Source organism: Lactuca virosa, chromosome 1 (genome assembly GCF_052849685.1).
Source record: "Lactuca virosa cultivar CGN04683 chromosome 1, Lactuca_virosa_CGN04683_v6, whole genome shotgun sequence".
Classification (NCBI taxonomy): Eukaryota; Viridiplantae; Streptophyta; class Magnoliopsida; order Asterales; family Asteraceae; genus Lactuca; species Lactuca virosa.
The window spans coordinates 62,054,125-62,126,213 of NC_136426.1; the positions used below are offsets into that span (position 1 = coordinate 62,054,125).

Sequence of the window (72,089 nt, forward strand, 5' to 3'; positions counted from 1 at the left end):
GCGTTTACGTGCAATCAATGCACAACCAACTCATAGGCAACAACTCATATCTCTAGGTTTGAAGACTTATATGATATTACCGTCTCACGATCACTCGAGATAAATTCCATGAAGTGATACAAGTGAGCGTTGGTTTATTCCAATACTCATAACTTATGAGTACTCATGAATGTTGTAGCAACCATTGCTATGGCTAAACACCTTTAGTCATCTACAATCCCAATTCATGACAGTCTTGATTCATACCTACTTCCGACATATGACCGACTGTGGAGAGTTTGAATAAATTAATTATTCTGGAAGTCAAAACATGCAAAACTGAAACAATAGTAAATAATTGACAATGATAGCAACACTTTAATCATAAATAAATCACAAATTTTATTCATCATCAAACGTCGATTACATTTTACAAGTTTCAGAAAAGGCTATCTAATCTGTAAAACTAATATCGTCCCTCAGCCCGATGCGCCTCGCATGCTGCAAATGCTTCACCCTCGTCAGTCCCTTCGTAAGGGGATCCGCAGGGTTCTCATCTGACGATACCCTCTTTGCCACGAGGAGTCCCTCTTCTATCTTGTGTCTTATGAAGTGATATTTTCTGTCAATGTGTCGGGATCTGCCATGATCTCTTGGTTCCTTGGCTAAGGCAACCGCACTATCGCTGTCACAGAAAATCTCCATAGGCTCCTTAATAGCTGGTACAACTCCAAGGTCTCCGACGAAGTTCCTCAGCCATATCGCCTCCTTTGCCGCTTCACTCGCTGCTATGTACTCTGATTCACAAGTCGAATCAGCTACAGTATCCTGTTTGGAACTCTTCCAAGTGATTGCCCCTCCATTTAAGGTAAAGACCCAGCCCGACTGAGAGCGGAAGTTATCCCTATCAGTCTGAAAGCTAGCATCACTATACCCTATTACTCTCAAGTCATCACTCCCACCAAGGGTAAGGATCCAATCCTTAGTCCTCCGCAGGTACTTGAGAATATTCTTTACCGCAGTCCAATGAGCCTTGCCAGGGTGCCCCTGATATCTGCTGACCATGCTCAAAGCGAAGGCCACATCAGGACGGGTACAAGTCATAGCGTACATGATCGAACCAACAGCGGAAGCATAAGGTAATCGACTCATCTCAGCTATCTCATCTTCTGTACTCGGGCTCTGAGCCTTGCTCAGTTTGGCATTGCTTTGGATCGGTAATTCTCCTTTCTTGGAATTCTGCATGTTGAACCTTTTCAACACCTTATCCAAGTAGATACTCTGACTAAGTCCAATTAGTCTTTTACTCCTTTCTCTTAATATCCTTATCCCTAGGATATAGGTAGCTTCTCCAAGGTCCTTCATAGCAAAGCACTTCCCAAGCCAGGACTTAACCTCCTGCAAGGTTGGGATGTCATTTCCTATGAGTAGTATGTCATCCACATATAGTACCAAAAAACTAACTATACTCCCACTAGCTCTGACATACACGCAGGACTCATCTTCACTTCTTGAGAAACCAAACTCTTTGACCTTCTCATCGAAACAAAGATTCCAACTTCGAGATGCTTGTTTCAATCCATAAATGGATTTCTCAAGCTTGCACACTCTATTGGGGTACTCTGCACTGACAAAACCTTCTGGCTGATTCATGTAAACATCCTCAGCCAACTTTCCGTTAAGGAAAGCGGTTTTGACATCCATTTGCCATATTTCATAATCATGAAATGAAGCAATGGCTAGCATAACCCTAATAGACTTAATCTTTGCTACTGGTGAAAAGGTTTCATCATAATCAATACCCTGAGTCTGAGTAAACCCCTTCGCAACCAGTCGAGCCTTATAAGTGTGCACCTTCCCATCCATGTCGGTCTTCTTCTTGAAGATCCATTTGCACCCGACTGTCTTACGGCCTGGTACATTGTTAACCAAGTTCCAAACTTGATTGTCATACATGGACTGTATCTCGCTGTCCATAGCCTCCTTCCATTTAGCAGACTCTGGGCCTGCCATGGCTTTCATAACACTGTTAGGTTCATCCAGATTTACCAGTGTACTGTCACTGATAAATGTATCACCTTCCGTAGTAATATGAAATCCATAATAAAACTCAGGTGTGTTCCTAACCCTTGTGGAACGCCTCGGAAGTATAGACTCGTCAGCTGGATCAACAGGAATTTCCTCCTCAAGTTGATTGCTAGTGTCTGAGGTTCCTTCACCAATTGAGTCTTGAATTTCTTCAAGGTCAATTTGCCTCCCACTGTCTCCTTGGCTTATAAATTCTCTCTCTCGAAAGACCCCTCTCCTAGCCACAAAGACCACATTCTCACTGGGTCTGTAGAAGAGGTAACCAAAGGATTTTTGTGGGTAGCCGATGAAAATACACCTTTCACTTCGAGGTTCGAGCTTGTAATGAGTCTCGCGCCTCACGAAAGCCTCGCAACCCCAAATCTTGATGTGGTCAAAATTGGGAACTTTCCCAGTCCACATCTCATGAGGTGTATTGGCAACCTTCTTTGTAGGGACTAGATTAAGGATGTGGGCGGCAGTCTCTAAGGCATACCCCCAAAAAGAGATTGGTAGCGAAGCTCGACTCATCATAGAGCGAACCATGTCCAACAAAGTTCGATTGCGCCTCTCAGCTACACCATTCAGCTGTGGTGTCCTGGGAGGTGTCAATTGTGATACAATCCCACACTCCTTAAGATAGTCGAGGAACTCAGTACTAAGATACTCACCACCTCGATCGGATCGAAGCATCTTAATGTTCCTGCCCAATTGATTTTCTACTTCATGTTTAAACTCTTTAAACCTTTCAAAAGTTTCTGACTTATGTTTGATTAAGTAGACATAACCATATCTACTAAAATCATCAATAAAAGTCACATAATAGCGATTAGCATCCCTTGTGGCGGTTTTGAATGGTTCACATACATCAGTATGTATAAGGTCCAACAAACCCTCACCCCTTGCACAAGTACCAGTGAAGGGTGATTTTGTCATTTTTCCAAGTAGACAAGACTCACAACTATCATCCGACTTGAGGTCGAACGACTCCAAGACTCCATCCTTTTGGAGCTGGCCTATGCGTTTCTTGCTTACATGTCCAAGACGATAATGCCACAAAGATGCTTTATCCAAGCTAGTAGAAGAATCAATATATAATACATTATTTCCTAAATTATCTACAACCGATACAGCTTCATACACACCATCACAAGGTAATGCTTTAAAATAAAGAACATTATTAAAGAAAGCATTAATACTACCAACTTCATTATCAAAAGAAAAGGTAAAACCTTGTTTGTACACAGCATGAAAGGAAATAATATTCCTCGCCATTTCAGACGAGTACACACATTTATTCAAATCTAACTTTAACCCACTATCTAGCAACAAAGTATAAACTCCAATCTTGGTAACAGGTGCAACCTTCTTGTTCCCCATGATTAAGTTTATCTTTCCGTGCTCCACATCCTCACTTCTTCTTAGGCCCTGCAAGTCACAACAGATGTGAATACCACAACCTGTATCAAGAACCCAAGAATTAGAATATGGTGAGTTATTAGACAATATAGTGTAAATACCTGCATGGGATGGTTTCACTTTCCCATCCTTGACATCCTGCAAGTACTTTGGGCAGTTTCGCTTCCAGTGCCCCTTATTTTGACAGTAGAAGCATTCAGCATCCTTAGGGATGGCAGAAGGAGTGATAGAACCACCTTTGGTTCCAGATGAGGAGCCTTCAGGGGACTTTCCCTTGGTACCCTTCGAAGGGTGCTTCCTCTTCTTCCCTTTGCCTTGCCCGATAGCCAAAACAGGGGTAGTAGTAGGAGTAGGAGTAACAACCGACTTACTCTTAAGACCACTTTCGGCAGTCTTCAGAAGTCCTTGAAGCTTACTGAGTGTGACTTCCTCCTTGTTCATGTGGTATGTCATACGAAATTGATCATAACACGATGGCAAGGAGTGCAAAATGATATCAATTGCCAACTCCTCAGGGAAGTTCACATTCAGTTTCATTAGACGGTCCACATACCTTTGCATTTTCTGCATGTGGCTCGTGATTGGTTCGCTATCCTTCATACGGGTAGTGATCATGGAGGAGATTATTTCATACCGCTCTTGACGAGCACTCTGATGGTACCTTTCCATCAGATCCTGATGCATCTCAAAAGGGTAATAGTCCTCATAGGACTTTTGGAGTTCAGCTGTCATGGTGGCCATCATGATGCATGCCACCTTGGTGGCATCTCTTTCATGTGCCTGATACTCAGCGACCTCCTCAGGAGTAGCAGTGGACTCATCAAGCTCCTTTAGCTCCTTATCGAGGACATATTCCTTGTCCTCGTAACGAGTAACCATCCTGATGTTCCGGATCCAATCCATGAAGTTGGAACCATCAAAGATGACCCTCCCACAAAGGTTCATGAGGGAAAAGGAGCCAGTAGGGTTAGAGCCCGAAGCTTTGTTGTTGGAAGACATCTGAAAAGAAGAAAACAAGTTTAGATTAGATATATCGAATCCTTAATAATACACCCAAATGTAATATTAAGGCTAGGATCCAACACAATATATTATAACTTAGAAGAGGGATGCCGTAATCTAAGCTATAATATATTTGAAGGTAGGTGAATAACGATTCACCAATTTCCACAATGAAAACGAAATGAATTATTAGGTTTAATTGGTTTTGAAATTCCTAGATTCCTTTGAGATTCATTGAACTTTTCAATGGCATGTTTCAATCTCGATTGTGCCCTTCAAGTTTTGTGACTGGGATGCCGAGGATCACAAAACAAGGTGTGAATAACCATGCAAATTCACTTGGTACCCTTAATATTATCACCTAATCAATGTGCTGGTTAACCACACACGCTCCACCGATCTATGATAAACATTAAGTCACCCTTCGTGATCCTTACTAGTCCAAGTTAGTGTGTCGGTTAACCACACACGCTCCACCAACGACTTGGTAAGGTACAAAGTGTGAATTTCATGGGTTAGAACCATATTCACATTTTCCTAAAGTAACTAAGATTGGGAATTTATAAAAGGTTTAGTTACTTTATAATATTCATCATACTTTTAATGAGAATTTATAAGTCCTTGTCCTACCCGTTCGGCTAACGACCCTCCACCAGTCAAGCAAGCGGTGGGTGAGAGTGGACACCCATTAAGTTGCCATTTTATAGGCAACAACCTTATACCCACCTTATAGACTGGCTTCGTGAATGAGGCGTACTAGCGGTAAGACGACTTTGATCTTATACATATATATAATAATTAACCATTAATGTTATAAATAGTATAAGGGTTGAATTTTAACTTTTAAAACTCTAAGGGTTTGGAATTAAAGTATATTAAAGTGTGTGTAACTTTACAAATTCCAAAACTTGAGGACAAGTTTTGAAACTATTCAAAACCTTTCATTTCATAACTTATGAATTAAAGGTTCATAAAAATGAAGACTCTTCATTTCCATGTAACTTATGTGTTTTAAGTGTGTGTTTAAAAGAAGTGGCCTTTGGATATCCATAACTTGAGGACAAATTATGGACTCCATTAAAACACATAAATGATCAAGAATTAATCCTAAACAATTCAGCAAATAATTCCTATCATCTTCTAAATTCATAAGAACATGAACATGATTATCAAAATTTCAAAAATTATATGAACACATACAAAGCATGAAATTTTGATATATGCTATTGTAAATGGATTAGAACAACCATTACACCAACCAAAAACAAGTTTTAAAATACCAAAACAGTTTAGGGTAATGTTTCTAGTCCATTTCCAGCAGCAAAAGTCGAAAATCTGCATTCTGAGGCTCCTACTCGCCGAGTGCACGAACCTACTCGCCGAGTAGGATGAGTTTACTCATGAACTCGGCGAGTCCCCCCATGGACTCGGCGAGTTCATCAGGCAGACAGCAAAAAATTCGACTTTTTTCACTATTTTGCATCAAGTATCAAACAAACAAGCCTAGGCTCTGATACCACTGTTGGGTTTTGAGCATTCTAACACTTCCTAAGTGTACATGCAACCCTATTAAACCTTGGATCTATGCTTGTCTAAGATACATGCAAAATATTATTTTCCAAGGTTTATAACCTATCTAGCATGGCATGGGGTACTTTTAACCATAAAAGAACTAGATGAATTACATACCTTTTGTTGATTGTTGATTCCTTGGAGTTTGAGAGCCAAGCACCAATAATGTGAATGCCTCAAATGGAAATCACAAATCACCACAAACTTGGAAAATGTATGAGAGAGTATACTAACTCTTGATTTTGGCCACCACACTTACACACACCTTAGAGTGTTTTTCATGCAACATAAGCTTGTTTATATAGTGTACATGGTTAGGGTGAAACCCTAATAACCCATGTCTTTTCCTCTTCCAAGGATCCATGGGTAAAAGCTCCATGGATCATCCATGGACTTCCATATAAGCTTAGCCCATTCCCAAATGAGTGTTAGCCCACACCATATAAATATAATAGCCCATGATTTAATTAGTCTTCCTTTTAATCACTAAATTAATCCATAATTAATTCAAGATTAAAACTAATTAAGTAACATGACTTTATATTAATATATTATAACTTATAATATATTAATAAATCGTAAGTATACAACTCTCATAAAATTATCCATAACTAGTTTGGGTGAAGTGCAACCCAAATGGACCATGTCGGGTCGGGTCAAGTATATACCAAATAAGTTATGGACTTAGACATCTTATCCAACAGAAGGATCATAGGAGAGAGAAGTAAGTACGGGTGATAGTAACCGGTAATGATAGTGGGTTTTTGTTACCCTTAGAGTATAGTACGAGGTGTGAATATTGGGTCTAGATGAGAACAGAATGACGAGGTATTAAAGAATAGATAGAGAAAGAAGAGATATAGTATAGAAGAGATAGACCAGATAAGTGATAGAGTAGAGAAGAGATAGAGCAGAGAGGAAAAAGAGTAAAGAAGGGATAGAGCAAAGAAGAGATGGAGTATGTGTAGAGCATGAGAAGAGCCTGAGAATAGGCTAAGAAAAAGTAATAGATGAATAGAGAAGAGTATGAGAAACAGAGTAGATGACAAAGTAAGAGAAATAACAGATAAGAAATAAAGAGTATATGAGCATGAAAACAGATAAGAATATAACTCACCAGACCTGTGGTCTGATGTAGTAGATATTTTCCTGTTTTATAGGTTCAGGTAGCAACTGGTGTACGCGCTGGAAGACAGGAGCACAAGGACCTATACTAGATTGTTTATTCTTGGTTGTTCATTATTTAATATATTAGTTTATTATTGTAAACTTGTGATTTAAACTGGGATTTAAAAGTGTTTTAATTTTAGTAGAATTTCGGATTATAGATAAAACTATGATAATTCCCTTATATTAGATGTTAGAAAATCTAGGTTGTTACAATGATAGGTCAAATCAAATCAACTTGGCAAAAATCAATGAATCAAGAATGTTCCTTAGTGTCCTAGGAGGACAAAGGATATGGTCTTAGAATGGAAGAGACTGATGTAAAGTTTACATTGATACTGAGTTCCACACTAATAAAGACAATTATGTTTGTAGACGGAATTCGTGTCTTTTACTGGATGGTGAAGTATTAACTTGGAAGAGTACCAAGTAATACACTATAGTGGATTTGAGAATAAACTTGGAGTATATTGCAACCAGTTAAAATGAAAAAGAAGCTATGTGACTAAAAGAGATTCATTTGTGACATCTTTGTTGAAATTTAATCGTTGATGATCCTTATGGAAAATTCTTATGATTGAAAGGATGAAATTGCCTCGAGTATGGGTCACAAAGTCAAACAATCTTACATGGAGTATACTCAGTAAGTACCATCATATTTGATAGTTGTTAGAATGAGAAGACATCATAGTCAATAAAGTCATATCGATAGAAATCTTGTTGATCCATTTGCTAAGTCAACAAGTCTGACAGTAAGACTGACATTGAAACTTGATCATGAGGCATTTGATTTGCAAATGATTTGACTAGTTAAGTTTGTTTTATATTTGAGAACTTAAGCAGTATAAAGTCTTAATCTAATTTGGCAATTATTAAGTAGATATCTTAATATATGATGATGATCAGTCATTTCAATTAGTTTATCATTGTGTTTTCCTTTTGCATGTTTAGAACCCACTTCTTGAATGTTACTTTATTCAAACGCGACAATCACTGATACTCTTAGGAGTGAGTATAGGAATTAAGATTTTCATGAGTTTGGTGGATTGTCCATAGATTAGACATACAGTAGAGATTGCACTAACACTCACGAGTACTTGAAATGGAGATTTAAGTATTGGAACAACCCACAATTAGAGATATTACTTCATGGATTCAGTCACGAGTAATTTTGAGACGATGATATCTTTTATACTTAAAACAGAGATACATTGAGTTCTATGCGTACAAGTTGGTTGTGCATTGGTCTTGCTTAACCGTTATCTGTAACTAATAGTTATAACGGTTGAGTCCATGCATGATTTGATGAGTAGACAAAAAATGTGTAGTAAAAGTTTGTTTGTTCCTTTTCCTTTAACAGGAGAGGAGATATATGTGGGCCCCTCGATGATTTTTTTGTTGATATCTTATATGTCTGGTCGGGTTCGGACTGAATTGATGTGTTCAATTAGTAGTCTGATTTGATCATTGGAAATCAAAAATCAAGAAACATAAAGTTGAACTGTTAAGTTGACTCATAATCCATGACTCGGTTCACAATGATATCTTGTAGATACACATGATTAATTGATCACTTATCTAAGGGTTGATACTTATTAAGATCAGAGTTCGGCCGTTGTTGTGGAAGGTATGCTTTGTTGGTTATTCAAAGGTTATTTGAGAAATAATAGTTAATGAGTTGTCCAAGTGGGAGACTGTTATAAATAGGTGTCTGTGACATACCCATTAAAAAAGGGTATTCTTTATTTTGCGGAATTGGTCCCGTAAAAGTATTCCTGAAGAAATATTTTTCATTGATTATTACTAAACTTGGGATGTCATAACTCATACAAGAAACATAAGCATAAACGTAATCATTACATGCCTTACAATATCTTTTATACTATGGCCTATATTTCCTTGAATCTCTCGTCGGATCCAAACACCATTATCTTTGTACTACTTCCTGTGATACAAAGAAACTGAACGAGTCAGGTTGGGAAACTTGGTGAGTGCATTGGGTTTTCAACCCACAATAATACAGTTAATTTGTTTATCTATTTCATATCAAACATTTAACCCGATTACCCATTCACATTATATTCTTTATTCATCTATAGAAATCTATCTTAAGGACCATCGTTGTAATTATCGTGGTTTCCATCTATATTCTATTAGATGACTACATAGTTGGTACACTAGTACCATTTCTACATCGTTATTACAATAGTACTAGTTCCTACATCATTAGTTCATAGGATATGGCCAAAATCACGTTCCTTGTATTACATTGGAAACTATATATAGATACAATATTTACACATTGCTACCACATAGTTTATATAATTGATTTGCTAGTCTAATATACCCCCTCAGTCTAAGGAGGAGGATCACATATGCTTAGACTGAATCTAAAATCAGAAAATAGAGCTCGTGGAAGACCTTTGGTGAAGATGTCGGCAATTTGGTAACGTGAGGCGACATGTAAGACCCGGATTTGGCCGCGTTGAACTTTTTCACGCACAAAGTGAATGTCCATTTCAATGTGTTTTGTCCGCTGATGCTGAATTGGGTTTTCTGACATGTAAATGGCGATGACGTTGTCACAGTAGACCAGAGACGTGCGTCTGGGATGATGACCAAGTTCGAGGAGGAGGTTTCTGAGCCAACAGATTTCTGCAATGACGTTCGCGACACCTCGATACTATGCCTCTACACTAGAACGAGATACAGTCGTTTGACGTTTGGATGACCACGAAAGAAGACTGTCACCCAGAAACACGCAATAGCCAGAGGTAGATCTGCGAGTGTCTGGACATCCAGCCCAATCAACATCGGTATAGGCAGTGAGAGTGGAAACGGAGTTGCAATGTAAGTATAATCCCATGTCAATGGTGCCTTTAACATACCTAAGAATGCGTTTAGGAGCATTCAAGTGATATGTCCGAGGAGCATGCATGTGCATGCAGATTTATTGGACGGCATATGAGATATCTGGACGTGTGAATGTGAGGTATTGTAAGGCAGCAGCGAGGTTGCGATAAGTAGTTGGATCATCAATCAGTTCTCCTGTTGAGCTACTAAGTTTCCCTTATGTGTTGACAGGAGTATGTGCAGGATTACAATGAGTCATATTTGCTCGTCGAAGTATATCAGCGACATATTTCTGTTGTGATAAAAATAATCTATGTGGGTCACGTTTGACAGAAATGCCCAAGAAGTAGCTGAGGTCGCCCAAGTCCTTCATGGAAAACTCGGTAGACAGACAGGTGAGAAGATGTCGTCGTAGAGTCTGTGACGATGTGGTGAGAATAATATCGTCAACATATAAGAGAAGGTATGTTGTATCATTGCCATGTTTGTAGATAAATAAGGAGTGATCGCAAGTGCTATGGTGAAAACCAAGCATGGTGAAATGGTCCGTGAATCTTTGATACCACGCACGGGGTGCCTATTTCAAACCGTAAAGAGACTTCTTTAGACGACATACATGATGTGGAAAAGAGGGATGTCGGAAGCCCATAGGCTGATACATGTACACTGTTTATGCTAAATGCCCATGTAAGAAGGCGTTTTTGACGTCGAGTTGATGTATTTCCCACTGATTTGACATAGCAATGCTAAGGACCGTGCGAATAGTCACCGATTCTACAACTGGGCTGAATGTCTCGTCACAATCAACTACAACCTGCTGTGACCTGCCATCACAAACCAAACGCGCTTTGTAGCGCTCAAGAGATCCGTTAGATTTGGTTTTATGTTTGAAAATTCACATGCACCTGATAATGTTCATGTCTGAACGTCAAGGTACTAGTTCCCATGTATTATTATCAATAAGGGCATTAAATTCATCTGTCATGTCATGGTTCCAAACGGGATTTCTAAGGGCTTCGGTAGGAGTGCGGGGAAGCGGTTCGAAAGGAATAGAGGTGTGGAGATTGAATAGTTGTTTGGGTTTTGAGGAGTCGGTCATGCTTCGAGTGTGCATGTGATGGTTGGGTGGGGGTGGTGGATTCGGGATATCTATGGTGCGGGCAGGTGGGGGTGATGGATCATATATATGCGTGGTGGGTGTGTTGCTTGGTTGTTTTGGTAGCGGCTATTGGGTTTGAGGTTCTACTTGTTTATGTCGGCGGGTGTAAGTTTTAAGAGTAGATTTTGGTTGAGGTTGTGTGGAGGAAGGTAATGGTGGGTAGGGTTGAAGAATATTATTAAGTTGTAAAGGTGGGTAGGGTGGTTGAAGTGTTGTGTTACCGGTACCATGGATGGGTATTTTAGAACCATTGCCAACAACAATATTATTTTGTATGCCATTATTGAAATAATTGGAAATATTACTAGATGTGTTGCACATGTGATTGGTGGCGCCGGAGTCGAGATACTGATTCTGATATGGGTTTAAAGTCATTGTATGCAGGGAATGTTCAATGTTGGTCGGAGTATGAGAGACCGCATAGTTGTATGGATTAGCGTCAAGGATACATGCAAAAGATTGATTTCTGTTTTGTGTTCTGTTGTTTGGGGCTGTAGGGAAAGGAGCGGGTGGAAAATTCCAATGTGGTGGCTGCCAAGAAGTATTCCACCCGAAAGATGGTTGTTGCGGGTAGTAGTTATGTTGGTAGGAGCGTCCGCGACCATGGCCCCGACCTCGACCTCGACCACCACGACCTCGCCCCCTGCTGATGTAATCAGATTGGTCAGGTTGGTCGTGTCTGCCACCCACTCGGTAGTGGTGGTCGTTTGGCAATTGTTGGTAACGACGATCTCTGGTGTTGGTGGTGGTCTGTGTGTTCAAGGCCGTCGTGTTGTCGGTTGTGTTGGAAGTAGCAACAAGACTGGTGTTGGTATTCAAGTTGTGGTTCTTGCGGGTTTCTTCCAAGATAATTTTCGACCTCGCAGTGTAGAAATCTGGTAAGGGAGTGGACTGTTGGAGCATGGTGGCGAGACTTTCGTATTTATCTTCGAGGCCATTTATTAATTGAAGGACCAGACGATCATTGGTCACGGGTGCATCAACGTTGGTGAGTTGATCAGATATGGTTTTGAGTTCTTGGCAATATACAGAGACGTTTGAGAAAGATTCCAGCTTGACATTGTTGAACCTGTTTTCAAGGTACAGTGCTCTTGATGGTTTGCTATCAATGAAGATGTTTTCCAACGATTTCCATGCTTGGGCGGCTGTGGAATCAGGTTTGAGAATTGTGGTCATAAGATCTTTTGAAATTGTATTGTATATCCATTGAAGAACAATGGAATCTAGGTGTTTGGTGAGAGCTGCATCAACAACCTTATCTTTGTCTTTCTGTGTAGAAGAAGAAGCTTCTGTTGGAAGAATGTGGTGGATAACATCATGGGCACGACAATGGATTTTGAACAGTTCTACCCATGATGTGTATTATCCATCTCTAGAATAATAGGAATGAAGTTCCTGATATTAGTGACAGTAACAACAGGGTGCAATGAGGCCATTGGAGTGAAAGGGAGAAAGAACTCGAAGTGGGGGTAGAGAAGATGACAAATGTGGGAAGAGGCTGTTGATCTAGGGTTTGTAGAGGAAGAACAATAAGCAATCTGTATATTTTTGGGAGAAAGGGATGGAGCGGCTAGGGTACAGAGGTACGCTCTGATACCATAATAGGATATGGCCAAAATCACGTTCCTTGTATTACATTGGAAACTATATATAGATACAATATTTACACATTGCTACCACATAGTTTATATAATTGATTTGCTAGTCTAATATTAGTACAATAGTACTACTCCCTACACCGTTAGTACGATAATACTAATTCCTACATCGTTAGTACAACAATATTTGTTCTTACATCGTTAGTACAACAGTACTATTAAAGTCATAACATCCTACTATCATTTTCATCTTTCATCGTACTATGGCATCTTGTCATTTTTACCCTTCATTACTCAATGTATTATATTCATAAAAATACATATATGGTAGGGGTGGCAAATCGGGTCATCTTGTCGTGTTTTTGTCTAACACGACACGACACGACACGACAAGGTTTTATGTAATACGAAAACAACACGACACGATGTCGTGTTTTTCTAACTAACACAAAAACAAACCAACAGAAATGACAAACACGACACGACGCGACAAAGATAACATAATATAACAATTAGTTTATTTAATTAATATTTAATCATACATAACACGACAAACACAAAAAATATGGCAAATAAATGTTAAATCGTGTCAATTTTGTGTCGAATTTTGAACATGACATGGCATCGTGTTTTTTATACTTGACGCGAACACGACACGAACACGAATTTGAAATTCAGTTTCATCCCAATTTCATGTCGTGTATTTTTTCCGTGTCGTGTCAACAATTGTCACCCCAAATATACGGTATAAATCATATAAATTTATCTTTATAACATTTCATCTAACATAGAACATCTTTGCACATAAGCACACATATAGCATTCAATTATCTAAATATTTCATATTTATGTGTAAGATGAAAGTAACTATGCATTTACCTAACTTAGGTGGATTGACTGATGATTTGGGCAGAGATTTGCCTAACAACTTTAACTTTTCCTTTGACGTGAACTAAGTGTGATTAATACTGAGTCTTATTCTAATGTTCTTGGTGACTAATGATAGTCTAGATTCCTCATTAATCTCAATGTCTACATCAAGATCTATCAAGTAAGAAATAACCAGGTAGGATCATATCGGAGGTAAGGTCCATTTGGTATACAAAGTATACTATTTGGAAATCTCATTTTAAACACCTCGTTAAATCCAGCCTAGACATCACTCCCACAAGTAGATCAATGAGTATAATGACTTGGAATCACTGATAAATCATATTTATAAATAAATTCATACGACGAGTGTGAATATAAATATAAGTTACACTAAAATAATATTGAGTGTAGCTTAACTTATAGAGATTTCCTAACAAAATTCCGGAAATTGCACTGGTAGAACTTTGACTCGAGAGTTCTTACTAGTCGAGCTTTTAGCTACCCCGGAGCCTAGCTAAAAAAGTTCAAAAGTAAGGAAAAGTTGGAGCTTAAGTACCAGATAGTTTTCAGAGAGATATATAAGAGAGTGTGGGATGAGAAATGAAGGAATTCGATGGGGTATTTATAGTTAAATAGGCGCGCGTCGCGCGCAGACAAGAGGCACGCCATGCAAGTTGAGCGGCATTGATCATGTCCCTTGCCGCCATGTGACAGGTCCATATTGTCCACGTCAACATGTCAGCAGCCTGTTGCGCGTAGCCCCCTTTGTGCGCGCATGCGAATTTCTGATTTTCAAAAATTTATATCTTCTTCATACGAGCTACGTTTTCGACGTTCTTTATATCCACGTGTAACTATCGACGAGATCTACGACTTTTGTTTAGACTCTGTCGGTTAATTCTCACTTTATTTTTAAAGTTATATTTTTAACAGACTTAGATTGTTAAAGTCTATCATAATCATAACTTTTCCATACGATATCGTTCTCTACTATCTTTATATCGACGGATAGGTATTGATGATATCTTCGACTCTCGTTTATATTTTTTTCCTAACAATCGACTGATTTGAATTTCGGTTTCTATGCTAACACAATTGTGTTGAATACTTCGAAAAATCATAATTTCCTCTTATGAAGTCAGATTTGGATGTTACCTATATGCACGAGTTCGCTTTTATGAATACTACGACTTTTATTTAGATTATTTTTCCTAAATAATCTTCTATCCATAATTTCTATTTATTGTCATGATGAAAAATTATCATTTTATACCTTAATCATCTAGCCCTATCTTGCGAGCGTGACAGTGTCTAATGTCATAACTAAATTGGTATAACATTGGAAATAATAACAAATTTCTTTTTTGGTTGCCTTCAATAGCTAAAAATAGCTAGAAAGGATTTAAGATAATGAGATAAATAGTTGATTATTTCATCATAGCTTGATAAATTAATTAGAAACTTGTTAGAATTAATTTGAAATTAATTGAAATTAAGTAGAATTAATCAGGAAATGATTAAATATGTAATGACTAAATGTTAGATGTTCAAAAGTTGAACAAGATAAACCTTTTGGATCCCCTAAAGGGTATGGATGGTTTTGGGGAGTCTTGGAGACTTCCAGAATCAATCCAGGTAATAGATAAGAAATGATTTGAACATGTATTAAATTTTATTATTTAATTGATTCAAATATGTTTTGCCTGCAAGTTACCTCAGCTATAAATACACCCTTAGAGCCTTCAGATTTTCGTTCCTAACCTTTCCAAGAGTGAGATTTTCGTTTTCATGGTCCTCTCTCGTCTCTCTTAAATATTCTAGGGTTTTAGTCTTTTGGGTGTGAGTCATTATAAACATTCCTACTTTGGGTGCTAGTTCTTCCGAGTGCAACAACTAAGTTTGAGATCTACAAGTGGTCAATATTTTGTCCTAGAGGTTGGTATTCTTATCCCTTTTGATTAGCTTATTTTCATAGTTTTGGAAGTACGTTGTTATAATAATAAAACCTAGATCTAAGGTGCATGAACACTTAGGATTGTTTTTGAATGCTTCCCTTGTTTAAATCTAGTGTAGAGATGCATAAAAAAACCCAACAATACCTATATGGGTTGGTGAGAATATCTACCAATAAATTCATTATCCAACTTGTACACAAGACAAACTCTTACTACATTCTTACTCGTTAACTTATCAGTGAATTATTATAAAACTTCATGTGTGCTTGCCAACTTAACTTAGTCAGCGACTCCGACTAATGGAAACACCCATTTCCAGAACTACATCGATGACAAATGAGTTGGGAAATATTTACTAAACTACGAACCCATTTTTCAAAAAAAAAATTTTAAAAAAAAAGCTTTGAATATGGAGCATGTAACACCTAGATGTTTAGACACGTTGGGTCGTGGATCTATAATAACCTCTTTACAAGACATATTTTGCATACGGGTTAGTTTGTAACTTGGTAAATATGATACATCCAAATGGTTACATATCAATGTCAACGAAGCTTCATACAAACGATCATGCTGAAATAACAATGTAACAAGTAAAACAAAGACCTAGTGGTTGTGTTTCAAACAAGTTTGTTGTATTTTAGAAAGGCTTTCATTCCAGACACATGTTACAGGCATGTTCATTGGATTTCGGACAACAATTCAACTACATCGGCACTTAGTATCCCACATAATAATGAATATCATAGCCTAACTAATGAGAAAGCCACGATTCCTACCTTCTTGAAACGAAAACCATATACTAGAAATGTTCCTTTTATTACTACCTTCTTGAAACGAAAACCATATACTAGAAATGTTCCTTTTATTACAGACGAGTGTTTCCGTTTCAAACATAGTTTTTTCCTAATCTAATATTGAAAATGTAATGATGTATAAACTAGAAGTTACATACCCGACACATCTTCATCTCTTCGCATACGATTTCATATTCTTCTGATATGAGAGTCCGATATGATATTCAACGATGTGGTGGATACCGAATTTCAGATTCCTTTAAAAAAGGGACCATTTAAACGGGTGGATAGTCAACGGTTCTCACTCCTCAGGTCCGAAAGACTCATTCTGAATACGGTGGTCGTTTTTGTAAATTGTGAAAAGAAGGTTTTGTAAATTGCAAAAATAGAGTTTAATTTCTGTAAATCCTGAATTAACAAGTGGATATCTCAAAAAAGAATTGTATCCTAGATATCTAAATTAAATCAACAACACGCCCCCTACATCAAATACCCAAAAACTATACTTCCCATCTGTCAATTTGATACCAATTACCAAACCCTTCCAACCGTTCAGATCTTCTAATTCAACATCTTTTCATTCAGTTTTACCAGGTACCCAAACAACGTTATCGTGGAAAAAACAAAATAAACAACATTTTTCACCATTACAAACTTCCTAGCAGCATTTACCTTACACACAAGAAGTTAGATCTACAAGTCCCCATGTCAATCACACCACCAACATAACCTAAACCTTCCCAATCCCAGCAAAACAAGCGTTTAAAAGAGCTCATCTTGCCACCACAAACAACCCCACCCGTCATCTCGGCCCTTGTTCCGACCCTGAACCCCCGACAGGCGAAGACGCCGCCACATTGCTCGTTGATCCGTTTTCAGCCGGCGGTGGCACCCCCCATTTGCCTTCGGATTCAAGTGGCTCAAATACATGAACCACACCATCTGAAAGACCCAATGCAAACTGATTTGGTTCTTGTGGGTGAGCCGCAATCACCATCGGATGCACATTTAGATTGCTACAAAAAAAAACACAAAAAAGATATGAAAACCGTATAGTTAAAAGTTATTCTTCAAGCAATGCAACCTCTGAGCTGAGCTGGCCCATACTGTCAGTGCCCTAGGGTGTCATCATGTGAGATGTAAATCAGATACACAAGGTTCAATCCACGTTGGAATTAGAACTCTCACACTGCGGATGCTAAGATTTGAACCCTTGATTACCTGAGAACGCTCGGGGAAAGATAAACGGAAGGATTGATGCGACAGCGTAAGCGGAGGTGAGAGGCGGTGAAAACACACACGGTTGCATCCAAGAAACATGCGTATATGAGTTGACTATCACATGAAAATGTGGCGTGTGATATTGGTGCCGAAGATTCACGTTGGACCCACTGAAAAAAAAAATACAATAATGTCACAAAAAATTATCCCCAATTGGCCCGTGATTAAATACTTTGCCTAATAAAAGAAGACAAAAAAAAAATCAAGTTCTCACCTGTTTCACACATTCTAGTTTTGATGTTTCATATATAGCCAGCTGAGTCTCATGGACAACAAGAAAATGGACTTGATCATGATGAAACTGAACCCGTGTATCGGATTGTGCTGCTGTTGTCCTACCTTGCGGGACTTGCAAGTATTTTGCTTTTTGTTTTTCCCATCCATCCGAACTCCATACACAAAGCTGAAACAAAAATGTTTTCACCAAAATATAAAAAATTAGCAAATTCATATTAAATTAAGTTGAAATTTTTCAATAATTCTTTTGACATGGCCTTTTTTATGTTTGCTAACCTGAGAATCTGCACCAGATGATACAAGGACATTGAGCACATGAGAGAAAGCAAGTCCCGTGATTCTTTTCGAGTGACCTTTAAGTTTGCTTTTCACCTTCATACCAAAATATTAAGCTATATAAGTGTCTACTTTCGTCTTAAAGCTGAAAGAATTCACGACTTATGGAGAATGTTCATCTTTTCCTTCCATTTCCCCAAGTGTGCACTCATTTTATCAAATATTTTTTACAAATTGTATGCAATATTTTACCTCATCCACACGAACGTTGTAGATTTGGATTGTGGAATCATCCATTCCAATAGCAATAATGTTGTTATCTTGAGGATGGAAAGCAAGAAACGTTGCTGCGGGTGGTGGGGCCATGAACGTTGTCATCGTCTACATTTTGCCAATTCAATAAGCAAAGTCAGTTTGAGATCTCAACATTCAAAATTTTAGAAACTGAGGGGGGGTGAAAAGGTAAAAATAAATATTACCTTGAACGTCATCATGTTGAATAACGAAATCTTTCCTCCCGATGCTGACATTACATAAGAATCGTTTTTCGATAAAGCAAAACAGGACACGGATTCTTCAGGGTTCATGTCTGCCACATCATTCGTCATCAAAATCCCACTAGAAGGTTGCCATAATTGTGGTGAAATCCCAGCTGTTGCCTGTTATATATTTATAATTTTATGAACATGTTTTACTACCAAATTTATTAATATATATTTATTAATATTATATATCATAAATAAGCATCAATCTTACCTTGCCACTTGAGTTACGCTCATTGCGTTGCCATTTCCATAATAAATGAATCGCATTTGATGCTAATGCCAAAATGGCATTTCCCGAATTCGTATATATCAATCTTGATATCTGAATGATAAAAAGATAGAAACAATCATGAGACTAAACGCAAGAAATAGCAACATACTTTGATTGATTTGTTTATTATAGTAATTTACTTTCATTTCTTCCTCTTAGAGCATTTACTTTGAAAAATCTATCTGGTTATAACAATGTCATCCAATACAAAGCAATTGGGTAGATTTTTCAAAGTACAATATTGTAAAAAGAAAATACAATGCTACAATTGGGTAGTTTTTTACTACAACAAAGAAATGAAAGAAGACAAAATCAATCCTACAATGCGATAATGTACCTTTGTTACTCTCATGTTTTCTGGAAGCTTCAATGATCGACACTGAGAAGATTCACTTATCTCAGTGAGCTTCCAAATCTTTGATTTATCATTCGATTCTTCAGTAATTCTTGGTTTCACATCTGGCATGTTTCTTGTATCTCCATTCTAACAAAACCATACTTATAATAATCATTAAACCAATCAAACCAAAGGACACATATTAAACATAATATCAAAACACATACCACCCCAGAAATAGACCCAACGGAGCCCACCCTTTCTGCTAATCCAGCACTAGTGGCGGCAGCGGCGGCGGCAGCAGCGGCAGATATTGTATTTATGGCAGGCTGCATATCGTAATAATTATATTTAAAAATATATCATAAAGTATATTGCAATAAAAAAGAAAATGTGATTTTGACTTTTGAGTTACCTTTGGGGCTTCTGGTGTTCTTGAAGCAGCATCATAAGAAAGATTCTCAAAAGTGCGAAGCAATCGAAGGCCATCAGAATTTGCCAAAATTTTGATTCCATTTTCGTTTGAAGAAACAGCCAATAGAGCACCATCTTTGTTAAATCGGATACGTGGGCTTGCCTTCATATAGAACAAATAAAATTTCAGACTTTGTAAATTATATTTCATGAAAGGTTTTCTTGAAAGTTTTATTATTTGAGATGGGTGAAATTACCGGAAGGCCCCCGTCAGCATCAACACTCATCAAAAGCTGAGTGTTGTCCATATCCCAGTATTTGATTGAGAAATCATCACCAGCTGCTAAAAATCGGTTTTTTGTTGTATCAAATTGCACTACACCAAGAGAACGTTTTCGGAACCCTAGATACGTTCTTTTTACAGCTCCTTCACTTTCATTCCATTCTACAATATGTGATTCCCCATCTTTGCTTGTTCCACATGAAAAAAGTCTTAAGAAAAAGAAAAAAAAAAACGTTACAACCCCATAAATGAGAAAAATAGCTCTATGGTAAATGGGATGCATCAAATTCAAACCTTGTTCCATCAGCACTATATGCCATTGTTGTGCACCAACGACCAGGAGCTTCATAATCAACTCGGGATCCCATGTTATCATATAACCAAGCTTTTATCTTTCCATCAAGAGCTGTTGAAAATATAAACTGACAAAAAAGACAATTTAGTACTTGATTCACTTGAGTAACAAGTGGAAAATATAACGTATGTTACCTGAATGTTCTCTTTATAGTGAGGGCATACGGAATATACAGGAGCATCATGGCCTTCAAAAGTGTATTGGCGTGCACCAGTTGCAGCATCCCATACCTACAATCAGTCATATCACCAAACATTAAATGAAACATTGTAATCTTGATTAGGATAATTAACAATTATTGTGTATAGTTGTTTGTGAACAAGTTATATTAAAAAACAAACCTTAATGGTCTTATCATCCCCACATGTTATCACGCAAAGCTGCTTATTGGGATGGGAGAATGCAAGATCATTTACTCCACCAATATGAGCATCAATCTGTAACAAAAGGGTCAATCCGTCATTTCACACACAAACAAATATCTATAACAGAAGACATGAATGCCCTCATCATTGAAAATAGCACTATACAAACCTCAAGATGCTGTCTCACGTCATCTCCCCCGTGATATGAATATATTTGTACAATGTGGCGTGAATATGCAACTCCTATTCACATGAAATGAAATCATATTCACAATTAATCTATTATGTTTTAAAGTTGATTGATATGAATAATAAATATTGATAAAATTAGCAAAGACTCACCAAACAATGAACCATCTGGGCTCCAAATTACACGGTTCACAGAGACACCAGGATCTTTTACAAGAGCAGCCTAAAATTCAACAAAACAATAAGAGTTAATAAAGAGTTGACTTATAAGAGGAAGTCTGACTTTTTACAAATTTTCCCTCACTAACTTTTTTCTTTCATTTCCGCAAGTGTGTTGTCATTTTCTCAAATAGTTTTGAAATACCATTTATCAATATAACAATTAATGGGAAACAAGAAACAAGATTTAAGAAAGGGAAAAACCTGCATAGGCATTGAACAAGCACCAAGATCCCAAACTTTGAAATTTCTAAGAACCAATTTGTCCCTCGAACCAACTTCCCATAATCCTATATCTCCCACATTTGTCCCAACTGATGCATCAAGTTCATGTAACCAAAAAGTCAATATCCGATTAAAAGTCAACATAAAGTCTAAAATCGATGAAAACAAAAGAGATTTGAGCACCTAAGAGTAAAGTTTGTTGAATCGGATGAAAATCCATGCTCATAGGAGATGAACCCTGGTTAAGAGTCCGGGCAACTGTCTTGGGCAGATCATCAGGTGCATTAAAAGCTTGACTATGACTACTACTATGCCCAGGGAATGAAACGGGCAACACATTAATTGGCAAATTCACCTGTTGTAATAACATGTGTTAGAATTAGATATAGCTAGAAACATAAATTATAAACAATGAAAATTTTATTTCAAATTACCTCTTCATTTATGCCCATGGGCCTTGTTCTTTTGCTCATATGATCTGAATCCCCAGAAGGGAAATCTAAACTAGGATTTGTTGGTGGGGTCCTCGGATGCTTCAAAGCAGCTATAAATTTCAACATTGCAACAAGCGTTAAGTGTTAACAGAATAATCGGTAAGTAAAGCTATATATGAATCTTTGTTTTTGACTTAATAGAGAAAGAATGAGTTAATCTATTTTCTCAGATATTTCTAAGCATCATTTATTCAGACAACTGTAAAAAAAATTATCATAGTAAGATGATGACCTGGCATAGATGGCCCACCAAGACCAATTGCACTACCGGAAACACTCGGATGAGCAACCGCAGGAGGGTTAGACATCCAACCAGCAAGCGGGGTCGGAACGGGTCCCGGTGTAGGTTGAAAAGGCTACAAAAGTAAGGTCAAACTTTTCTAAATTAATACGCCAAAATGGTCAAACTTAGTTGACAAAAAGTCAAATACAAATAGTCAAATACAAACCCCATGTGCACCCAAAGGAGGAAAACCACCAGCTTTAGGTAATGGTCCAAGCAATGGATTATTTGCAGGTGATGGAGCACGAGCACCATTCGGTTGTCCGCATGAATGATCCACAAATAAGGTTTTGATATCGGGATTTGGCCTAGGGTTTTTACAAAGTTGATGTTGCCAATTTAAGCTGCATATAAAATTAGATAATATCAGGTTAATATACGTTAAAAAAAATTGAAATGAAAACACGTATACGACATACCTTTGGTTGATTAGAGTTCGTAACCTCGAATTTTTAAGATTTGGGAACTGTAATTTGTCACGAAACAAAGGGTTTGCTTCAATAAGTTTCTTGAGCTCAACCAACATTATAGCTCGAGCTGATTTTGTATCACCGTATTTAGATAATTGCTCATTTTCCCTTTAATAAAAAGAAACCGGTAATAAGAAAGTCAAATACATTGAAAACCACTTAATGTTGAAAATATTTGTATGAAAAGTACCTAAAATTCTCCAGTGTCAATAATTGAGTTATCTCCTTGAAAAGCTCTTCGTTAAATGAAGCAAAGACTTTAAGATCCTTTACTAGGATTTCAACAGCCTTTGATCGATCATGCCTAACAAAGAAATGTGATGCACAATTTATTAATATAAGATTTATAAAAAATTATTCGATTTTTAACTTGGAAAAAAGGAAATACTTACTTGTCTAATGCTTCAAGATACTTTTGCTTCCTAATTTCGAAAAAGATCTTCATTGAGTAACGATTATCATCCACTTTTGTAAAACCCGAAAGGTACTTCTCAACGTCATCCCAATTTCCATTCTGCACCTCATCTTCAAAGTACTTCATGTTAAAGAAAAAACCTGATTCTTGTTCCAGCCTGAAATAAACCCTAATCAGACCAAGTTCGATGCGTCTTTTGAGTTATTAATGAAGTGATTATCTTGTTGTTGTGACTTCAACTCGCAATAATCGTTAAAAAAACCTTTATTTTATCTGGTATATCCTTAATAGTAGAGTTTACAGAAGCATCTCTGAAGCCTGTCTGATTCTGATGATATGATATCTTAAAAAACCACTTTGAAAACATCCTCGTAGCTTTACGTACGATACTAAAGAACAGGAACATAAAAACCCAACTGAAAGAAAGAGAAATCAACCACTTACTTGTGAACAGTCTCCTTAAACTTTTCTTCATCGAGAAACTGTAAGATCAAGAACACGAGCTCTCTACTTAGAGACGACATTGCAGCTCCACCGTCCCCAAATCGGCGAGATTGAAAATTAGGGTTCTAACTTCTAACTAAGCAGATCTGTAAAAATCCCCGAAAAAGTAAGAAAAGGAAAAAAGAAATACAGGGTCGGCAACCCAAAATTTCCCAAATAAGTTAATCAATTATTTATTGCAAGGACCAGGTTCACGAAAAGAAAACATTTATTGCTTCGACACAGACTTCAAGATTTAAAAATAAAGTAAAAGTAAAAAAGCAAAATATTTCAAACCCATTAACCAAAATCTAGATCTTCAACAACTTCATCTTCAATCCAACCAAACTGCAAAAACCCATGAATCTTTTGGTTCGCTTGAGCAAGGAGGCGTTTAAAAGTTTGAAATTTTACTTTTTTTTTATAATAGAAAGAAAGGAGAGCATAAACTTCAACAGATCAGAGAAAAGAAAGCAACTTTAAAACAGAGACTGAGCTGAAAGAGATTCACCTTAACAAGATCGACGGTAGAACAGAGATGAAGAAACGGGGAGGTCGAGGTAGAAGAATACAGACAGAGTCTCTCTCTCCATATATATACGCATATCTATATCTATCTATATATGTTTATATATATACACACACGTATGTGTGTTTCTCTCTCTTCATCGGTCTTCTCTCTCTCCCTCTCTACCCTATCGTGCGGAAAAAATAAAAAATGAGACATTATTGCAGGAATAGCGAATTTTGTAGGGATGGGGAACTTAGAGTGGGTGATAAGTAGTGTTTCTTATCACGCTATATTCTCTATTTGGATGATAAGTTATTTGGCTTATGATATGTAATACGGAAGTGGGTCCCATGGAGCCGGCTGGCTTTGTCTTTTGGTCATTGGGCTCGGAATCTCCAGCTGATAAAGGTACTGTAATGCTTAGGTTTTATTTTTTTGACATTTATAATGTTATCAACATTTTTTATCTTTTAATTTGTGAAGTTATGCAACACGTTAATTTATATGAACGCCTGAACGGAATCAATTAGACCGGAAGGAGTGGGAGAAAATCTTCCTTCACTTTTTGTGGGCCATACCCTTCTTTCCCTCACTTTTCTTTCCCTCACCTAAAACCCAAGGAATGGGCGGGAAGCCCTTCCCTCACTCTTTTTTTTTTTTAAATAAAATTAATTGATATTTATGATTTATAATTTTTAAATTAAAAACAACCAAAAAATTTAATTAAAAATAAAAAGCATTTAATTAATTAAAATAAAAATTATATTAAACCTAATATTTAAATTAGTAGAAAATTAAAAATATAGGGTCTATTTTGTAATTTTCGAAAACTATTTTTAGGAAAAGAATTCAAAGTTGGGTGTATTCTGCCATAAAACCAAAACATAGGGGCTAAATATGCCATTTCCAGAAACTTTCATCTTCTTCGTGTTTAAAACCTACAACTCCAAAAAAAAAAAAAAAATTCAGCCACTCACAGGAAGAGAGAGAACGCGGGGTATCGTCCCCTCACCCATTCCCGCACCACCCTTCCCCGCACCGATGGTGCGGTGTTCCGCCGGGCGGGAACCTCCCCGCGACCCTTCCCCGCTCCCACTCCGTCCGGCCTTATTTGAGATATTGGACAAAGTTTGGTAGGGTAAGCTTGTTTCGTTTATATATCTCATGTTTATTTTATTTTCTTAAAATATAAGCGCAATAAGATACGATTTATTAAAGAGTTTATATATACCAAGGATGGTTAGTGGTTACATGCTTCATTAGAAAACTTACATATATTAAATTTTTATAGTTTTGCATATTTTTCAAAATGGAAATGTAATATTAAGTCCTTTACTCTTTTTATCTTTTTAGAACACTTCACAACTATGATGATAAAATATATTTATATAAAAAACTAACGGAGGTGGACACCTAGAACCGGAACCGGTTCTAAACTTTAAAGAACCGATGTGAGCAGTTTTGGTTTTGGTTTTAGCTCCTTTCAAAATGGTTGGATACTCGTCTATGCTTATCCTTATCATATATTGTGACATCCTCTAATTTTCAGAACCAATTAAATTTTTTCTTTACGTTTTTGAAATGATTTATTTATTTTTGCGGAAAATCACAATACAAAATATCATTTTGATTACAAATGTTTGTTTCCAAAATGTTAAAACCATAAGGATGTTATAGTCAATACAGATACATAAGTTATAGCGTAAAGACCTGATGGTCCTGAATACTATTGCAGATTGTATCTTAATCACTCAACATCCTAATCAAGTTTCAATAGCTTAAGTCTTGATACTTGTGATGCATATAAACTGAGTGGGTCATGTTGGAAAACCTGGTGAGATACATAAGTATTTCAATCCCACAATATTGATTATGATAATATTCCTTAATTATCAGACCTGTAAACCCAACCGTTTACCATTCTATATCCATATAGGCTTTCATTCCTACATATCTATTCCTACCGATCCTCACAGATCTTAAGCCATGATTATCAGGGGAAATTATCTCGCTTGATGATTTGTTAGGAGATTGACTACACAGCTAGAGGCTTCCTTGGCCTGTGTAAGTCATAAAAAATATACAGACATATCATTATGGTTGTCTGATCTATACCTACCAATTCCGGTTATCCAAGAATATGCAGGCATACCATTACAGTTGTCTGATCATGACCTACCATTTCTGGTTATCCAAGAGTATGTAGACATACCATTACAGTTGTCTGATCGGAATCCACCATATCTAGTCATCCCAAGGGGAATACTATATCGTACTCCCGTACGGAGCTATCGTACATCGACACCTGAAAGTGTCACAGAACATAACTTTATTCTTCATTCCTAGGTTATGCACATTCACCTAATGAGACTTACCTATATATCAAACTTAATTGAACTAGGTATCTTCCACAAGTCTAAGTTTATCCATGGACTAGATTATAGTACCAGTTCCAACTTTTAATACCATGGACTAGATTCTTGGGGTTCACTAACCTATCTCTAGTATATTTATATTCCCTACAGAGCATTAGGTATTATTATTTTTTTTATCTTCTCAACAATGCTACTTTTAATATTATTATATGATATTATCTATTTAATCCTAACATAAAACAGAACTATATCTAGTTTGCACATAACACAGTATATACATATATTAACATATAATCCAAGCAATAAGCATATAATTCATATACGATTCCTATCATATATTTAATACTTGTATTAATCATGTTCATGAACGAGACTATGCACTCACTTGACTTAGGTGGGTGATTGGTGATCTAGACAAAGTTTATCCTAACACCTTAGATGTTTCTTGACGTGACCTAAGTATAATTAATACAAGGTTTTAGTATAAGGAGACTAATAATATTCTAAATCCTCATTAATCTCAATGTCTACATCAAGATCTATCAAGTAAGGATCAATCAGGCAGGACAATTTGGAGGCACGATCATTTCGTCATATAGCTTTTCTTAAATTTAACAACCAAGCCAATGTAACCATTTTAGACACTACTCTCGTAAGTAGATCAATCGGTATAATGACATGTAATTATTGTGTAACACCCAGTTTTGAAAGTACTCGGTTGTGGTCTCGGAGGTCAAAGGGTAGGGGCGATTCGGTCTTTTATGGGTCTCGGTTTTTCGGAATGTTTTAGGCTTGGGGGTATGACTAAGAGCGTAGGGTTCTCGCCACCTTTTCGTGGATATAAAGTTTGTCGGAAACGGACTTAGAACGAGGAAGTAATAGTACTTTGAAGTTGTTGGCAGAATTGGTCCCTGAATGGAAATGTTTGGCAAGTAAGTACCATGAATGCAAGGTGGTAGGCGTGAAGGTACACCCAGCATATAAGGCCGGTTGGACGTGGGTGCGGAGAGGCATACGCCCAGCGTACGAGAAGTACGCCCAGCGTATGCTCAGAGTCCCTAACCCCTAATTTTTAGGGTATGTTACTATATAAAGAACATAACACCCTAGAGATCAGCCTCCCTCTTATCCTTAGATAGCCACCACGAAACCCTAAACCTCCCTTGAGTGTTCTTGGAGCTTAGAAGGCCATTAGAGGGCATTTTGGTGTAGTGAAGCCATTTTCCAAGCAAGTGAAGAGCATAGCAAGGTGGGGGATCAAAGGAGAAGCAGTAGATCCAAGATTGTGGGTTCATTTCAGAACATCTTGAGGTATAAAGTCTGAAACTTTCCTCATAGAAGCTTAAATCTAGGTTTATGGAGCTTTGGACCTTTTTAGGTCCAAAGAATGGATCTTTATGATGCAACTTCATTTTTGAGCTTAGGGTCGCCACCCTTAGAGCTAAAAGTGTTCCATAAGCAGTAAAGTTTCAATCTTTAGGGTTCATTTGTGACCATGCATGAGATCTAGCCCTTTCCATGGAAGTTTGTTGTCACATTTCAAGTTTGGGCTCATTTGGTGGGTTGCAAGCCACCAAGTAATCGAATTTATGGATTAAGACGTTAGTAAGGACTTGGATCTGTGATTGTAGCTTCTGGATTAGAGTATTAAGCACTTAATAGGAAAAGTGACTTAACAGAGAAGTACGTTGGGCGTACATGCAGGTACGCGCATCGTACACCCCATTCAGCCAGTGCGCTTAGCGTACAAAGGAGTATGCCCCGCGTACTCATCAGACATGGGCTTGGTGTGTTTTGGGCCACGGGTTGGGCCAAGAAGTGGACTTTGGGTCTTTGGGCCTTAGTGGGCCATCAGAAGTCAGATGTTTTGGGCCAAGAATATGTTTGGGCTTAGGGCAAGGCCCATCAGAGGGATTGGGCCCAATTTAGCAAATTGGGCCATTAGTGGACCACTAGTGCGCTTGGGAAGCCTACCTAGTGTTGGGCCTTTTGTATTATGGCTTTGGGCCTTAGATATGGACCAAGTTAGACTAGGGGTAAAATGGCCACTTTACCCTAAGGAGGATTATTGATTTGGACTAATTGACATTTTGGGTAATGGTAGCTCGAAGAGTCGAGAGACCAACAGTTCAGGGATCTGCCAGCTAACAGTGAGAGGTTTATTCGCAGGGTTCTACAATCAACTTGTGAGGTGAGTCTCCTCACTGTTTGTATGGGTCTAAGGCACCAATGTCGGCCCATTTAGTTTATGTATGATAGGAAGACTCAGGGGTTAGCCCTAGGCATTATGCATGAAAGACCAGGAGGCGGCTCCTGGCACACAGTATGTCATTATGTATGGTAGGAAGACCCGGGGATTAACCCTAGGCAATATGCATGGAAGACCAGGAGGTGGCTCTTGGCACTTATCTGTAAGACCGAGGGGTGGCCCCAGGCTTGGCAAGAAAGACCACGTGCGGCCCGTGGCATAATGGCAAGACTATGTTTGGCACATAGCACCTTACTTGATTATGGATATGTTTGGTATGTATGGCTCACAGTATGTATGGCATGTATGGCCCAGTTGATATGTATGGTATGTGGTATTTAGGGAACTAACTAAGCTTCGTGCTTACGGTTTACAGTTTTGGTTTCAGGTATCTTTAGTTTTCAAGAAAAAGGAGCTCGGGACGATCGCAACGCATTCACCCATGTTATTATGTATTATGTGATCTTTGGGATTAGACTCTGATAATTGTTTTAATTGAAATGTTTTCAATGTTTGGAACAAAGTTATTAAAGGTTTTCTTATATTAAAAATGAAATTTTTGGCCTTGAATTTTGGGATGTTACAAGTTGGTATCAGAGCCTTGGTTTGATGGATTCGGGCACACTCTCGGGTGTGTCTGGACTCAAACTGAGGACTTGGTATGAAAATTTTCGAAAGAAAAATCATTTTTATAAAAGAATTTTGAAAGGAATTTGAAAAGAGAAAAGAACTTTGAAAAGAAAGGGGTGTGATGCGTACAATCGGCCGAGCTCAAGTAAGTGTTTCCCAAAATACCAATACATGTTTGTTATATGATATGATATGATTATGTGATTCGCATACTATATTAGAGCTAAGGATCTAGGAGAGATGCCTTTGTATGCTACATGAGCCTGTAGATTGCATGCTAGAAATTGATCAGCCAGTGGTAGGATGGCCTGTTTAGGTTATGCCTAATTATGTGAGCCTTTGTATTGGATGTTAGTATAGATTCCTGATTAGAGGATAGTTTGATTGGGGTATGTCGGTTAGATTTACCATGGTCCGAATGTTGCTTGATTTGTGTTTTGTGGGACTCTTAGTGATGTGAGCTAGCTACTAAGTAAATATGCTAAGTCACATGTGACACAGCCTGGATAATCTGAGAGTGATAAACTTGACCCTATTACGCAGCTCTTGTATGAGTCCAACCGTTCTAGGGATGAGTCTTTTACTTGAAGGATTATCTGATCTCTGCTACATGTGGCTATATTCATGAGGTAGCTAGTTGGCATTACTGGGAATCCTTCAGCAATTGAGGACTGGGTGAGTTCGAGAACCTAGGAAAGCCTAGGATGAGATTAGCACAGAATGCAACAGTAGTATAAGGGACTTGGTAAAGTCGAAGCAATCATTGAGGAGAGTACGGATAGATGTGGAAGGTAGTATGGACCCGTACTACTGATAGCAGAGGATTCGTACTCGAGTCAATGAGGGTCGAGATAGAACCAGGGAACTAGTAGAGTATGTGAGACCTCTCGAGATTTTGGATGACCCTGATAATTGTATGTATTATTTCAGAATGATGATGATTATGCGTCACGAAGCAGGAGGATCAGGATCAGGTTCAGGTTCGGGATCCGAACCAGTTGATGAGAGTCTGCGCGAGTTCATCGCGTCGGAGATCACGAGAGGCATCCTTGAGCGCGACCCCGGTGATTTTCGGGTCGATCAAGGAGGAGATTGTCGAGTTGATGGAGGATCGCCTCAGGGCGTTCAGGAGCGATATGGCATATGGCCAAATGGGGACACACACACTTTCCTTCAAGGACTTCAGGGGATGTGGTGCGGCAGACTTCCACGGGGCGAAGGACCCCATTGTTGCTAGGAGATGGATTGCAGACATGGATCTGCCCAGTTGACAAGCTTCTGCCCTGAGGCGTCGAAAGTTTGATACGCTGCAAGATGTTTGAGAGATAGAGTCAGAGATTGGTGGGAGTCGGTTGGTGACTCTCTGGGAGCCTCAGCCATTGAGGCTATGACTTGGTCAGTGCTAGCCTCTCTGTGGTCCACGTTTTTTTCTTCTAAAAGCGCGTGTCGTGCGCCGTGCAAAACGTAGATTTTGTAAATTATGTAACTTCTTCATACGAGTTCCGTTTTCGACGTTCTTTATCTCTCCGGAAAGATCTCGACGAGATCTACAACTTTCCTTTAGATTCCACCGGCTAATTCTGACTTTATTTTTTGTCCCTATTTTCTATTTGATTAAATTATTTTGCTAAAATCATAACTCTCTCATACGGACTCCGTTTTTGGTATTTTTTTTCTCAAAATTCCTTTTTGTTAAGAGTACTACGATTTTCCTTTAGTGACTTTAGCTAAAAGTCAACCATTATCTTTGTAGCTTTTTATGTTACACATTTCTTGTACGCGACTGACTTTTATATCATATAAAAATCATATATAATATCATACGAAATCGGTTTTCTATGAAATTTATATTTTTGGGATCAAGACGACGTGTACTTATATATATATATATATATATATATATATATATATATATATACATACACACACACACATACACACACACACACACACATATATATATATATATATATATATATATATATATATATATATGGCTAGGATTAAATGTGAACTACAATTATTGTGTGAATGTATGATCAATTGTTATCCATTTGATTAAAAAACGTGAAAGGTTATGATCATAAGGTACATGTTATTAACATGTAACATCTTGGTTTCCAGGTATTCCATTTATACCCTTGATATGAGAAATGTTGACAAAAATGGGTCCCTTATGGCATTTGAGGAAAATGCATGACCAGGAGAACGCTATGTGTCCATTAGGAATGCATGTCGTTCTGGACGCTATGCGTCAATGCAGAACACAATGCGTTCTCGGCCATGACTCAAACCCTAATTTTTAGGGTTTAAACCCTACAGATTCATCATTAACTCCCAAGACTCTTCCCTTTCATCAGCCTCCAACCCCATTTCAACCCCTTTGCAACCCCCGATCCGTTTTGAGCATTCTTAGACCTTTGGTTTGTATTTTGGCGTTCTTAGAGGAATGAGAAGGAGAAGAGAACCACTTAGAAGCTCGGAACAACATTGGATCTGGAAGTTTTGCATCCACAGCTTTGGAATGTATAAATTTCATACCTTGAGGCTTATTTGATTAGATCTAGTTTGTATGATGTTATTATGAGCTTTTGTCCCAAATAATGGTGTTCTTGAGTATGGCATGCTCTAGACCCAAATGGATTGTTCTTCCAGACGTTTTGGAGAATCTAAGCTCATAAAAATGCAATCTTGATTGTTAGTTTCCCACCATGCATGGGTTTTAGTGTCTTAATGAGTTAAGGAGTAAGGGTTTTGTTGTTGGGGACTTATTAGCGATGCAAGACCATAAAGTTGGAAACTTTATGGTTAAGGACATTATTTTAGGGCTAGATCTAGAATTTGAGAAAAAATGCTTAACGATTAAGCTCTTAATGGAAGAAAAAGGAAACGACTGGAGAACACTATGTGTTCTCCATGAACGCAATGCGTCCATTATGGACGCTATGCATTCTCAAGTTGAGTTGACTCGGTTGACTTTTTTGCCTTTAACCAAGTTTGACCTCAGGGTATTTTGGGTACTTTGAATTGTATTTGAGGTTGGTCACTATTTGATGAATAGGTGACGGGTAGAGCTGAGATTCGGAGTAGAGACCTATCCAGCTATTTGTTCGGACGGAGAGGTGAATTTTCCTCACTTACTTATGGGTCAAAGGCACCGAGGTCGACCCATCGGATTAGATATCCTGGTTTGTTATGTGTTTTTATGCTGAGATATGTGTTAACTGGTTATTGAAGGGTTTTGAGCATTCTAATACTCCTATGGTGTACATGCAACCCTAAATACCTTGGATCTATGTTTTCTCTATTATACATGCAAACTTGAACTTTCCAAGGTATTACCCTAACTAGCATACGATCATTGATGCTTGGGTAATATAAACAAGTTAGAAGATATACCTTTTCTTGTAGCTTGATTCCATGGAGCTTAAGAGCCTAGTGCCTCAAGTGTGACACCTCAAATGGTTCACACAACATCACCAACATCTTGGAATAACTTGAGAGAAAAGGTTCCTATGCTCAAATCGGCTAGCCCTCATGTGTACACATACTAGTGACAATTTCTTGAGCCATAGCGTCCTTATATATGGTGGCTATTAGGGTTACACCATGTAACCCATATCTTTCCATATTCTTCATGCTCCATGGGTTAAAACCTCCATGGAGTATCCATGGGTTACTCCATGGGTTTAGCTCAACATGAATGAACTATGGATCATAAGCCTATATATATAAGAATGAATGATTTACACAATCAATCCCCATATATTTAATTAGTCTCCTTTTGATCACAAAATTAATTCCAAATTAATTATTGATCAATACTAATTAAATAATATGATTTCATATTAATATATTAGAACTTATAATATATTAACAAATCATAAATATCATTTTCTCACAAAAGTCTATCCAAATTGTTCTGATGCCATGCAACCCAAATGGACCATGCCAATCGGGTCAAGTACATACCAATTATAGTTATGGACTTAGACACTAATCCAACAGTCTCCCACTTGGATAAGTCTAAAACTAGTATTGCGTATGACTTCAAAACCCGACTAGAAATCGTAGCTCTTAAAAGCTACTGTCGAACTCTGAACAAATCAATGACGCATCCATTAGATAAGGGATCATATATTCCTCCATTCTATATATCATATGGACTGAGACATGGATTATAATCATTCTCTCTGTCCATTTGTTGTTTCTCGATTTCCGATTTATGACGACTGACTAATTGAACAAATCAAATCAGTCCAGGCTTTGCCAAGCACTTCCGGGTGTCATCACTAAATCATCGAGGGGCCCACAAATATCACTTTTATCCCTTCAAGGGTAAAAGGAATGGATAAACTTCGACTCATATGCTTGTTCTACTACTTGTTGAATCATACACAAAGGCACATTTTATAACATCGAGTTACCAATGCGTTTACATACAATCAATGTATAACCAACTCATAGGCAACAACTCATATCTCTAGGTTTGAAGAATATATAATATTATCGTCTCATGATCACTCGTGATAAAATCCATGAAGTGAGTCAAATGAGCGTGGGTTTAGTCCAATACTCAGAACTTATGAGCACTTATGAATGTTGTAGCAACTCTTGCTATGTCCACTACCTTGGACATCTACAAACCAGCTTCATGACAATCTTGATTCATATCTACTTCCAACATATGACCGACTGTGGATGGTTTGAATAACTTAGTCATTCAGGAAGAACGACCTAGTTATTCTGGAAGTCAAAACATGCAAAGTGAAACACAAGAATAATCGAATCCAATATGATCTCAGAACTTATGAATATAAATAGAACACCTTTTATTTATCACCATATTGATTACACATTATTCATTGCATACTGTTTCAAACTATCAACTTTATACTTGAATTAAAACAATAGTTGTCCCATGCTCCGAGCATGTACACTATGTTTTCTAAACACTAGTCATGCCATACACCAACTATGCACACTATGTTTTTCCAAACATTAGTTATGTCATACACCAAGTATGCACACTAAGTTTGTCTATGATCTTTACTTTGTGAAATAGATCGATTGAACATAATTCCAATGATTCTCATTTCACAATCCCAAATCCTTACCGCAAATGCAAGAATTCCAAATTCTTGCCATTTACCTAAATCTGTTAGATTCTAAACTTATATGCACTAATCCTCTGTAATGATTATGCACAAAGTCACAAAGACTTGTCAATAGACATTACAGAGTATTCCAATGGAGATCAACTCCATGGAAACGAAGTCTCAGATTCAAAGTACATTGCTTTGAACATCCTTCTTGCATTAAGTTTTCTAATCTTACACAGATTGAATAACTTCCACCTATGGAGACAACTCCATATTCCCATTTTGAGTATCACTTTTGAACACGAGCTGCCTCTTTTCAGAGTATGTCAATATGGTCCTTCCAAAATTAACACTACACTTCCAACTGTCCCTAAGCAACCAATCTTTAGCAAACCTTAGATTGTCCTCGATAATTGCTTACTCAAATTAGTCATATCCAGTTCTAGTACTTTTCCCCTCTTAATGCTCTAGGCATTTGGAAAAATTTAGAACAGATGAATATTATAGGGTTGAATCTTTTAATCTAAGGTTATTTAAGTTATGTTGCATATGATTGTATTCATGAAGTAGTTAACTGGCACTAATGGGGGTCTTTTGGCAGTTGATGTCAGTGTGAGGTGTGGATCCTAGGATAGCCTAGGGAGTATGTAGTATTTATGATGTGTTTTTTAGCAAGTGTTGGGAGTATCATTATGAATAAGTATGTGTGTGAGCAGTCAGCCTGATGAGGAATGTTTAGCCACTCTCGAGAGAGTGAGGATAGGATGTATGCGTATCCTAGTTGTTGTATTTGTTTTGGGTGGTTGTGATGAACTTTGAGACAAATACGGGTAGGTGTGGAAGGTAGTATGAGTTCGTACTACTAAAAGCATAGGACCCGTACGAATAACAAGGAAGTCACAAACCCCGAGGGTTGGTCTCGTCTTGTGATTGTAGTAATGTGTTTTGTGGCCTTTCTGATATGTGTTGGTTTATTTTCAAAATGGTGGAGACAAGAGGATCAGGATCTAGAGCTGGTGGCCAGGGTGGGCCGAGATTGACTGATGATCAGATTCGGGAGATCATCACTACTAAGGTGGCTGATGTCCGGAGTTCTATGTCGGAGATGTTAGGGTCTATCAAGACCGCCATGATTGAGCTCTTTGATGATCGATATGTTGCTATTTATGAGGATGTTGTTGCTGCAGCTACTGCAGTTGTTTCTGCGGCAGGGATACGAGGGGAGAGATCTTTCCTGTACCAGGACTTCTTCAATACGAAGCCCCCAACGTTTGATAGGGTCAGGGACCCGATTATGGCGATGAGGTGGCTGACTGATGTGGAATGTTGTATTTTCACATGCTCTTGCTGTTGGATATAGTGTCTAAGTTCATAACTATATTTGGTATGTACTTGACCCGACCCGGCATGGTCCATTTGGGTTGCACTTCACCCGAACAATTTATGGATAATCGTTTGAGAATAGTATAAGTTATGATTTATTAATATATTATAAGTCCTAATATATTAATATAAAATCATATTATTTAATTAGTATTGATCTATAATTAATTTAGAATTAATTTAGAGATCAAAAGTATGACTAATTAAATATGGGCTCTTGTATTTATATAGTGTGGGCTAATGCTTATTTGGAATGGGCTAGGCTTGCATGGAAAGTCCATGGATACTCCATGAAGATTTAACCCATGGATCTCATGGAAATGAAAAGACATGGGTATTAGGGTTTACATGGATGTAACCCTAATCCACCACACTATATAAAGGAGGCTTTGGTTCTTGAAATTGTACTAGTTGATGTGTGTAAACCAAGAGGGCCGATTTCAAGAAGTTTGTGACTATTCTCTCAAGTTTCCAAGTTTGTGGTGATTTATGACTTCCATTTGAGGCATCCACACTATTGGTGCTAGGCTCTCAAACTCCAAGCAATCAACTACAACTACAAGGTAAGTAATTCTACTAGCTTTATTTGATTCATGTTCCCCATGCCATGCTAGATAGGATAAGAACCTTGGAAAAATAATTATTTGCATGTATCTTAGTCAAACATAGATCCAAGGTTTCTAGGGTTGCATGTACACCAGAGGAGTGTTAGAATGCTCAAAACCCATCAGTGGTATCAGAGCCTGGTTTGTTTATTTGATACTTGATGCAAAAAAAAAAAAAAAAACCTTGAAAATCGAAGTTTTGTTCAAAAGCTCGTATCAAAATTGCAAGTTTTGTATATGTACTTACGATTCTTGAAATTTTTGATATGAACACTCATAAACATATGAGTTTAGAAGATCATAGAAATTATGTGCTAATAATTGATTAGATTAATTCTTGATCTTTATGTGTTTTAATGAAGTCCATAACTAGTTCTTAAGTTATGGATAACCAAAAGTCACATTTATAAATAACCATTAAAAGAACACATAGGTTACAAAAAATGAAGAGTCTTCATTTTTAATAACCATTAACTCATAAGTTATGAGAAATGAAAAGTTTTGAAAGTTTACAAAACTTGCCCTCAAGTTTTGGAACATGTAAAGTCATATTAAAAACTTTAGTTCCAACCCCTAGAATTTTAAAAAGTTAAAATTCAACCCTTATACTTTATAATATTATAAGTTTAATAATATTTATATATGTATAAGATCAAGTCGTCTTACCGCTAGTACGCCTCATTAACGAAGCCGATCTATAAGGGGGGTATAAGGTTGTTGCCTATAAAATGACAACTTAATGGGTGTCCACTCTCACCCACCGCTTCCTTGATCGGTGGAGGGTCGTTAGCCGAACGGGTAGGACAAGGACTTATAAATTCTCATTAAAAGTATAATGATAATACTAAAGCTCCAAAACTTTATTGAATTCCCAATCTTAGTTATTTTAGGAAAATGTGAATAACGTGCTAATCCATGAAATTACACTTTACACTTTGTTTAAGTCGTTAGTGGAGCGTGTGTGGTCAACCGACACACTAACTTGAACTTAACAAGGTAGGTAAAGGGTGACTTAATGTTTATCATAGTATCGATGGAGCGTGTGTGGTTAACCGGCACATCGATTGAGGGGTAATACATTAAGGGTACCAAGTAATTTGCATGGTTACTTCACACCTTGTTTTGTGATCCTCGGCATCCCAGTCACAAAACTTGAAGGGCACACTCGAGATTGAAACATGGCATTGAAGAAAGTTCAATGAATCTCAAAGAATCTAGGAGTTTCTAAACCAATTAAAACCTAATTAAATATTTCGTTTTTCATGGTGGAAATTGGTGAATCGTCATTCACCTACCTTCAAATATCTTATGGCTTAGATTACGGCATCCCTCTTCTAAGTTATAAAATATTGTGTTGGGTCCTAGCCTTAATATTACATTTGGGTGTTTTGTTAAGGACTATCTCTATATCTAATCTAATATATTCCCTCTTCTTTTCAGATGTCTTCCAATAACAATGCTTTTGGCTCAAACCCTACTAGCTCCTTCTCTCTCATGAATCTTTGTGGGAGAGTCATCTTTGATGGGTCCAACTTTACAGATTGGATCAGAAACATCAGGATGGTCACTCGGTATGAGAACAAAGAATATGTTCTCGACAAGGAGCTGAAGGTACCCGAGCCAACTGCTACTCCTGAAGAGCTTGCTGAATATGAGGTACATGAAAGAGATGCTACAAAAGTGGCATGCATCATGATGGCCACCATGACAGCCGAGCTCCAAAAGTCCTATGAGGACTACTCCTGATGATTTTAGTAGATATGGATATGTCTACTTAATCAAGCATAAGTCAGAAACCTTAGAGAAATTCAAAGAGTTTAAGCAAGAAGTGGAGAATCAGTTGGGCAGGAACATTAAGATGCTTCGATCCGATCGTGGTGGTGAGTATCTTAGTACTGAGTTCCTTGACTATCTTAAGTAATGTGGGATTGTCTCACAATTGACACCTCCTAGGACACCACAGTTGAATGGTGTAGCTGAGAGGCGCAATCGGACCTTGTTGGACATGGTTCGTTCCATGATGAGTCGAGCTTCGCTACCAATCTCATTTTGGGGGTATGCCTTAGAGACTGCCGCCCATATCCTTAATCTAGTCCCTACAAAGAAGATTGCCAAAACACCTCACGAGTTGTGGACTAGAAAAGTTCCCAATCTAGACCACATCAAGATTTGGGGTTGCAAGGTTTTCGTGAGACGCGAGACTCACGATAAGCTCGAACCCCAAAGCGAAAGGTGTATTTTCATCGGCTACCCACATAAATCCTTTGGTTACATCTTCTACAGACCCAGTGATAATGTGGTCTTTATAGCAAGAAGAGGATTCTTTCGAGAGAGAGAGAATTCATGATCCAAGGAGACAGTGGGAGGCAAATTGACCTTGAGGAAATTCAAGAGTCAAGTGGTGAAGGAACCTCAAACCCTAGCCCTCAACCTGAGGAGGAAACTCCTGTTGAGCCGACTGAAGAATCTATACCTCTGAGGCGTTCCACCAGAGTTAGGAATGCACCTGAGCATTATTATAGTTTTCATATTACTGCAGAAGGTGAGACACTTATCAGTGATAACACACTGGTAAATCTGGATGAGCCTAACTGTTGGATTAATGTCTAAGTCCATAACTATAATTGGTAAGACTTGACCCGACCCGACATGGTCCATTTGGGTTGCATGACATCATGCATTTGGATAGACTATAATGAGAGAAATAACACTTAAGGTTGGTTATTATGTTATAAGTTCTAATATATTAATAAGGTTATTTAATTAGTATTGATCAAGAATTAATTTGGAATTAATTAAGTGATCAAAAGGAGACTAATTAAATATATGGGTTGATTGTGTAAATCATTCATTCTTATATATGTGGGCTTGTGATCCAAGATTTCTTATGTTGGACTAAGTCCATGGGGTGACCCATGGATACTCCATGGAGGTTAAAATCCATGGAGCATAAGGAATGGGTAAAGTTATGAGTTACATGGTGTAACCCTAATAGCCACCATATAAAAGAATCCCATGGCTCAAGAAAGCATGCACTAATGTGTGAATATGAGGGCTAGACGATTTCAAGGAGTGTTCCATTTCTCTCAAGTCATTCCATGTGCATTTGGTGTTGTGTGAACCATTTGAGGTGTCACACTTGGGGAACTAGGCACTCAAGCTTCATGGAGACAAGCTACATCAAACAAAGGTATCTGTACAAACTACAGACCCATTCATGTCAAACCTAGTTATTCGGGAAGTCAAAACACGCAAAGTGAAACACAAGAATAATACTAATCCTATATGGCCCCAAAACTTTGAGTGCCATATTGATTACTCATTATTAGTTGTATAATGTTTCGAATAATCAACTTAATACTTGAATTAAATCAATAGTTGTCCCATTCTCCAAGCATGCACACTATATTTTTCTATAGTCCTTACTTCGTGAATAGATCAATTGACAACACTTTAGTGATGCTCATTTCACAATTCCAAATCCTTACCGTAAACGTAAGAATATCAAATTCTTGCCATTTACTGTAATCTATTAGATTCTAAACTTATATGTGTTGGGTTATGAGCATTCTAACACTCCTAAGTGTACATGCAACCCTAAATACCTTGGATCTATGTTTTCTCTATTATACATACAATTATGAACATCCAAGGTATTATCCTAATCTAGCATACAAAATAATAAATATAACAAGATAGAATACATACCTCTTTGATGTAGAATGTCTTCATGAAGCTTGAGTGCTTAGTGCCCCAAGTGTGACACCTCAAATGGTTCACACAACACCAAATACACTTGGAATAACTTGAGAGAAACTTGAACACTCCTTGAAATCGTCTAGCCCTCACACTCACACATTAGTCCACGATTTCTTGAGCCATGGGATTCTTTTATATGGTGGCTATTAGGGTTACACCATGTAACTCATAACTTTACCCATTCCTTATGCTCCATGGATTTTAACCTCCATGGAGTATCTATGGGTCACCCCATGGACTTATTCCAACATAAGGAATCTTGGATCACAAGCCCACATATATAAGAATGAATGATTTACATAATCAACCCATATATTTAATTAGTCTCCTTTTGATCACTTAATTAATTCCAAATTAATTCTTGATCAATACTAATTAAATAACCTTATTAATATATTAGAACTTATAATATATTAACCAACCTTAAGTGTTATTTCTCTCATTATAGTCTATCCAAATGCATGATGCCATGCAACCCAAATGGACCATGCCGGGTCGGGTCAAGTCTTACCAATTATAGTTATGGACTTAGACATTAATCCAACAGTCTCCCACTTGGATAAGTCTAAAACTATTATTGCGTATGACTTCAGGAACCGATCAGCAATCGTAGCTCTCAAAAGCTTCTGTCGAACTCTGACCTTGTCGATGAACTCTGACCTTTGTCAATGACTTGTCCATTAGATAAGGGATCATATATTCCTCCATTCTAGATATCATATGGACTGAGACATGGATTATCAATCATTCTCTCTGTCCATTTGTTGTTTCCCGATTTCCGATTCATGATGACTGACTGATTGAACAAATCAAATCAGTCCTGGCTTGGCCAAGCACTCACATGTATCATCTTTAAATCATCGAGGGGCCCACAGATATCGCTTTTATCCCGAAGGTAAAAGGAATGGATAAACTTCGACTCATATGGCTTGTTATACTACTTGTTGAATCATACACAAAGGCACGTTCTATAACATCGAGTTACCAATGCGTTTTCGTGCAATCAATGTATAACCAACTCATATTAACAACTCATATCTCTAGGTTTGAAGAATATAAGATATTATCGTCTCATGATCACTCGTGATAAAATCCATGAAGTGATTCAAATGAGCGCGGGTTGAATCCAATACTCAGAACTTATGAGCACTCATGAGTGTTGTAGCACCACTTTGTCCACCAACTTGGACCTCTACAAACCAACCCATGACAGTCTTGATTCATATCTACTTCCAACATATGACCGACTGTGGATGGTTTGAATAACTTAATCATTCAGGAAGAGCGACTTAGTTATTCTGGAAGTCAAAACATGCAAAGTGAAACACAAGAATAAATGAATCAAATATGGTATCAAACCCTATGAATATAAATAAACACTTTTATTTATCACCATACTGATTACTCATTATTCATTGTTTCAAATTTATCAACTTTATACTTGAATTTAAAACAATAGTTGTCCCATGCTCCAAGCATGTACACTATGTTTTCTAAACACTAGTCATGCCATACACCAAGTATGCATACTACGTTTGTCTATGATCTTTACTTTGTAAAATAGATCAATTGAACATCACTCCAATGATCCTCTATTCACAGTCCCAAATCCTTACTGCAAATGCAAGAATTCCAAATTCATGTCATTTACTGAAATCTGTTAGATTCTAAACTTATATGCATTGATCCTCTTAATGATTATGCACGAAGTCAGAAAGACTTGACAACAATCATTACAGAGCATTCCAAAGGAGATCAGCTCCTTGGAAACATCCTTCTTTCATTAAGTTTCCTAATCTTACACAGATTGAATAATTTCTAACTTTGAAACATTTCCATATTCCATTTTGACTATCACTTCTGAACAAGAGTTGCCTCCTTACAGATTATGTCAATATGGTCCTTCCAGAATTAACACTATACTTCCAACTGTCCTTGAGCAACCAATCTTTGGTAAACCTTACATTGTCCTCGACAATTGCTTAATCATTTTAGTCATATCCAATTCTAGACCTTTTCCCTTCATAATGCCCCAGGCATTTGGAAAATTTTAGAAAGGATGAATATAGCACATGTAATCGATCCTATATCCGAAGCATATGGGACACGATTCATGATGTCTCATATAAAGACTAAACCAGTCTTTTGCTATAATATTTCCATTTCAATTTGCCAAGTTCTCAAAATTCAGATTATGAAAAGGGATGTCGTAATCATAATCGAATTTTAGAACGCAAATAGTGGACCCATATATAGAATTTCCTTATGTTGAGCCATTCCAACATGAAATTCATATATATATCCTTGATTAAATACGATTAAAATCTCAATCTAAGCTTTTTAGAATTGAAATGAAGTATAATTTCCACGATTCATGATGTCTCACATAAAGACTAAACCAGTCTTTTGCTATAATATTTCCATTTCAATTTGCCAAGTTCTCAAAATTCAGATTATGAAAAGGGATGCCGTAATCATAATCGAATTTTAGAACGCAAATAATGGACCCATATATAGAATTTCCTTATGTTGAGCCATTCCAACATGAAATTCATATATATATCCTTGATTAAATACGATTAAAATCTCAATATATGCTTTTTAGAATTGAAATGAAGTATAATTTCCTCTCCCTTAATTATAGCAAAACAACTTTTTCAACCCCTGCAACCTCACGAATTGAAACTTTTGTTTTCTATAATTAACATTGCTAACTTGCAACCTTTGTCATAATTATCATGCTCCCACTAACATGATGATTATTAGCATAACACTTATGCTCCCACTAGCTTTGACATGTACTCAGAAATCAGCTGACTTTCTTACCAAAGTTCAGATTTCTGATACTAGATTGTTTTGATAAAACTTTATCAAAATCATACACCTCTCTTAGATAGCTCACATGTGTGTCTAAACAATTTTAGAACTATGAAAAGGGATGCCGTAATCATAGTCTCAATTGTTTAGACCTTTGCCACTTCTCACAAGTCCATGTTAGTGTGCCGGTAAACCACACACACCCCACTAACGACTTTGAGAATGCAAATATCACAATTGCTATCTAGCTAAAATCTACTTAGTGAAAGTGTTTCCTCACCATCATTTTCATGAATCGGAGAGAAACCTTATGACACTTAGATTTAATAGTGTATGTGTTTTTATCCATGTGAATTTGTCAAAACCATAATCACAAGACAAGGTTAGTGACAAATCCAAACTCATATTGATTAAACTTGTGCAATCTTAAATTCTTGCCATTTGGCAGCTCAGGTGCCTGCCATTGCTTCCAAGTAGTTGTGCAACCAATTGAGAACTCTCAGAACTCCTATGCAAAGCCAACTTGAATAGGCACAAAAATTTCAACACGATAGGTTATAAACCTCAAGTCGTGTGCCAGTGAAGGACTTTAGGTTTTATTCTTGATTAAGTCTTGAAACTTTCAAGAGCTTTAAGACTCCCACTGTCCTCTTGACATATAAGACTCCCTTGTCAAATATTCAAGAGATAGTGCGGATTCTTTATCAAGACTAACACTTTACACAATTGGCCTAAGTTGGTCTCTGTTTTATCCAAAACATCACAACTTACCAATTTCAAATGTACAAGAGTAGATAACCTTTTACTCTTACATTTGACTAGTGTTAACAAACCCTCTTTAAGATATGTCACTCAAGTTACAATCTTGGAGTATGACTCTAAGAATTGTTTTGGAACGAAGTATGACTCATCTTTTTGATTTAACCATTTCAACAATTCATGACTCCTCTTCTTAGTCATAAGAATGCACTAAGATGACTTTAGAGGACCAATTGTGATATGGTATCTTAATCATTAAGATGATCATAAACATGATACTAAAGTACTCTCCCATCTTTTTAGATTTAAGAAACTTTTATCTTTCTCCCATACTTTGATTCTTCTTATTCGTTCTGTCTCACATTGAAACTTCTCCAATGCTACAGACTTATACTTAAACTTATAAGTATAACCATATTTACTGAACTTAAGTAAATCATGACGAATAGTCTTCTTGATCTTTTGTGGTGGACTTGACCAGTGCACAAGAATGTGTACTCGATCCCTTAGTCCTTTCCTTATTCACATAAGGAATTAGTCTTAATTTTCCAAGCTGAAAGTTCTCATTCATCATACTATACAATTTGCATGATTCCAAGTTTCGGTCCAATTGAACCTTGGGTGATGAGAATCTTTCCTTATTTGGTAATATTAGACACTACCACAACCGAAAGAATCAAATCCATTTTTCCAATATTGCTATCAATGGAATCTTATAAGCAACAATTTTTCACAAATGCCATTGTAAGGATACTTAAAATAAATAAAATCAAAACCTTTTTCTTTGATTTTAAAACTTTGCGGAAAAACTTATCCTTACAATCCATATGAAAACCTTGTTGTTATCTATTCCTAAGCAATATAAATATCATAACTCTTAAGTAATAGCCCAAAATTCTGATCACCGAACCATGCGATTGAAATCCATCTTCGCGATCAGAATCAGCATGTACTTAATAGAGTTAGACAATGGACTTTACCTGAAGTAGAGCCAAACTTATTGACTTTAACATCCTTAGGTAAATTTGGCAGCTTCGTAACCAATGCCCCTTCCTTTGGCAATAGTTACCTATGGACCCTTGATAATGGGACTATCTCAGACTTCGCCTCTCTTTTTACCATTGGGTCAACCGAGTTGACTATGGCCGATCCCTTTCCATTGGGAAGAGAGAGCTTTACTGGATATCCAATGTCATCATTGTCAATGTCCATAGCGTTTTAGGAAGTTGATCTTAGCAAATAGATAAGATCATTAAGGGTCTTGTCTTAGTCTGTTTCATAGGATTCCCAAAAGAACTCACTATGTGACTTAGAAAGTAGTTGAGCCACCAACTTTCTCAAGACTTTGACACCCAACTCTCCCGGCTTGTCAATATGTGACTACATCTCCAAGATGTGATCACACCTAGACCTTGCCTTGCCAATAGGGCTTGAGTGACCTTAAACTTTTTAGGAACTTGTGGGTTAGGGAGAATAATTGGAGGAGGTGAAAGAAGTATGATATCCATGGGACATCATCTTCATTTAGGAAAGCTTGTTTCAAGAGATTTGGGAAGATCATAAATGTCTAGACCAGACATCTTTTTGGGAGATATTCAAGATAGTTGATTTAAAGTCCTTAATATGACACCCAATATGAAATATTAAGGCTAGGACCCAACAAACTATTTTATAACTTAGAAGAGGGATGCCGTAATCCAAGCTATAAAATATTTGAAGGTAGGTGAATGACGATTCACCAATTTCCACCATGAAAAACGAAATAATTTATTAGGTTTTAATTGGATTTGAAAGTCCTAGATCTTTGAGATTCATTGAACTGTTCAAAGGCATGTTTCAATCTCGAGTGTGCCCTTCAGGTTTTGTGACTGGGATGCCGAGGATCACAAAACAAGGTGTGAATAACCATGCAAATATACTTGGTACCCTTAATATTTACCCCTTAATCAGTGTGCCGGTTAACCACACACGCTCCACCGATACTATGATAAATATTAAGTTACCCTTTGCCTACCTTGTTAAGTCCAGGTTAGTGTGCCGGTTAACCACACACGCTCGACTAACGACTTAAGCAAAGTGCAAAGTGTAATTTCATGGGTTAGCACCAAATTCACATTTTCCTAAGTAACTAAGATTGGGTATTAATAAGAGTTTAGTTACTTAGTATTTATCATTAATACTTTTAATGAAAGGAGAATTATAGTCCTTGTCCTACCCGTTCGGCTAACGACCCTCAACCAGTCAAGGAAGCGGTGGGTGAGAGTGGACACCCATTAAACTGCCATTTTATAGGCAGTAACCTTATACCCCCCTTATAGACCGGCTTCGTGAATGAGGCCTACTAACGGTAAGACTGACTTTACTCTTATACATATATATAAATATTATTAACTTATAATATTATAAAGTATAAGGGTTGAATTTTAACTTTTAAAATTCTAAGGGCTAACTTGGAATTAAAGTATTCATAAGTGAAAACTTTTCAAATTCCAAAACTTGAGGGCAAGTTTTGAAACTATTCAAAACTAATTAATTCCATAACTTATGAGTTTAAAGTAGTTTTAATTAAAAAAAAAAAAAACTCTTCAAGTTTCATAACTTGAGGACAAGTTATGGAAGACTTTAAACTAATTAATAAAAAAAATAACTTTTTTTTATTGTAACTTATGGAACTAATTAAGGTTACACTTTTTTTTTAATTTAATGAAGAGACTCTTGAACCTCCATAACTTGAGGACAAGTTATGGAGTCATAAAACCATTTAATTAGAACTAGACTCTTCATTTTGTAACCTTTGCCAACTTTTATGAGTTTTATGATTCTTAAATGTGATTTTTCATATAACTCGAGGACAAGTTACAAAAACACACTTTGGAATCAACTCTTAGATTAAAATGGATTGAAAACAACTATTTCACACAACTTTTCTATTAATCTAAGAACATCATAAGAACAAGATAATTCAAATCATCAATCTTCAAGAAATTAGCATGAACATACAAACTAATACCAATCTTGAAATTATGACAATTATCTTAGAAATTGGATTAGCATGAACATTACCACATCAAAAACAAGTTTATAAGTCCAAAAACATCTTAGGGTAATGTTCCTAGTCTAATTCCAGCCAAAACAATCGAATATATGCATCCAACTCGATTTTTCAGCTACTTTTGCAAGTATAACAAGAAAAACAAGCCTTGGCTCTGATACCACTGTTGGGTTATGAACATTCTAACACTCCTAAGTGTACATGCAACCCTAAATACCTTGGATCTATGTTTTCTCTATTATACATACAATTATGAACATCCAAGGTATTATCCTAATCTAGCATACAAAATAATAAATATAACAAGATAGAATACATACCTCTTTGATGTAGAATGTCTTCATGAAGCTTGAGTGCCTAGTGCCCCAAGTGTGACACCTCAAATGGTTCACACAACACCAAATACACTTGGAATAACTTGAGAGAAACTTGAACACTCCTTGAAATCGTCTAGCCCTCACACTCACACATTAGTGCACGATTTCTTGAGCCATGGGATTCTTTTATATGGTGGCTATTAGGGTTACACCATGTAACTCATAACTTTACCCATTCCTTATGCTCCATGGATTTTAACCTCCATGGAGTATCCATGGGTCACCCCATGGACTTAGTCCAACATAAGGAATCTTGGATCACAAGCCCACATATATAAGAATGAATGATTTACACAATCAACCCATATATTTAATTAGTCTCCTTTTGATCACTTAATTAATTCCAAATTAATTCTTGATCAATACTAATTAAATAACCTTATTAATATATTAGAACTTATAATATATTAACCAACCTTAAGTGTTATTTCTCTCATTATAGTCTATCCAAATGCATGATGCCATGCAACCCAAATGGACCATGCCGGGTCGGGTCAAGTCTTACCAATTATAGTTATGGACTTATACAGTAGTAGGAGTAGGAGTGCAAAATGATATCAATTGCCAACTCCTCAGGGAAGTTCACATTCAGTTTCATTAGACGGTCCACATACCTTTGCATTTTCTGTATGTGGCTCGTGATTGGTTCGCTATCCTTCATACGGGTAGTGATCATGGAGGAGATTATTTCATACCGCTCATGACGAGCACTCTGATGGTACCTTTCCATCAGATCCTGATGCATCTCAAAAGGGTAATAGTCCTCATAGGACTTTTGGAGTTCAGCTGTCATGGTGGCCATCATGATGCATGCCACCTTGGTGGCATCTCTTTCATGTGCCTGATACTCAGCGACCTCCTCAGGAGTAGCAGTGGACTCATCAAGCTCCTTTAGCTCCTTATCGAGGACATATTCCTTGTCCTCGTAACGAGTAACCATCCTGATGTTCCGGATCCAATCCATGAAGTTGGAACCATCAAAGATGACCCTCCCACAAAGGTTCATGAGGGAAAAGGAGCCAGTAGGGTTAGAGCCCGAAGCTTTGTTGTTGGAAGACATCTGAAAAGAAGAAAACAAGTTTAGATTAGATATATCGAATCCTTAATAATACACCCAAATGTAATATTAAGGCTAGGATCCAACACAATATATTATAACTTAGAAGAGGGATGCCGTAATCTAAGCTATAATATATTTGAAGGTAGGTGAATGACGATTCACCAATTTCCACCATGAAAACAAAATGAATTATTAGGTTTAATTGGTTTTTTTGAAATTCCTAGATTCTTTTGAGATTCATTGAACTTTTCAATGGCATGTTTCAATCTCGATTGTGCCCTTCAAGTTTTGTGACTGGGATGCCGAGGATCACAAAACAAGGTGTGAATAACCATGCAAATTCACTTGGTACCCTTAATATTATCACCTAATCAATGTGCCGGTTAACCACACACGCTCCACCGATCTATGATAAACATTAAGTCACCCTTCGTGATCCTTACTAGTCCAAGTTAGTGTGCCGGTTAACCACACACGCTCCACCAACGACTTGGTAAGGTACAAAGTGTGAATTTCATGGGTTAGCACCATATTCACATTTTCCTAATGTAACTAAGATTGGGAATTTATAAAAGGTTTAGTTACTTTATAATATTCATCATACTTTTAATGAGAATTTATAAGTCCTTGTCCTACCCGTTCGGCTAACGACCCTCCACCAGTCAAGCAAGCGGTGGGTGAGAGTGGACACCCATTAAATTGCCATTTTATAGGCAACAACCTTATACCCACCTTATAGACTGGCTTCGTGAATGAGGCGTACTAGCGGTAAGACGACTTTGATCTTATACATATATATAATAATTAACCATTAATGTTATAAATAGTATAAGGGTTGAATTTTAACTTTTAAAACTCTAAGGGTTTGGAATTAAAGTATATTAAAGTGTGTGTAACTTTACAAATTCCAAAACTTGAGGACAAGTTTTGAAACTATTCAAAACTTTTCATTTCATAACTTATGATTTAAAGGTTCATAAAAATGAAGACTCTTCATTTCCATGTAACCTATGTGTTTTAAGTGTGTGTTTAAAAGAAGTGACCTTTGGATATCCATAACTTGAGGACAAATTATAGACTCCATTAAAACACATAAATGATCAAGAATTAATCCTAAACAATTCAGCAAATAATTCCTATCATCTTCTAAATTCATAAGAACATGAACATGATCATCAAAGTTTCAAGAATTATATGAACACATACAAAGCATGAAGTTTTGATATAAGCTATTGTAAATGGATTAGAACAACCATTACACCAACTAAAACAAGTTTTAAAACACCAAAACAGTTTAGGGTAATGTTTCTAGTCCATTTCCAGCAGCAAAAGTCGAAAATCTACATTCTGAGGCTCCTACTCGCCGAGTGCACGAACCTACTCGCCGAGTAGGATGAGTTTACTCATGAACTCGGCGAGTCCCCCCATGGACTCGGCGAGTTCATAAGGCAGACAGCAAAAAATTCGACTTTTTTCACTATTTTGCATCAAGTATCAAACAAACAAGCCTAGGCTCTGATACCACTGTTGGGTTTTGAGCATTCTAACACTTCCTAAGTGTACATGCAACCCTATTAAACCTTGGATCTATGTTTGTCTAAGATACATGCAAAATATTATTTTCCAAGGTTTATAACCTATCTAGCATGGCATGGGGTACTTTTAACCATAAAAGAACTAGATGAATTACATACCTTTTGTTGATTGTTGATTCCTTGGAGTTTGAGAGCCAAGCACCAATAATGTGAATGCCTCAAATGGAAATCACAAATCACCACAAACTTGGAAAATATATGAGAGAGTATACTAACTCTTGATTTTTGGCCACCACACTTACACACACATTAGTGTCTTTTTCATGCAACATAGGCTTGTTTATATAGTGTACATGGTTAGGGTGAAACCCTAATAACCCATGTCTTTTCCTCTTCCAAGGATCCATGGGTAAAAGCTCCATGGATCATCCATGGACTTCCATATAAGCTTAGCCCATTCCAAATGAGTGTTAGCCCACACCATATAAATATAATAGCCCATGATTTAATTAGTCTTCCTTTTAATCACTAAATTAATTCATAATTAATTCAAGATTAAAACTAATTAAGTAACATGACTTTATATTAATATATTATAACTTATAATATATTAATAAATCATAAGTATACAACTCTCATAAAATTATCCATAACTAGTTCGGGTGAAGTGCAACCCAAATGGACCATGCCGGGTCGGGTCAAGTATATACCAAATAAGTTATGGACTTAGACACCTTATCCAACAATTACATCATCAGTAATGCCTAGCCTAGAAACACGGGCGTTACAAGTACGCTGGGCGTACTGACCAAGGGTGGTCGCGAATATTCTTCGGAGTACGTTGAGCGTACGCTAATCAGACCTGAACCCTATTTTAGGGTCTTGGACCCTATTTAAGCTCCTTATCTCATAACCTAACCCTAATATCTTCAGCCTCCATCCCTCTAAACCCTAGAAATCCGACCCTAAGCCTCCATTTGAGTGATTCTTGAGCATTTTGGTGATTTAGTGAGTTTTTGGTGCATATTGTGGAAGAAGGAGTTCCTTGAGGAAGCATTGCTTGGCTTAGAGCTTGTGGATCCAAGCCCTAATCAGGTTGATCTAGCTCCAGAAAATATAAAGTTTGAATCTTCGTGGCTTTCTCATGTGGATCTAGTGGGGGTGGTGACTTGTTATGTGTGGCCTTTGAAGAAGAAGGAGCTTTGAAAGAGAATAGCTTGAACATCTAGCTTTTGGATCTATGTTCTTCTCTTGTTGGTGCATCTTCCAGAGGTATCAAGTTTGAAACTTGCTTATTGTTGTGCTAGATTTTGTTTTGGGTCCATTTTAGGGTTTTTGGTCCCAAAGCTTGAAGCTTTATGAGTTGTTGAACTCTAAAGCCTATTATATGTCCCTTTAAGTGTTTCTAGTGGAAAGGATTCATAAAAATCAGATCATGGATGTTGAAATCGAGCCATGCATAAGTTATGTGCATTTTGAGCTAAGAAAGTGAGAGTTTGGTGTGTTGGTGACCTTATCAGCCATGCAAAGGCTTAAAGTCACTGACTTTATGGAGTGAGAGCCATTAAGGAGTCCAGATCTGGGATTTGTGTTAATGTCTTAACGGGTTAAGACCAAAGGAGTAGAAAAAGTAATCATGGACGTACGCTGAGCGTAATTCCTGTACTCCCCGCGTACTGACCAGATGTCCCCGATGGCTAATCCAGATTCGTGAGTACACTGAGCGTACCAAGAGAGATACGCCCTGCATAACCTCACTGTGGACTTTTGGGCCAAGTCTCGTTTTGGGCCTTGAGTGTTGGGCCTGGAGTTGGGATTGCCATTTAGTTTTTAGAGTGGGCCTCGGGTGAGCCCATTTATTATTGGGCCTTGGTGGCCCAATAGGTTTTAAGCTATTAATGGGCCGGTTAGTGGTCTTCCTTTAGACCTAATGAGTGAGAGTCTGGACTTAGTTCCTAATTGGGTTAATTGTGGATTTGGATCAGAGTTAGAGACCGGTGCGTGGCAACAGCGTTTTAGGGGCTGTTCATCATTCGAGGTGAATCTTCTCACTATACTTATCTAGAGTGGTAATCTATGTGTGACCAGAGGGTCTTATGTGCTTATATTGAGTATTGTGATATCATGCATTATGTCTTTGTGATTTATGTTGTGTATTATTCTTAGCTTACTAAGTTAGGACTGGAGGGTCCACCTGAGTTGTGGGACAAGAGGGTTCTACTGAGACACATTGACCGGAGGGTCTTATTTGAGTATAGCCATGAAAGGCTAATGAGATGTGTGTGGTATTTTGGGGAACTCAGTAAGCTTTGTGCTTACCGCGTTACTTGTTATGTGTTTTAGGTTTTTCTCAGGATCACGGGAAGGCACCGGCTCGATTGTACACACCAGAGCAGGAGTTATGTTTTGAGGATCCTGGAGTACGAATCAAACAATTTATGGAGTTGTGTTTTATAAATTAAATCAATGAGATTTTTGTGAAATGTTTTACGATAATTATATGATTTTAAAAATGAAAAATTTGTTTGAAAATTTACGGTGTTACATTTAGAGCCTAGCACCAATAGTGTGGATGCCTCAAGTGGTGTCACAAATCACCCAAAACAACTTGGAAATACTTGAGAGAATCTAATGCTTGCTAGAATCGGCCCACCCTTGTTTCTCACACATACTAGTGCCAATTCTAGAACCAATGACCTCTTTATATACTATGGAGGATTAGGGTTACACCCTAACACCCATGACTCTTCATTTACCTAGGATCCATGGGTTAAAAGCTCCATGGACTTCCATATACTCTTAGCCCATCCTAAATAAATCTTAGCCCAATCCATATATATGTAAGAGTCCATATTTAATTAGCCTCTTTTGATCACTAAATTAATTCTTGATCAACACTAATTAAATAATATTAATATATTATAACTTATAATATATTAATGGATCATAAACATCTTATTCTCAAAAATATATCCATACAAATTGTTAGGTGAAGTGCAACCCAAATGGACCATGTGGGGTCCGGTCAAGTTATACCAAATATAGTTACGGACTTAGACACCGTATCCAACAGTCTTCCACTTGGATAAGTCTGATAACTATAGTTGCAAGTCTAACTTCAGGAACCAACCAGCAATCGTAGCTCTTTTAAAACTCTGTTGAACTATGAAGCGCCATTTTAGATAAGTGATCATATAATCCTCTGTTCTCAAGATATCAGCCGGACAAATACATGGAACAATGTCGTACTTATTGTCCAGCAGTTGTTTCTCGATCTCTGATTTGTTTGACATAGAACTAAATTGAACACATCAATTAGGTTCTGACCGGGCCCGACACATAAGTCAAAACCAAATCATCAAGGGGCCCCAGATATCGCTTCCATTGCTAGAAGGAATAGATAAACTTCGACTCATATGCTTGTACTAACTACCAGTTGAATTATGCACAAAAGCACGTTTTATGACATCAAGTTACTGATGCGTTTTCGTACAATCAATGGATAACCAACTCATAGTCAACGACTCATATCTCTAGGTTTGAAGATATTTATGATATTACCGTCTCGCGATCACTCGAGATAAATTCCATGAAGTGATACAAGTGAGCGTGGGTTTAATCCAATACTCATAACTTATGAGCACTCATGAATGTTGTAGCAACCATTGCTATGTCTAATGCACCTTAGACAAATCTTACAAGCCATATTCATGATAGTCTTAATTCAATACCTAATTCCAACGTATGACGAACTGTGGAGAGTTTAAATAAAATAATTATTCGGTAAGTCAAAACATGCAAAATTGAAACAACAGTAAACGATCAACATAGGATAGTAACACTTTACTCATAAATAAATAACAACTTTTATTTAATCATCAAATGTTAATTACATTTTACAAGTTTCAGAAAAGTATCTAATTATTAAAACTAATATCGTCTCTCAGCCCGATGCTTCTCGCATGCTGCAAATGCCTAACCCTAGTCAGTCCCTTCGTGAGGGGATCTGCAGGATTCTCTTCCGACAATACTCTATTTTCCACGAGGAGTCCTTCTTCTATTTGTGTCTTATGAAGTGATATTTTCTGTCAATGTGTCTAGATCTACCATGATCTATTGGTTCATTGGCTAAGGCAATCGCACTATTATTGTCACATAAAATCTCCATAGGCTCCTGTATAGCTGGTACAACTCCAAGGTCTCCAATGAAGTTCTTCAGCCATATCGCCTCATTTGCCGCTTCGCTTGCTGCTATGTACTCTGATTCACAAGTATAATTAGCTACTGTCTCCTGCTTGGAACTTTTCCAAGTAATTTCTCCTCCATTTAGGGTAAAGACCCAACCTGACTGAGCGCGGAAATTATCCCTATCAGTCTGAAAGCTAGCATCACTATACCCTGCTACTCTCAAGTCATTACTCCCACCGAGGGTAAGAATCCAGTCCTTAGTCCTCCGTAGGTACTTGAGAATGATCTTTACCGCAGTCCAGTGAGCCTTACCAGGGTTTCCCTGATATCTGCTGACCATGCTCAAAGCAAAGGCCACATCAGGGCGAGTACAAGTCATAACATACATGATCGAGCCAACAGCGGAAGCATATGGTAATCAACTCATCTCTGCTATCTCAGCCTCTGTACTCGGACTCTGAGTTTTACTCAGTCTGCCATTGTGCTGGATCGGTAAGTCTCCTTTCTTGGAATTCTCCATGTTGAACCTTTTCAACACCTTATCCAAGTAGGTACTCTGACTAAGTCCAATTATTCTTTTACTCCTGTCTCTCAGTATCCTTATCCCTAGGATATAGGTAGCTTCTCCAAGGTCCTTCATATCGAAACACTTCCCAAGCCAGGACTTAACCTCCTGCAAAGTTGGGATGTCATTGTTGGATAAGGTGTCTAAGTCCATAACTATATCTGGTATGTACTTAACCCGGCCCGACATGGTCTATTTGGGTTGCATGGCATCATGCATTTGGATAGACTAAATGAGAGAAATAACACTTGTGGTTTATTAATATATTATAAGTTCTAATATATTAATTGTATTATTTAATTAGTATTGATCAAGGATTAATTTGGAATTAATTAAGTGATCAAAAGATGACTCATTAAATATATGGGTTGATTATGTAAATCATCCATAACTTGTATAGTGGGCTAAAGGCTCCATGGGTTATCAAGTTGGGCTAAGGTCCATAGGATGCTCCATGGATGCTCCATGGGAGTTACAAACCCATGGGTCATGGAAATGAAGAGCCATGTTACATTAGGGTTTACATGGTGTAACCCTAAATGTAACACACTATATAAAGAACTTAACCTCCACCAAAATCGGCTACACTAGAAAGAAGAGAGGGCAAGCCGAATTTAGAAGTGTTCTACATTCTCTCAAAGTCATTCCAAAGCACTTGGTGTTGTTTGAAACATTTGAGGCATCACACTTGGGGTGCTAGGCTCTCAAGGTTTTATAGGAATCAAATCAACTACAAGGTATGTAATTATAGCCATCTTTTATGTTTAAAGTTCCCCATGTATGCTAGATAGGTTTATAAACCTTGGAAAAAGTATTTTGCATGTATTTTAAACAAACATAGATCCAAGGTTTCTAGGGTTGCATGTACACCTTAGGAGTGTTAGAATGCTCAAAACCCTTCAGTGGTATCAGAGCCTAGGCTTGTTTGTTTGATACTTGATGCAAAATAGTGAAAAAAAGTCGAAATTCTTGCTGTCTGCACAGGGAACTCGCCGAGTCCATGGGGGGACTCGACGAGTCCAAGCATAAAATCAACCAACTCGGCGAGTCAGTTCATGTACTCGACGAGTTGGTCAGTCAGAGTGCAGATTTTCGACTTTTGCTGCTGGAAATGGACTAGAAACATTACCCTAAACTGTTTTGGTGTTTTAAAACTTGTTTTAGATGGTGTAATGGTTGTTCTAATCCATTTACAATGGCTAATATCAAAATTACATGATTATATGTGTTCATATGTTCTTGAAATTTTGATATGACTATTCATGTTCTTATGAGTTCTTGATAGATCATAGGAATTACTTGTTTAATGCTTAATTCATGATCTTTATGTGTTTTAATGGAGTCCATAACTTGTCCTCAAGTTATGGATAACCAAAAGTCACTTTGTATTAAAACCATTAAAAGAACACATAGGTTACAAAAATGAAGAGCCTTTATTTTAATAACTCATAAGTTATGAATTGAAAGGTTTTGTAAAGTTACAAAACTTGCCCTCAAGTTTTGGAACATGTAAAGTCACCTAGTAAACTTTAGTTCCAATCCTTAGAATTTTAAAAGTTAAAATTCAACCCTTATACTTTATAATATTATAAGTTTAATAATATATATATATATATATATATATATATATATATATATATATATATATACACATATATATATATATATATATATATATATATATATATATATGTATGTATGTATAAGATCAAGTCGTTTTACCGTTAGTAGGCCTCATTCACGAAGTCGGTCTATAAGGGGGGTGTAAGGTTGTTGCCTATAAAATGGCAGCTTAATGGGTGTCCACTCTCAACCACCGCTTCCTTGACTGGTAGAGGGTCGTTAGCCGAACGGGTACGACAATGACTTAAAAATTTTCATTAAAAGTATAATGATTATTATAAAGCAACTAAATGTTTTTTTTATAAATTCTCAATCATAGTTACTTTAGGAAAATGTGAATAAGGTGCTAACCCATGAAATTACACTTTGCACTTTTATTAAGTCGTTAGTGGAGCGTGTGTGGTTAACTGGCACACTAACTTGGACTTAACAAGGTAGGAAAAGGGTGACTTAAGGTTTTTCATAGGTCGGTGGAGCGCGTGTGGTTAACCGGCACATCGATTAAGTGAAAAACATTAAGGGTACCAAGTAATTTGCATGGTTACTTCACACCGTATTTTGTGATCCTCGGTATCCCAGTCACAAAACATGAAGGGCACACTCAAGATTGAAACATGCCATTGAAAAGTTCAATGAATCTCAAAAGAATCTAGGAGTTTCTAAAAACCAAATAAAACCTAATAATCTATATTTCGTTTTTCATGGTGGAAATTGGTGAATCGTCATTCACCTACCTTTCAAATATGTTATAGCTTGGATTACGGCACCCCTCTTCTAAGTTATAATATATTGTGATTAGATCCTAGCCTTAATATTACATTTGGGTGTTTTATTAAGGACTATCTCTATATCTAAACTAAACTTGTTTTTTCTTCTTTTCAGATGTCTTCCAACAATGCTGCTTCTGGCTCAAACCCTACCAGATCCTTCTCTCTCATGAACCTTTGTGGGAGAGTCATCTTTGATGGATCCAACTTTACAGATTGGATCAGGAACATCAGGATGGTCACTCGGTATGAGAATAAAGAATATGTTATCGACAAGGAGCTTAAGGCACCCGAGCAAACCGCTACTCCTGAGGAGCTTGCTGAATATGAGGCACATGAAAGAGATGCTACCAAAGTGGCATGCATCTGTTGGATTAGTGTCTAAGTCCATAACTATAATTGGTATGTACTTGACCCGACTCGGCATGGTCCATTTGGGTTGCATGGCATCGGAACATTTGGATAGACCGTTTGTGAGGAGAGGACATTTGTGACATATTAATATATTATAAGTTCTAATATATTAATATAAAATCATGTTATTTAATTAGTATTGATCAAAAGTTAATTTGGACTTAATTTAGTGATCAATAAGAGACTAATTAAATATATGGGGATTGATTTTGTAAATCATTCATTCTTATATATGTGGGCTGATGATCCATGATTCCTTATGTTAGTTTAACCCATGTGGTGATCCATGGATACTCCATGGAGGTTAAAACCCATGGAGCATAAGGAATGGGTAAAGTCATGGGTTACATGGTGTAACCCAAATGTGCACACTATATAAGGACCCCTTTAGCTCAAGAAATTGGTACTAGTGACAAATATATGAGGGCTAGCCGAATTTGAGCATGAGTGTCTTCTTCTCATGGTTATTCCATGTGTTGGTGATGTTGTGTGAACCATTTGAGGTATCACACTTGGGGCACTAGGCTCTCGAGCTACATGGAGTCAAGCTACATCAACAAGGTATGTATTTCTATCTAGTTTATTACGTAAGTATCAATGTTTTGTATGCTAGTTAGGGTAATACCCTGGATAGTCATATTTGCATGTATAATAGAGAAAACATAGATCCAAGGTATTTAGGGTTGCATGTACACTTAGGAGTGTTAGAATGCTCAAAACCCAACAGTTTTTCTTGTTCTTATGAGTTTGCTTAGATTAATAGGAAAGTTATGTGGAATTGTTGTTTTCAATCCAAATTAATCTAAGAGTTGATTCTAAAATATGTTTTTGTAACTTGTCCTCGAGTTATATGAAAAGTCACATTTAAGATTCATAAAACTCATAAATATTTCCATAGGTTATGGATAAGGAAAAGTCACATTCTTTTATTAGTTTAAAGTCTTCCATAACTTGTCCTCAAGTTATGGAACTTGAAGAGTTTTTTGAATTAAAACTACTTTAAACACATAAGTTATGGAATTGAAAAGTTTTTGAATAGTTCAAAACTTGCCCTCAAGTTTTGGAATTTGAAAAGTTCAAATTAACTCTTATGGACTTTATTAATAGTTGATTAAAGCGTTTAATTAAAAGAGTATTATTAAATCCATAAATATATGGTTTGAGTTTAATTAAATTAAAAGTCTAGTTTAATTAATAGATTAAACCACCAAGTATTTTAAATGTCTAAAATACACCCTTATACTATTATAATATTAAAAGTTTAATATATTATATGTATAAGAGCAAGTCGTCTTACCATTAGTAGGCCTCATTCACGAAGCCGGTCTATAAGGGGGGTATAAGATTACTGCCTATAAAATGGCAGTTTAATGGGTGTCCACTCTCACTCACCGCTTCCTTGACCGGTGGAGGGTTGTTAGCCGAACAGGTAGGATAAGGACTATAATTTTCCCTTCATTATAAGTATAATGATAAATACTAAGTAACTAAACACTTATAAATTCTCAATCTTAGTTACTTAGGAAAATGTGAATAAGGTGCTAATCCATGAAATTACACTTTGCACTTTGTTTAAGCTGTTAGTGGAGCATGTGTGGTTAACCGGCACACTAACCTGGACTTAACAAGGTAGGCAAAGGGTAACTTAATGTTTATCATAGTATCGTTGGAGCGTGTGTGGTTAACCGACACATCGATTGAGGGGTAAATATTAAGGGTACCAAGTATATTTGCATGGTTACTTCACACCTTGTTTTGTGATCCTCGGCATCCCGGTCACAAAACCTGAAGGGCACACTCGAGATTGAAACATGCCATTGAAAAGTTCAATGAATCTCAAAAGAATCTAGGAGTTTCAAAACCAATTAACACCTAATAATACATTTCGTTTATCTTGGTAGAAATTGGTGAATTGTCATTCACCTACCTTCAAATATTTTATAGCTTGGATTACGGCATCCCTCTTCCAAGTTATAAAATAGTTTGTTGGGTCCTAGCCTTAATATATCATATTGGGTGTTATATTAAGGACTTAAATCAACTTTACTTGAATTTCTCCCATTGTTGATGTCTGGTTTAGACAACAATGATCTTCCCAAACCAAGCTTTCCTAATGAATATGACTTCCCGAGTTTGGCTCATGGAAGTCATACTTCTCTTCCTCCACCTCCTACAATTATTCTCCCTGACCCACAAGCTTAAAGACTTGAAAAGTTCAAGATCACTCAATCCCTACTCACAATAAAACATCAAATTGGAAGTCCTGTGTGCACTCATGTCTTAGGACTGAAGTCACACAGTGACATGTTAAGAATGTTGGGTGTCGTTGTCCCAAGGAAGTTGGCTATTGACTGGGTGTTTCAGTCACTTCCTGAGTCATATAGAAAGAGTACTATGTGACAGATCACGATATGACCCTAATGGATCTTTCTTATTTTCTTATTGCTGCTGAATCAGAAATGATTTGGTGCAATAGTCAAGCAAATATGGATGGAAGGTCTATTTCTCAAACTTCCATGGACATGGACAATGGTAACATTGGAAGTCCAGAAAAGCTTTCTCTTCCCAATGGAAAGGGCTCGGCCTTGGTCAACCCGGTTGACCGGAAGGTAAAGTGAAAGTCTAAGTCTGGAATAGCCTTTTGTACCATTCCCAAAGAGTCTATATGTTTTCAGTGTGAAGAAAAGGGGCATTGGAAGCGAAGCTGCCCAAGCTACCTGAAAGAAAGAAGAATCAACAGTTTGACTCCGCTTCAGGTAGGTCCACTATCTAACTCTATTAAGTTACCAGTTGATGATTCTTAATACAAAATGTGACTCGGTTGCATTTTGATATTTAGTAGGATCAAGCAAAGGGAAGGAAACTTAAAGAAAAGAGTATGTTGAATCTGATCGCGAATATGGATTTCTATCGCTTGGTTGAAGATCGGATTCTTGAGCTACTTCTTTGGAGTTATGATAGATTGCTAGGAAACATGTAATAGCATAGTTTTCATTTCAAGTTGCATTATAAGGAAAAGTTTTTCCGCATTTTTATAAATAAATAAAAGTTTTACTTTATTTTATATCTCCTTGCAATGGCATTTATGAAAACTTGATGTTTGTATGTTTCTAGCAACATTGGAAAAATGAAATTGATTCTTTCATTTGTGGTAGTGTCTAAATTTACCAAGTAAGGAAATATTCTCATCACCCAAGTTTCAATTGGACCGAAACTTGGAATCATGCAAGTTGTATAGTATGATGAATGAGAAGTTTCATTTTTGGAAAAATTTAAGACTAGTTCCTTGTTCACATGTATATGTGAGTCAAGTGAAGGACTAAGGGATCAAGTACACATCCTTGTGCACTGATCAAAGTCCACCACAAAAGATCGATAAGACTACTCGTCATGATTTACTAAATTTTAGTAAATATGGTTATACTTACAAGCTTAAGTATAAGTCTGAGACATTGGAAAAGTTCCAATGTATAGCAGAACGAATAAGAAGAATCAAATTAGGCAGAAGGATAAAAGTTTCTCAAATCTGAAAAGATGGGAGAGTACTTTAGTATCATGTTTAATGGTCATCTTAAAGATTATGAGACCATATCACAATTCATCCTCTAAGTGCATTCTGATAGCTAAGAAGAAAAGTCATGAATTGTTGAAGTGGTCAGATCAAGAAGATGAGTCATACTTCGTTCCAAAACAAATCTTAGAGACATACTCCAAGATTGTAATTTGAGTGACACATCTTAAAGAAGGTTTATAACACTTGTCAAATGTAAGAGTAAAAGTTTTCTACTCTTGTACATTTGAAATTGGTAAGTTGTGATGTTTTGGATAAATCAAAGACCAACTAAGGCCAATTGTGTGAAGTGTTTGTCTTGATTAAGAATCCACACTACTTCTTGAATATTTGGTAAGAAAGTCTTATTGGTCAAGAAGACAGTGGGAGTCTAAAAGATCCTGAAATGGTTTCAAGAACTAATCAAGAATAAAACCTGTATTTCATCACTAGCACACAACTAGAGGTTTATAACCTATCGTGTTGACATTTTTGTGCCCATTCCATTTAAGTTGGCTATAACATTTGAGTTCTACATGTTCTCAATTGTTTGCATAACTACTTGGAAGCAATGGCAGGCCCTTGTGCTGCTAGGTGGCAAGAGGTTAAGATTGCACAAGTTCAATCCATATGAGTTAGGATTTGTCACTAACCTAGTCTTGTGATTATGGTTTTGACAAATTCACGTGGATAAGAACACATACACCATAAAATCTAAGGGTCATAAGGTTTCTCTCCGATTCATGAAAATGATGGTGAGGAAACACTTCCACCAAGTAGATTTTAAGTAAGATAGCAATTGTAATCTTTGCATTCTCAAAGTCGTTAAGTGGAGCGTGCATGGTTATCCGGCACACTAACATGGACTTATGAGAAATGGCAAAAATATAAACAATTGAGACTATGATTACGACATCCCTTTTCATAGTTCTGAAATTGTTTAGACACACCTGTGAGCTGTCTAAAATAAGGTTTATGATTTTGATAAAGTCTTATCAAAGTAATCTAGTATCAGAAATCTGAACTTTGGTAAGAAAGTCAATAAAGTATTGACTTCTAGAAGTCCAGCTGTTTTCTGGATACATGTCAAAGCTAGTGGGAGCATGAGTGTTATGCTAATAATCATCATGTTAGTGGGAGCATGATAATTATGATAAGTATTGCAAGTTAGCAATGTTAATTATAGAAAACAAAAGTTTCAATTCGTGAGGTTGCAGGGGTTGAAAAAGTTGTTTTGCTATAATTAAGGGAGAGGATATTATACTTCATGTCAATTCTAAAAGGCTTAGAGTGAGATTTTAAGCTTAGATTGAGATTTTAATCATCTTTAGTCAAGAATATATATATGAATTTCATGTTGGATTGGTTCAACTTAAGGAAATTCTATATATTGCGTTCTCAAAAGTCGATTATGATTACGGCATCCCTGTTCATAGTCAAATCTTGAGAACATGGCAAATAAAAAATATTGTAGCAAAAGACTGGTGTAGAATCATGTCTTTGTGTGAGACATCATGAATCGTGTCCCATTTGCTTTGGGTACAGGAACGATTGCATGTGCTATAATATTCATCATTTCTAAATTTTCCAAATGCCCGGCGGCATTAAGAGGAAAATATCTAGAATTGGATATAACTAAAGTGATTAAGCAATTGTCGAGGACAATCTAAGGCTTTACCAAAGATTGGTTGCTCAAGGACAGTTGGAAGTATAGTGTTAACTTTGGAAGGACCATATTGACCTAATCTGAAAAGAGGCAACTCTTGTTCAGAAGGGGTAGTCAAAATGGGAATATGGAGTTGTCTCCATAGGTGGAAGTTATCTGTGTAAGATTAGAAAAACTTAATGCAAGAAGCATGTTCAAAGCTATGTACTTTGAATATGAGACTTAATTTCCATGAAGTTGATCTTCATTGGAATGCCCTGTAATGACTGTTGACAAGTTTTGTGACTTTGTACACATTCATACAAGAGGGTCAGTGCATATAAGTTTAAAATCTAAACAGATTTCGATAAATGATAGGAATTTGGAATTCTTACATTTTTTCGATAACGATTTGGGAGTGTGAAAAGAGAATCATTGAAATTATGTTCAATCGATCTAGTTCACAAAGTAAGGATCATAGACAAACATAGAGTGTATACTTGGTGTATGGCAAAGCTATTGTTTAAGAAAAACATAGTGTACATGCTTGGAGCATGGGACAACTAGTGTTTTTAATTCAAGTATAAAGTTGATAAAACCGAAACAATGAATAATGAGTAATCAGTATGGTGATAAATAAAAGTGTTTATTTATATTCATAGGGTTTGATACCATATTTGATTCATTTATTCTTGTGTTTCACTTTGCATGTTTTGACTTCCAGAATAACTAAGTCGCTCTTCCTGAATGATTAAGTTATTCAAAACATCCACAGTCGGTCATATGTTGGAAGTAGATATGAATCAAGACTGTCATGGGTTGGTTTGTAGAGGTCCAAGTTGGTGGACAAAGTGGTGCTACAACACTCATGAGTGCTCATAAGTTCTGAGTATTGGATTCAACCCGCGCTCATTTGAATCACTTCATGGATTTTATCACGAGTGATCATGAGACGATAATATCTTATATTCTTCAAACCTAGAGATATGAGTTGTTACTATGAGTTGGTTATACATTGATTGAACGGAAACGCATTGGTAACTCGATGTTATAAAACGTGCCTTTGTGTATGATTCAACAAGTAGTAGAACAAGCCATATCAGTCGAAGTATATCCATTCCTTTTACCTTCGGGATAAAAGCGATATATGTGGGCCCCTCGATGATTTAGTGATGACAAATGTAAGTGCTCGGCCGGGCCTGGACTGATTTGATTTGTTCAATCAGTCAGTCGTCATAAATCGGAAATCAGGAAACAACAGATGGACAGAGAGAATGATTTATAATCCATGTCTCAGTCCATATGATATCTAGAATTGAGGAATATATGACCCCTTATCTAATGGACAAGTCATTGACAAGGTCAGAGTTCGACAACGGCTTTAAGAGCTACGATTGCCAGTTAGGTTTTGAAGTCATACTCAATAATAGTTTTAGACTTATCCAAGTGGGAGACTGTTGGATTAATGTCTAAGTCCATAACTATATTTGGTATGTACTTGACCCGATCCGGCATGGTCCATTTGTGTTGCACTTCACCGGCACAATTTATATGGCTAGTCTTTTGAGAATAGTATATTTATGATTTATATTAATATATTATAAGTTCTAATATATTAATATGGAATCATATTATTTAATTAGTATTGATCAAGAATTAATTTAGAATTAATTAAGTGATCAAAAAGAACTAATTAAATATGGAATCTTATATATATGGAATGGGCCAAGTTCATTTAGGTTGAGCTAAGCTTTCATGGATGGTCCATGGAGCTTTTAACCCATGGATCCTATGTAAATGAAAGGTCATGGGTATTAGGGTTTACATGGATGTAACCCTAATCCTCCATAATATATAAATGGGTCCTTGGCTCACAAAATTGACACAAGTGTGTGAAAAAAAGTGTGGGCCGATTTTAGTGAGCATACATATTCTCTCAAGTTCTTCCAAGGTGTTTTGGTGATTTGTGATTCCACTTGAGGCTTCCACACTATTGGGGCTAAGCTCTTATAGCTTGAAGACATCAAGCTACATCAAAAGGTATGTCATCTAACTAGAACTTTGTAGTATATGTGCTTCATAATATGCTAGTTAGGATGAAACCTTTGAATAGTTAATATTTGCATATATATTAGAGAAAACATAGATCCAAGGTTTATAGGGTTGCATGTACACCATAGGAGTGTTAGAATGCTCAAAACCTAACAGTTTAATGGGTGTCCACTCTCACCCACCGCTTCCTTGACTGGTGGAGGATCGTTAGCCGAACGGGTAGGACAAAGACTATAATTCTCCCTTCATTAAAAGTATTAATCATAAATACTAAGTAACTAAACTCTTATTAAATACCCAATCTTAGTTACTTAGGAAAATGTGTATTTGGTGCTAACCCATGAAATTACACTTTGCACTTTGCTTAAGTCGGTTAGTGGAGCGCGTGTGGTTAACCGGCACACAAGCTGGACTTACCAAGGAAGGCAAAGGGTAACTTAATGTTTATCATAGTATCGATGGAGCGCGTGTGGTTAACCGGCACATCGATTGAGGGGTAAATATTAAGGGTACCAAGTATATTTGCATGGTTATTCACACCTTGTTTTGTGATCCTCGGCATCCCAGTCACAAAATTTGAGAGGGCACAATCGACATTGAAACATGCCATTGAACAGTTCAATGAATCTCAAAAGATCTAGGAGTTTCAAATCCAATTAAAACCTAATAAATTATTTCGTTTTTCATGGTGGAAATTGGTGAATCGTCATTCACCTACCTACAAATATTCTATAGCTTGGATTACGGCATCCCTCTTCCAAGTTATAAAATATTGTGTTGGGTCATAGCCTTAATATTTCATATTGGGTGTTATATTAAGGACTTTAAATCAACTATCTTGAATATCTCCCAAAAGATGTTTGGTTCAGACATCTATGATCTTCCCAAATCTCTTGGAACTTCACTTCCTCCACCTCCTCCAATAATTCACCCTAACCCACAAGTTCAAGGTTACTCAAGCCCTATTGGCAAGCAAGGTCTATGTGTGATAGCATCTTGGAGATGAAGTCACATATTGACAAGCCGGGAGAGTTGGGTGTCAAAGTCTTAAGAAAGTTGGATGATCAATCACTTTCTAAGTCACATAGTGAGTTCCTTTGGGACTGCTATGAAATAGACTATGACATGACCCTTAATGATCTTATTTATTTGCTTTGTGCTGCTGAATCAGCAATGATTTAGAGCACTGGTGGAGCAAACTTGATTAGAAGATCAACTTCCCAAACTTGCATGGACTTTGAAAATGGTAACATTGGATATCTAGAAAAAATTTCTCTTCCCAATGAAAAGGGATTGGCCATAGTCAACTCGGTTGACCAAATGGTAAAGAGAAAGGCAAGTCTGTGATAGTCCAGTTCACCATTCCCAAAGAGTCCATATGTGTCTATTGCCAAAGGAAGGGGCATTGATTGCAAAGCTTCCTATTTACCTAAAAGATCATAAGGTTGATCAAGTCAAGAAGTTTGACTCTACTTCAGGTAAAAGTCCACTATGTAACTCTGTTAAATTTCTATTATGAGATTCTCATTACATGATGTGACTGGGTCACATGTTGATGTTTTAAGAATCAAAGAAAAGTGAAGAAACTTAAAGGAAGTATATGCTCATTCTGATCGCAAAGATGGATTTCGATCGCATGGTTTGGTGATCAGAATTTTGAGCGGTTGCTTAGGAGTTATGATATATTGCTTAGGAATAGATTGCAACAAAGTTTTTCATATGCTTTTGCACTGTAAGGATAAGTTTTTCCGCAAAGTTTTTTTTAAAAATAAAAGGAAATTTTTGATTTCAATTATTCTAAGTATCCTTACAATGGCATTTGTGGAAAATTGTTGCTTATATGATTCCATTGATAGCAATATTGGAAAATGGATTTGTTTCTTTCATTTGTGGTAATGTCTAATTTACCAAATAAGGAAAGATTCTCATCCCCCAAGGTTTCAGTTGGATAGATACTTGGATATCATGCAAGTTGTATAGTATGATGAATGAGAATTTTTCATCTTTGGAAAATTAAGATTAATTCCTTGTTCACATGTATATGTGAGTCAAGTGAAGGACTAAGGGATCGAGTACACATTCTGGTGCACCGGTCAAGTCCCCCACAAAAGATCGATAAGATTATTCGTCATGATTTACTAAAGTTTAGTAAATATGGTTATACTTACAAGTCTAAGTATAATTCTGAAACATTGGAAAAGTTTCGATGTATAGCAGAACGAATGAGAAGAATCAAATTAGGCAGAAAGATAAAAGTGTCTCAAATCTGAAAAGATGGGAGAGTACTTTAGTATCAGGTTTGTGATCATCTTAATGATTTAGAAATCATATCATAATTAGTCCTCTAAGGATATCTTAGTGCATTCTTATGATTAAGAATAGGAATCTTGAATTGTTAGAATGATTAAATCAAGAAGATGAGTCAAGATCTAATCAAGAATAAAACCTGTAGTTTCTCACTAGCTCACGACTTGAGGTTTATAACCTATCGTGTTGACATATTTCTATTTCTATGCCCATTCCAGTTGAAGTTGGCTTTGCATATGAGTTCTGAGAGTTCTTAATAGGTTGCATAACAACTTGGAAGCAATGGCAGGCGCTTGTGCTGCCAGGTGGCAAGAAGTTAAGACTGCACAAGTTCAATCCATATGAGTTTGGATTTGTCACTAACCTTGTCTTGTGATTATGGTTTTGACAAATTCACTTAGATAGGAACACATACACCATAAAATATAAGTGTCATAAGGTTTCTTTCCGATTCATGAAAATGATGGTGAGGAAACACTTTCACTAAGTAGATTTTAGCTAGATAGCAAGTGTGATATTTGCATTCTCAAAGTCGTTAGTGGAGCGTGTGTGGTTAACCGACACACTAACATGGACTTGTGAGGAATGGTAAAGGTCTAAACAATTGAGACTATGATTACGACATCCATTTTCATAGTTCTAAAAATTGTTTAGACACACATGTGAGCTATCTAAGGGAAGGTGTGTGATTTTGATAAAGTTTTATCAAAGCATCTCGTATCAGAAATTTGAAATTTGGTAAGAAAGTCAATAAAGTATTGATTTCTAGAAGTCCAGCTGATTTCTGAGTACATGTCAAAGCTAGTGGGAGCATAAGTGTTATGCTAATAATTTTCATGTTAGTGGGAGCATGATAATTATGATAAGTATTGGAAGTTAGCAATGTTAATTATAGAAAACAAAAGTTTCAATTGGAAAAAAGTTGTTTTGCTATAATTAAGGGAGATGAAATTGTACTTCATTTCAATTCTAAAAGCTTAGATTGAGGTTTTAATCATCTTTAGTCAAGGATATATATATGGATTTTGTGTTGGAATGGCTCAACATAAGGAAATTCTATATATGATTCCATTATTTGCGTTCTAAAATTCGATTATGATTACGGCATCCCTTTTCATAATCTGAATTATGAGAACTTGGCAAATAGAAATATTATAGCAAAAAGACTGGTCTAGTATCATGTCTTTATGTGAGACATCATGAATTGTGTCCCATATGCTTCAGATATAGGATCAATTGCATGTGCTATAATATTCATCCTTTCTAAATTTTCCAAATGCTCAGGGAATTAAGAGGGGAAGAGTCTAGAATTGGATATGACTAAATTGATTAAGCAATTGTCGAGGACAATCTAAGGTTTACCAAAGATTGGTTGCTCAGGGACAGTTGGAAGTATAATGTTAATTTTGGAAGGACCATTTTGACATATTCTGAAAAGAGGCAACTCTTGTTCAGAAGTGATAGTCAAAATGAGAATATGGAAATATTTCCATAGGTGGAAGTTATTCAATTTGTGTAAGATTAGGAAACTTAATGCAAGAAGGATGTTCAAAGCAATGTACTTTGAATTTGAGACTTTGTTTCCATGGAGTTGATCTCTATTGGAATACTCTGTAATGTCTGTTGACACGTCTTTGTTACTTTGTGCATAATCATTACAAGAGGATCAATGCATATAAGTTTAAAATCTAACAGATTTCGGTAAATGATAGGAATTTGGAATTCTTACATTTTTCAATAAGGATTTGGGATTGTGAAATAAGAATCATTGGAATTATGTTCAATCGATCTATTTCATAAAGTAAAGATCATAGACAAACTTAGTATGCATACTTGGTGTATGGCATGACTAGTGTTTAGAAAACATAGTGTACATGCTCGGAGCATGGGACAACTATTGTTTTAATTGAAGTATAAAGTTGATAGTTTGAAACAATATGCAATGAATGATGGGTAATCAATATGGTGGTAAATAAAAGGTGTGTTTATTTATATTCATAAGTTCCGAGACCATGTTGGATTCGATTATTCTTGTGTTTCACTTTGCATGTTTTGACTTCCAGAATAACTAGGTTGTTCTTCGTGAATGACTAAGTTATTCAAACCATCCACAGTCGGTCATATGTTGGAAGTAGATATGATTCAAGACTGTCATGGGTTGGCTTGTAGAGGTCTAAGATGTTGGACAAAGCGGTGCTACAACACTCATGAGTGCTCATAAGTTCTGAGTATTGGATTCAACCCACGCTCATTTGACTCACTTCATGGATTTTATCACGAGTGATCATGAGACGATAATATCTTATATTCTTCAAACCTAGAGATATGAGTTGTTACTATGAGTTGGTTATACATTGATTGAACGGAAACGCATTGGTAACTCGATGTTATAAAACGTGCCTTTGTGTATGATTCAACAAGTAGTAGAACAAGCCATATCAGTCGAAGTATATCCATTCCTTTTACCTTCGGGATAAAAGCGATATATGTGGGCCCCTCGATGATTTAGTGATGACAAATGTAAGTGCTCGGCCGGGCCTGGACTGATTTGATTTGTTCAATTAGTCAGTCGTCATAAATCGGAAATCAGGAAACAAAAGATGGACAGAGAGAATGATTTATAATCCATGTCTCAGTCCATATGATATCTAGAATTGAGGAATATATGACCCCTTATCTAATGGACAAGTCATTGACAAAGGTCAGAGTTCATCGACAAGGTCAGAGTTCGACAGCGACTTTTGAGAGCTATGATTGCCAGTTGGTTTTGAAGTCATACGCAATAATAGTTTTAGACTTATCCAAGTGGGAGACTGTTGGATTAGTGTCTAAGTCCATAAATATAATTGGTATGTACTTGACCCGACTCGGCATGGTCCATTTGGGTTGCATGACATCAGAACATTTGGATAGACCGTTTGTGAGGAGAGGACATTTGTAACATATTAATATATTATAAGTTCTAATATATTAATATCAAATCATGTTATTTAATTAGTATTGATCAAGAATTAATTTGGACTTAATTTAGTGATCAATAAGAGACTAATTAAATATATGGGGATTGATTATGTAAATCATTCATTCTTATATATGTGGGCTTATGATCCATGATTCCTTATGTGGGGTTTAACCCATGTGGTGATCGATGGATACTCCATGGAGGTTAAAACCCATGGAGCATAAGGAATGGGTAAAGTAATGGGTTACATGGTGTAACCCTAATGTGCACACTATATAAGGACCCCTTTAGCTCAAGAAATTGGCACTAGTGACACATATATGAGGGCTACCCGAATTTGAGCATGAGTGTCTTCTTCTCATGGTTATTCCATGTGTTGGTGATGTTGTGTGAACCATTTGAGGTGTCACACTTGGGGCACTAGGCTCTCGAGCTACATGGAGTCAGGCTACATCAACAAGGTATGTATTTCTATCTAGTTTATTACCCAAGTATCAATGTTTTGTATGCTAGTTAGGGTAATACCTTGGATATTCATATTTGCATGTATAATAGAGAAAACATAGATCCAAGGTATTTAGGTTTGCATTTACACTTAGGAGTGTTAGAATGCTCAAAACCCAACAACATCATGATGGTCACAATGACAGCTGAGCTCCAAAAGTCCTATGAGGACTATGATCCTTTTGAGATGCACCAGGATCTGATGGACCGCTACCATCAGAGTGCTCGTCAAGAGCGATATGAAATCATCTCCTCCATGATAACCACCCGAATGAAGGATGAAGAACCCATCACGGGCCACATGCAGAAAATGCAAAGGTATGTGGACCGTTTAATGAAGCTGAATGTGAACTTCCCCGAGGAGTTAGCAATATATATCATTTTGCACTCCTTACGATCGTGTTATGATCAATTCCGCATTACATACCACATGAACAAGGAAGAAGTCACCCTCAGCAAACTTCAAGGACTCTTGAAGACCGCCGAAAGTGGTCTAAAGGGTAAGTCGGTTGTTACCACTCCTACTCCTAATCCAAACTCCGCACCTATCCTGGCAATCGAAAAAGGTAGAGGGAAGAGAGGGCAAGCCGAATTTAGAAGTGTTCTACATTCTCTCAAAGTCATTCCAAAGCACTTGGTGTTGTGTGAAACATTTGAGGCATCACACTTGGGGTGCTAGGCTCTCAAGGTTTTGAAGGAATCAAATCAACTACAAGGTATGTAATTCTAGCCATCTTTTATGTTTAAAGTTCCCCATGTATGCTAGATAGGTTTATAAACCTTGGAAAAAGTATTTTGCATGTATTTTAGACAAACATAGATCCAAGGTTTCTAGGGTTGCATGTACACCTTAGGAGTGTTAGAATGCTCAAAACCCTTCAGTCATTTCCTATGAGTAGTATGTCATCCACATACAGTACCAAAAAACTAACTATACTCCCACTAGCCCTAACATATACACATGACTCATCCTCGCTCCTCGAAAAGCCAAACTCCTTGACTTTCTCATCGAAGCAAAGATTCCATCTGCGAGATGCTTGTTTCAATCCATAAATGAATTTCTCAAGCTTACACACTCTATTAGGGTACTTTGCATCGACAAAACTCTCTGGCTGAGCCATGTAAACATCCTCAGCCAACTTTCCATTAAGGAAAGCGGTTTTGACATCCATTTTCCATATTTCATAATCATGAAATGCAGCTATGGCTAGCAGAACCCTAATAGACTTAATCTTCGCTACTGGTGAGAAGGTCTCATCATAGTCAACTCCTAGAGTTTGAGTAAAGCCCTTCGCCACCAGTCGCGCTTTGTAAGTGTCTACCTTCCCATCCATGCCAGTCTTCTTCTTGAAGATCCATTTGCACGCAACTGTCTTACGACCTGGTACATTGTCAACCAAGTTCCAAACTTGATTGTCATACATGGATTGAATCTCACTGTCCATAGCCTCCTTCCATTTAGCAGACTTGGGGCCTGCCGTGGCTTCCTTGTAATTATTAGGTTCATCCAAATCTCTCAGTGTACTGTCACTGATAAATGTATCACCTTCAGTAGTGATGTGATAACCATAATAAAAGTTAAGTGTGCTGCTAACTCTAGTGGAACGCCTCGGAGGTACGGACTCATCTATCGGCTCAACAGGAGTTTCCTCCTCAGGTTGGTCGCTAGTGTTTGAGGTTCCTTCACCACTTGACTCTTGAAGCTCTTCAAGGTCA

The 72,089-nt window shown here is 37.0% G+C and overlaps 1 protein-coding gene across 1 annotated transcript; it reads right to left on the bottom strand.

Moving 5' to 3' along the window:
• Window positions 1–16,998: 16,998 nt before the first annotated feature.
• Window positions 16,999–24,288, bottom strand: LOC145137671 (topless-related protein 1-like). The gene is made up of 26 exons (XM_079071828.1): window positions 24,095–24,288; window positions 23,545–23,690; window positions 23,078–23,257; window positions 22,876–22,989; window positions 22,635–22,793; window positions 22,382–22,559; window positions 22,165–22,288; window positions 21,873–21,982; window positions 21,622–21,793; window positions 21,418–21,527; window positions 21,148–21,217; window positions 20,975–21,048; window positions 20,782–20,877; window positions 20,575–20,670; window positions 20,380–20,507; window positions 20,060–20,294; window positions 19,804–19,965; window positions 19,616–19,717; window positions 19,389–19,535; window positions 18,992–19,102; window positions 18,715–18,894; window positions 18,488–18,616; window positions 18,236–18,331; window positions 17,937–18,125; window positions 17,663–17,832; window positions 16,999–17,457 (listed from the first exon to the last, which is right to left on the bottom strand). The coding sequence occupies exons 2-26, from the start codon at window positions 23,622–23,624 to the stop codon at window positions 17,244–17,246; spliced, it is 3,426 nt and encodes a 1,141-aa protein (XP_078927954.1). The 5' UTR covers window positions 23,625–23,690; window positions 24,095–24,288; the 3' UTR covers window positions 16,999–17,243.
• Window positions 24,289–72,089: the final 47,801 nt, after the last annotated feature.

What these genes read in the sequence shown, in the direction of transcription:
- LOC145137671 (XM_079071828.1), bottom strand. Translation starts at nt 23,624, where the DNA reads ATGTCGTCTCTAAGTAGAGAGCTCGTGTTCTTGATCTTACAGTTTCTC. An exon ending in TTTAAGGAGACTGTTCACAA is followed by an intron (nt 23,258 to 23,544) that starts GTAAGTGGTTGA and finishes GGTTTATTTCAG; the next exon opens with GCTGGAACAAGAATCAGGTT. An exon ending in TTGACACTGGAGAATTTTAG is followed by an intron (nt 22,794 to 22,875) that starts GTACTTTTCATA and finishes TTTTTATTAAAG; the next exon opens with GGAAAATGAGCAATTATCTA.